The sequence below is a fragment of the Elaeis guineensis genome, chromosome 4 (assembly GCF_000442705.2).
Source record: "Elaeis guineensis isolate ETL-2024a chromosome 4, EG11, whole genome shotgun sequence".
In the NCBI taxonomy this organism is placed as follows: Eukaryota; Viridiplantae; Streptophyta; class Magnoliopsida; order Arecales; family Arecaceae; genus Elaeis; species Elaeis guineensis.
The window spans coordinates 117216824-117288912 of record NC_025996.2 but is presented as its reverse complement, the minus strand read 5'-3'; the positions used below and the strand labels follow the sequence as shown (position 1 = coordinate 117288912).

At 35.7% G+C, this 72089-nt stretch overlaps 1 protein-coding gene and 1 long non-coding RNA gene across 2 annotated transcripts; both read left to right on the top strand.

Annotated features, from left to right (window-relative positions):
• The first annotated feature begins 42145 nt into the window (after positions 1-42145).
• LOC105034531 (protein MULTIPLE CHLOROPLAST DIVISION SITE 1) lies at positions 42146-63856 on the top strand. The gene is made up of 5 exons (XM_010909734.4): positions 42146-42389; positions 42473-42739; positions 50678-50841; positions 57989-58376; positions 62706-63856. The coding sequence occupies exons 1-5, from the start codon at positions 42333-42335 to the stop codon at positions 62904-62906; spliced, it is 1077 nt and encodes a 358-aa protein (XP_010908036.1). The 5' UTR covers positions 42146-42332; the 3' UTR covers positions 62907-63856.
• On the top strand, positions 43395-49237 carry LOC140857559 (uncharacterized). Its single transcript, XR_012141024.1, has 2 exons — positions 43395-48946; positions 49154-49237. It is a non-coding gene; the product is annotated as an uncharacterized lncRNA (long non-coding RNA).
• Positions 63857-72089: the final 8233 nt, after the last annotated feature.

The window sequence follows — 72089 nt, the reverse complement described above, 5'->3', positions numbered from 1 at the left end:
TCATGCTTTGATCCATCTGATTTTAATGAAAACCTTTTATGAGCTTTCGAAAGAAAGAAAATCAATCATTAACTATTTTCATATTTTTAGTTATCGATGTTTTGTTTCAAATAATGAAAAAGATAAAATTAATAAATTTGATATTATGTCGTATAAAAAAATCTTTTTGGGATACTCTTCATCTAGTAAGATATATAGAGTCTTCAACAATAGAACCTTGATTGTTGAAGAATCTATTCATATTGTATTAAATGAAACTAATGACTTTTCTTTGAGAAAAGAAGATATTATCGATGATAATGCATGAACTCTAAACAAAAGAATGGAAGATCTAATCTTGAAAGAAGTTTTGGCACAAAATGACGAAAAAGATTACAAGGAGGATGATGAAGAAAACCATAAAAAAGTTCAAAGACATCATAAGAACTTATCTAAAAAGTGGAGGTATACCTATAGACATCCAAAAGACCTTATCATTGGTGATCCATCCCAAGAGATAAGAACTTGATCATCGTTAAAAAATATTGAGAATCATTTGGCTTTTGTTTCTCAAATAAAATCTAAATCTATTGAAGAAAGTGAAAAAGATCCAAATTGGATTATGATAATATAAGAAAATTAAATCAATTTGAAAGAAATAAATTTTGGACCTTAGTAAGTAGACTTTTAATTAAAATCAAATAGGTATATAGAAATTAATTAGATGAAAGTGGAGTAATTAGAAGAAATAATGCTAGAGTACTTGCAAAAGATTATATTCAAGAAAAAAGAATTGATCTTGATGAAACTTTTGCCTCTGTTGCTAGATTAGAAGCTATTAAATTACTATTTACATTTATTTACGATATGAATTTCAAATTTTATCAAATAGATATTAAAAATATATTTTGAATGGATATATTGTAGAGGAGGTGTATGTTGAACAACTTCCTGATTTTGAAAGTCATACTTTTTTTAAATAATATTTTCAAATTAAATAAAGTCTTGTATGGATTAAAATAAGCATATTGCTCTGAATCAAGTGTGGACTATGAAGGGATTCTGATCCAACTATAGCCCATCAAGTCTCCTGGTAAGAGAGATGAAGGAAGAAGGACTCTTAAAAATTAAAAGTATAAAAAAAATTTATAGAAAAAGGCTTCTATTTATGGTCTAGCTTCATCGCAAACTTCAAAGGGATTGCTTAGCCAGACATTGTTTGATTTAAAATCCGAAAAAAAAATAAAATTCTATGCTACTTGCTGGAATTTAACTTACAGAAATTAAATATTACAGAATTAAAATAACAGATATAAAAATTTAGACTATTATACTATGAAAATTTAAATTATAGAAATTATTATTGAAAGAAAATAAAAACTATTTATTGCTGAATAGAAATTTTGATACAAAATATTTAACTCCTAAGTCTTAATGAGGCTTGGAGTTGGAACAGAAAAATAAAAATAAAACAAAACTGTCCCACAGAATCTGATTTCTCTCTCATGACTTTGAGCCAATCTCTCTCTGGTTGATTTTTCTTCTCGTATGTTGGAAAGATGGAAGAAAATAGGAACAAGGGGTTTAAAGATCAAGGAAGAATGGAGATAAAATTTTGGATAGAACAAAATCTATAAATACTAAAGTTTGAGAAAAGATTCTCCCCTCTTTAAGAGGAGATATGTGGAATTTTTTATAGATTTTTTGGGAGAAAAGATTTTTTTTTTTTCCAGACGTAGGACTAATGAAAGAAAAATTTTAATGGTTAGGATTTATTTTATTTTAAAAATTAAAAAAAATCTCGTCGCGTGCGTCCTTTGCGCATCCATTCCTTTCCTTTTCTTTCCGCGTGTCCCAGCCTCGGATCACGATTCATCCACGCCCAGCACTTCCCACCAAGTTCAGCACCCACACAAAACCAGCAATGCCCAACTTCATGCATTAAATGCAACGGACCCCACCTTTTAATGTCTTGGTTACCACTCATTGAAGCCCAGGCCGTGATCGTTTGCACGAAACCGCTTCTTTTGTCTTTGTAGCGCGCGAGAACCACCGTGATGCCACTTCCCTTCGGCAGGCCAACTTCCACGTGAGCCCAAAGGCTCGGCCACCTCTTTAATTCCTAATGGGTCCCTTTCTGTTTAAATGCACTTGGGTAATGAAGTTGGTGGACCACAAGATGGGACGGCTCTGTACTTATTTTTGAATCCATTTTAATTTTATTTTTGATCTCATTTGATTTCTATAAATCTACAGATCAGATCTTTTGTGTTGATATATATTTTTTTAAAAAATATATAAAAAATATTAATTCTAAAAAATAAAAATTATTTAATTTATAAATTAATATTTTTTAATCATATTTATGTACTTATCGCACCCTAATTTATTCATTGCTAATCCTTTAGCGATGCAATATAAGTATTTTTGTGACAATATTTCGTTAAGATCCTCCTTTACAAAAATAGATATATAATTGAAAATCAAAAAGTTTAACAAGTATTGCTATCTAAATATTGAGTTTCAAAAGTAAATTTCGTAGTTAGGACAATCAGAAACTTCCTTAGAATACATTTAAAAACAGTATTTGTATTTGTGATGACTAACTTAACATTTGAGTACTGACTTGTAAAGGATAAATATATTTCTCTTATCATTTTATTTCAATTAATTTGCTATACACCCTCAAATAAAATTTATGAACTAAGGTAGCTTTCACACTATCTTCTTTTTCTCTCTTTTTAAAAAAAAAATTCAAAAATTTTCAAGAGACATATTTTTTAAAATTTTTTAAAAATATTTTTAGAAGATTTGTCTTACCTCTCTACTTAAATATCATTGTCTCTAATGAAGGAGGAAAGAAAATACAATACAAAAAGAAAAAAGAAAGATGTCACCTGATGAATATGTGTTCTATATTGAAGGTGATCTGGTGTGATGTTGGCTTGAAAGTCCGAAGCCTGACAATGGGTATCTCTGTTTATTCAATAGAAAAAAGATTAGTTTAAAAAATTGGGTTGCCTCCCAGAAGTGCTAAGTTTAATATCTTCAGGCAGACTAACCATTGAAAATAAATTAATCGAGATAAGTAGCTCATAAAGAATCATGGCTTCGTTAATAGATTCTTTGGACAGTTCCAAGAATGATTTTAATCTTTGACCATTAACTTTAATTACAGCACCATTGCTTGGATTTTCAATTTCTACAGCTCCATGTGGAAGACTTCTTTAACTAAGAATGGTCCTATCCATCTAAACCTAAATTTTTCAGAAAATAGATGTAATTTAGAATTGTATAAGAAAACTTTTTAATCCAAGAATAAAAGATTTTCTCATAATTGCTTGATCATGGAATACTTTGGTTCGTTCCTTATACACCCTAGCATTCTCGTAAGCTTCATTTCTAAATTCTTCTAATTCATTAATTTGAAGCTTTCTATGGTTTCCAGCTACGTCCAAGTCCATGTTTAATATTTTAATAGCCCACATGGCTTTGTGTTTTAGCTCAACAGGTAAGTTGTAAGGTTTTTCAAATATAATCCTATAGGAAGACATTCCTAAGTTGGTCTTGAAAATAGTTCGGTATACCCATAGTGCATCAACTATTTTCAAAGACCAGTCATTTCTATTGGTATTATCAGTCTTCTCCAGGATTTGTTTGATTTGTCTGTTGGACATTTCTACCTACCCACTAGTTTGAGGGTGATAAAGTATGGCCAACTTGTGAGTAATATTATATTTTTTATTAATATGACAAAGGGTCGGTTGCAAAATTGTATCCCTCGATCACTAATGATTACTCTAAGAGTGTCAAAATGGGAGAAAATATTTTCTTTCAAAAATTTTATAACTACTTTGCTATCTGTAGATCTACAGAAAATAGCTTCTATCTACTTTGAGATATAGTCGACAGTTACTAAAATGTATTTATTTCCAAATGAGTTTGAAAATGGACTCATAAAATTGATCCCCCAAACATCAAAAATTTCAACCACCAAGATTGGGTTGAGTGGCATCATGTCTCTCTTGGTGGTTTGCCTCATTTGTTAGCATTGAGCATAACTTCTACAATACTCGTGTGCATCCTTAAATAAATTAGACCAATAGAATCCACATTAGAGGACTTTGGTAGCTATTTTTTTGGACGCAAAGTGACCACCACATGCTTAGTCATGACACAAAGATAAAATGATTCTAACCTCATTATCCGGGACACACCTTCTAATGATTTGATTAGAACACTGCTTAAAAAGATATGGATCATCTCAGATGAAATACTTCACTTAGATAAAGAATTTGTGTCTGTCTTGAGTGATCCAGTAAGAAGAAACTTTATCAATGGCTAAATAGTTGACAATATCGACATGTCATTGTTCAATGGATACGGACATGAGCTGCTCATTAAAAAAAAATTCATTGATGGGTGGTTCACTAGAGAAGGAGGAGAAACATTTTCTTCGCATAGGATCTTCTAGATTTCATCAAATCTGGGATGAAATAATTTAAAAAAAAAAATTATCCTACGTATTTCAGATCTAATTCTCTAGATCTAATTTTATTATTATATATTTAAAATCTAAAATTAAATCTAAATCTATGATGAAAGAAGAAGTACCTCAAGGGTAATCTGATTACCCTATGGATGATCTCTGCACAGCCGAGGTTCTGATGTAGCCACGCAAGCGTCTGACCTCTACCGGTATCCACTCAGGTAGGATCTAGAACGTCTTCTCCTCGTGAATCTATGCTCTAAAAATTAGATCTTTATCTGATTTAAAAGTACTTCAGAACTCCTTCTGAAGTTGGAGCAGCAGCCTGTCGAAGATGTCCTGCAGCCTTCTGTTCCAGGCGTCACCACGCCTTGGATCTTTGCCAGATGGACGTCCAACTTTTTGGATGTGAAGAGGGGAGGAAGGAGAGTAGGAGGACATAGAGGAGAGGGAGGGGGCAGCAACTATTGGGTTTTGTGTATAAAATAATTTCTTCCACGAAACCCTAGGCGCAGCAGGGTTTATATAAACCCTGTATGCTGCGCAATGCCACATCATTCAACCAATCAAAAAATTTAATAAATTTTGAAAAAATTTGATTGATGGAGTGATATCATCTGATTACATCAGATAAAAATTCCCACTCTCTCTCTAAGTTGGCACCAACATTGGATAAGCTCAAGCAAAGTGGCGCCAAAGAGTCTATGTTTATCAGGACTCTTTGGTTCTTATCCATTTGGGGTGTTGGGAATAGTGTCAAAAGCAATCGTCAGTCTATTGATGGTTGTGCTCCTTTTGTATTAGTACATGAATTATAAATAAATAAAAATTATTTTGGTATTTTTTCATCACAAATGTTTAATCTTCTAATGAACTCCTGTGTTGTGGTGAAGTCCTTAGGACTATTTAGACTTAATAAAGGAGGATTTGTCACTTAGTCCTTAAACCTGTTCGGACTAAATGATACGTTGTTACCAAGGATGACAACGTTTATCGAGCATAGATCATTGTGTGCCATATGGGTTGGTTGTCCTCATAACCAAGGAGTGTGGAGACACTGGTATGGCATACAGATGAGATGTAATGGTACATCTGCACTGAACGTGACCGACTCCGGAGCTATTTCTGCTATCAAGATTTACTCCGATGGGATATGGGTATAAATGTCCCTCCGACCTGAGACCATCACGGTGACTTGCAAGCAACTCACTGCACTTAGGCACTGGACTACCTGAATTTCTAATTCAGTGACGGAAGGCTGCTGGGTGTAGTCAAGTACTTAACTTGTCGGTGCGTGTGTCAAGATGGGATTGACCACTCCAGTTTAGGAGCTGTGTATAGTTGTGTTTCAATTTAGCAAAATCTTGGCAGGGTAGTCCTAGTGAGGAGTCACAGGACTAATTGAGTTGAGCATGATTCGGATGATCTCATCAGGGTTGACAGTTTAATCCTGAGTCGTCCTAAACACAGGGGTCGAAAGGGATGAATTATACGGTAACCATATTCATGTAGGTTCTGAATGTTGCAATTGTGACTATTCGACCTATCCGATCGTGGGTATCATTGCTAGATGGTCACTTCGATTAGTACAGAATTGGTTCCTGTGCTACCGGCTTAGGTTCGAATCTGCGGGGTCACACACATTAGAGGTTCCTTTCTGATCTGATGGCTGATTATGAGTCTTATGTGTCTGGAACTCTATGATTGAGAATTAGGATTCTCTGATCATGAGTTCCACACATTTTGGGTACCGAGGTCAAAATTTTGAATTTTAAATTTTGAATTTAAAATTTGAACTCTTTGATCAGGGTTTCATATCGATGGTCTCTGATGCCTAATTATCCATCAGATTTGGACTCAATATTTATGAGAGATTTAATTAATGATTTGATCGCTAATTAACTCAATTTGATTGAGTAATTATTTTTAGATCAAGTCCAATTGAATTGGATTCAGTTTGGATTGACCCGATTAGGTTAAGTGTTGATCTAATCGCTAAGGTGGCTTAGTCCCTGATTTGATCAGGGGTTGGTTTAGTTAATTCCTAATTTGATTAGAATTTTATTGAGCCTAATTAAGTCTAATTGTGTTGGGTTTAATCTGGTCTAATTGTGCTTAACCTATTTTAATTAGGTTGGCTCAATTTGAATCAAACCACCTTGTTTTAAATTTCCTGCACCACCCAACTTCCTTGCGCCCATTTGAATTCACGAGAAGAAATTTTCTCATGAATTTTCTCCCACGCAAAGCTCTCTCATGCCCATGTTTCTGTGCGCCAATTATTTGGATTAACTTGGTTTGTTATCCATCCAAATTCAAAGGGATTTTGAATTTGAATGGATAACCAAATAACCATACGCCAGCTTATCCTCTTTTGTGCGCCCCATATTCCACACGAGAAATGATTTCTCGTGAAAGTCTCCATGCACAAAAAAAAGGCCACGCCATCTCTTCTTTCTCGCACAAATGGATGAGGATAAGATTGGTTGGCACTTGAATTCAAATTTGATTTGAATTCAAGTGAGCAACCACCTCTTCTTATCCACACACACGCTTTCAACATCTCTTGCGATGTTTTATAAAATGAGAAAGGGAGTGGGCGTGGGAAAAAAAGAAAGAAGAAATAAGAGGCGTGGGGAGGTTTTGAAAAAATTTTGAAGTGTTCAAAATTTACCGAGAGGAGAGAAAAAGGAGAGAGAAGTGGGTGCAGGGTTTTTGGTGTGTACCCTAGGGTTTCTATCTAGGGTTCGGGAAGTGAGATTGGTGTGCCACGAGTGTCGTGAGTCCATCAAATTTCAGAGAGAGATCCATCAGCCTCTCAACCAATCATGCAGATGTTCCGAAGCATTCGAGGAGTCAGCACGCATCGATCGAAGGAGTTCGATCAACATCAGCCATCAAAAGGGTGAAATCACGAACTAGCATTCGTGAGGAGTCGATCAGACGGGAGCTTCGTGTGGATGATCCACAGAGCCATACACTAATGTGGCTGTGATGTGATGATCAGAGCTCCTCGATGATGATCAGATTGTGGTGATCGACTATCCGCAAAAGGTGATGTGTTCTGAACACAGTACAGTAAAAAGTTTACTGTTTCAAATTTGAATTTCAAATTTAAATGTATGCTGTTGTATCATATTTAGATCTTAGTATAGGGTTAATTAGTATTAATTAATGAGATTAATTAGTAATTTTACTATAAAATAGTAATTTTGAAAAAGTTTTAAAATTACCATTTTGCCCCTGCACTGAATTTTCGCTTCAGCGCCCACTTTAATCCAACTGGACTCATACCATAATCTGATTATGGTATCTAATTCAATTGGATTTTGACATGGGGACACTCCACAAAAATCCTCCAATGAACCCCTTCAGTTTAAGACCCATATGTCAACTTTTGACAGATGTCCTAAAATAAAATTGGCAGGTGCTAGAAATTAGCAAGTGTTGTCTTAAATTCATCTCATGAATTAAGACAAGCCTTTTCTGAGCTGGACAAGCTTCATTTAGATTGAAAAAATCTTCTTAAGATTCTCTGGGTGAGTCAAATCATATTTGGCTCAGTAGAGATAGAAAAGATTACACGAGGAGAAAGTTAGGCTCAATCGTGTGCTAGCACGATTTCCTTGAACCTAATTGGATCTAACCCAAATCGATTGAGTTAGCCCAATTGATGACATCCAGACCCTAACTGTTATTTGTGTGACCCAGTTAGATTCAATTTCGTATGGTAATGAGACATGTCGTGATCTCATCATCAACATCATCGAAACTCCTTTCGATGGACCAGAATTCTTCTGATTCAGACAATTAGAATGATCGATCATCAATATCATTCTAATTGCTCCCAAAATCCATCAGTGACATCTAGCAGTATGTGGTGGCAACCCATCAGAATTGAAGATGAACCTCTCGGTGCAGTTACCTATGTGATTGAGTTCCTTTATCATGAGTCCCGACTGAATTAGGTTAAGGTGAACTCGTCAAATCCAACATCCGTCATATGAGTTAATCGATCGATCCGAGTCCGATGTGAAATCTTAATGAAAAATTCTTTTCCATTATTTCACTATGCCATGGTCATGGGCTTAAGAACTCGATTTTTCAATTATCATAGGACTACTCTCATCTATCGAGGTTGATAGATCCCATCTTGGTGCGACCTAGTTTCTACAATGAATATGCTACAGCCAACATACACCTCAGGATTCTGAATGGCTAGGAGATCGAGTTATGGTGTAGTCAAACTATAACACACTCAAGATGAACTGTCGATGCACCTCAGGTCAAAGAACTAGACAAACAACTGCAGCATCGAGCTAGTCATTGACGAGAAGGTAGACTTCTTATGACTGCTCGAAGTGGTCACGCTTAGTACTCTCATTCTCAACAATACCTGTACTCTCACTCCGATGTCTCCACACCGTAGACTCAAGACACATCTACTCTAAGGAAGCGATCGTACACCAACCTTCCGGATCGATCACCATCCTCGTGATGATTTTATGGTCAGGAGCTGTTTATGAGTTAGTTATGTAAATTCATGCTTTAAATTTTCAACTCTTGAAAATATGAATTCATATTCCACTAACTCAAAGGATGTATCACAGATACAATGTACAAAATATGATAGAAAAATAACCTTTTATTCATTTATAGTCAAAATTATAAATTTGCCCTTAGATCTGTACGGGAATGTGTCAGCCAATCTGGCATCTAGGGCACACATTTAACAAACTCCCACGACTTAATGCCAATTGGCTACATATCTAAGTCTCATCTTCTCAATGTTGGCTTGGATCTTCTGTTGGCCTAATGGCTTAGTCAGCGGGTCTGCCACATTATCTGTGGAGTTGACTCTCTTGACCTCGATATAACCTTTTCGAGGTAATCACGGATCAAATGGAATCGTCACTCAATGTGCTTGGACTTTTGGTGAGACCTTGGCTCCTTAGCTAGGGCTATGGCGCCATTATTATCGCAGTAAAGAGGTATGACATCCGATGACATCACTCCAAGCTCTGTGGCAAACTTTTTATATCAGAATGTCTCCTTCGCAGCTTCTGATGCAGCAATGTACTCTGCCTCCATGGTGGAATCAGCAATCACCGTCTGCTTGAAACTCTTTCAGCTAACTGCACCACCATTGCAAATGAACAGACTCCCAGATGTCGACTTTCGATCATCTATATCAGACATAAAGTCGAGTCTGTATATCCCTGAATCTGGAGTTCTCCATTTTCAAAGACTAAAAACATATCCTTAGTCCTTCTCAAGTACTTAAGGATATATTTCACAGAAGTCCAGTGCTCTTCATCTAGATTCGACTGATATCTGCTTGTGACACTCACAGCATGGGCTATATCAGGTCGTGTACATAGCATGGCATACATGAGGCTTTCTATTGCCGAAGCATAAGGGATCTTGCTCATGCGTTCAATCTCCTCAGGTGTGCTAGGGCACATCTTCTTGGAGAGATGAATGCCATGTCTAAAAGGTAATAAACCTCTTTTGGAGTTTTTCATGCTAAACCTTTTTAGCACCTCCTCTATGTACATCTTCTGTGAAAGTCCGAGCATCCTATTTGGTCTATCTTTATAGACCTTAATACCCAGTATAAATGATGCTCTCCTAGATCTTTCATAGAGAACTCCTTAGACAACCATACTTTGAGGTCAACATGAGAATATCATTCTCAATTAGGAAGATGTCATCTACGTACAATACGAGAAAGATAACTGCGCTCTCACTGACCTTTTTGAACACACATGGTTCCTCCTCGTTCTTGATGAAACCAAACATTTTGATGACATCATTGAAACGAGTATTCCAACTCCGAGATGCTTGCTTAAGTCCATAAATGGACCTTTGCAGCTTGCAGATCTTGTGATCATCATCACTGGATGTGAAATCAAGTGGCTGTTCCATATAGATATCTTCCTCAAGATGTCCATTTAAGAATGCCGTTTTCACGTCCATCTGCCATATTTCATAATCGAAATAGGCTACAATAGCAAGCAATGTACGGATGGATTTTAGCATGGCTACGGGCGAAAAGGTATCCTGATAGTCAATGCCTTCGCGCTGACTATAACCTTTCGCTACGAGCCTAGCCTTGAATGTCTCCACATTTCCATCTGCACCTATCTTTCTCTTGAAGATCTATTTACACCTAATAGGTACAATACCTTCAGGTGGATCTACCAAGGTCCAGACTTGGTTTGAGTGCATCGAGTCAATTTCTGATCTCATTGCCGCTAACAATTTCTCGGAGTCGATATCTAATATCGCCTCATCATAATCATGGGGTCATCACCACGAGCCCCATTTTCCGTGAGAATATTTCCTCTACTTCCTCTTGTATGGTACCTAAGTACCTTTCAGGAGGACGAAAAATCCTAGTCGATCTACGAGGTGGAAGAGGTTGTGTTAGGACTGGTTTGATTGATTAGATTCCTCAGGTTCTTGAGCTCGTTGCTCTTGAAAGACATTCTCCTTGAGCTTAATATTCTTCCGATGCCACCATCTTGAATAAACTGATTTTCAAGAAAAATAGTATTTCAACTCACAATCACATTGTGGTCTTCCGAAATATAGAAATAGTATCCTAATGACTCTTTAGGATATCCTATAAATCGAGCTCTAAAAGATCTGAACTCTAACTTATCCGCCTGTTGTCTCTTGACATGAGCTAGACAACCCAAATTCTGAGATGATTCAGACTTGGCTTCTTACCATGCCATATCTCATACGGTGTGGTAGGAACGATTTTAGAGAAAATCCTATTCAATACATAAATTGCTGTCATGAGACAATATCCTCAAAAAAATTCAGGGAGGTCCGTGAAGCTCATCATGAACGGACCATATCTAATAGGGTCGATTTCTCCATTCTGAAACCCCAGTGAGTTGAGGGTTCCAGGTGGAGTCCATTGAGAGACTATGTCATTGTCCTTAAGATAGTCTAGGAGAACTCCCGACTAAGGTATTCACCTCCTCGATCTGATCGAAGAACCTTAATGGGCTTTCCTGTTTGTTTTTCTACCTCATGTCTGAATTCTTTAAACCTTTCAAAAGCTCCAGACTTGTGTTTATTAGAAATACATACCCGTACTTAGACATATCATCAGTAAAAGTAATGAAGTAGACGTAGTTGTCTCTAGCCGGCACATCAAATGGGCCGCACACATCTGTATGTACTAGGGCAAGTAGGTCTGTGGCCTTTCCCCATGTCCCACAAAATGAAGCTTGATCATTTTGCCTTAAAGGCATGATTCACAAACTGGATATGACTCGAAAGTCAACAGACTCAATAGTGCGAATTTTCCAATTTGTTAACCCTATCTTCCACTATATGACCTAGCCTTAGGTGCCACAGATACCTATCATTTAGACTATCTCTAGGCCTTTTAATTCCTATGGTATTCACAGTTTGCTCAATATTAAATACAGATACATCAATATGTAGCTGATAGAGATCGTTAATAAAAAATTATCTGCAACTTTATTATTTCATAAAAAATATTACAATGGTCCTTATGAAAGCTAATCACATAGCCTTCTTGTGCTAAACATGAAACAGAAATCAAATTTTTGCTTGCTGCAGGCACATAATAACAGTCTCTTAAAACTAAATTAATCCTAACGGTAATCGCAGAGGGTAGTTTCCACGGTCACGACAGCAACTCTTGCTCGTTCCCGATGCGTAGGATCATCTCCCCATCCCTCAGCCTCCTGCTCTCTTCAAGACCCTGCATAGAAGTGCACAAATGAGCACTAGAATCAGAGTCAAGCACCCAACTGGATACAGAAAAACTGTAAGATTAGATTCTAAAATTAGCATACCTCCAGAAGGACCATCCTTCTTATTCTTTAGGGTGGCCAGGTACTGAGGACAGTTCTGCTTCCTCTTCTTCCCATCCACCTTCTGCTTCTTCGCAGACTTCTTTTTCTTTCCAAAAGACTTTCTCTTGGAAGAAATCTGCTCCACAGTAAGAACTGAGCCTTTTGAACCCTTCATAGAAAGCTCAGCCGTAACCAGTATGTTCATTAACTCGGCCAAGGTACACTACATCTTATGCATATGAAAGTTCATGATGAACTGACCATATGCATCGGACAAGGACTGAAGGATCACATCAATCTAAAATCCTTGTCTAAGATGATACTGAGCTTCTCAAGTTCCTCAAGATCCTTGATCATTGTCAAATAATGATCTTGGACTGACTGCCCATCACGCATCTTGGCCTTAAAAAGTCTTTGACAGACTTGATATTTGGCCACGCGACTCTGTTCACCAAACAACTCTTGCAGGTGAGCCAACATTTCACGGATAGTCAAAATATTCTCATGTTGGCGCTGCAAGTCATCAGACATTACATCCAACATGTAGTACCTTGCTTTGTTATCATCATCCATCCACTTTTTCAGAGACGCTCTCTGTTCAGCAGTCGGACGTGCTGGTATGGCAGGTGGATCCTGGTCCAAGATATGAGTCAATTTTTTGGAACCCAGAATAATTTTGTAGTTCCTTAATCAGTCCTTGAAATTAGGTCCAGTCAGTCTATGAGTGTCTAGAATTTTGATCAGGAAGTTTGAGGCAGACATGTTTTCTGTAGAGAGTCAAAAGTTTCTAGTTAGATTTTGTAATCAGACTCAACCAATTTATTTAGGATTTTTATTTTTAAATAAATTAGGCTCTCACTATTTTCTCAGATCCCTACACTTCTTGGTAAAGATGTGAAAATCTCCGTGATCAGTGATTTTTAGTGGATGGTGCGGTCTCACCGACTGGCTCACCACCTCACCTAACAGTTATTGGTGATGGGTTAACCGATGAGTGGACAACTCTTGTCCAATGATTCTCTAATTATGGTGCACCCAAAACTTGATCTCTAATTCATGAAGCTCATCGTATCCGGGATATTGCTCCAATCCAAACCAACCATTTGCACGACTAGATTCCTGATTGGGTCCCTCACCGTATCCAGAATATTGAGCCCAACCCATTCTCTAATCTATAGCATCCAATGCCTAATGGACATGGTTGCATCTTCCCGATGCATCTGAGCCACTGTAACCAGCTGAGAACAATCAACCTCGGAAGGACCCGCACATCCACAATGGTGGAAGACCTAGACTTAATATTTTCTTAGGAAGATTTATTTAGGTCTCATTAAACTTGACTTGACATAGTCATAACAATTATGACTAACCTAGTGACATGGGTTAGTTCAAATTGTTAGCCACCTCTAATCAGAATTGAGTCGACACATATGGCCAGATAAGTGAGATCGGTGGGAGGGATATGCCATTAACTCGACAAGAATGCATTCGAGTCGAGTAGCTCCCAATTAAAAATCAGTCGGTCGCATCTGTCCAACTTACCTTAGACACCAAATTATCGAACCAGAACTAATTGGGTTAGCCTACAATTCAGGCTCTAACCACTGAGCCAAATTAGGTCTTAACTTGATCGAGTCACATCTAAATGTGATTCGATCTTGACCCAGACTTAATCCTATTAGGCTGGTCAAGTATTAGCTTTCATGATCCCACCTAACCAACTCTTGATTCGGTTTGATCAACCGCTAGACCTAATTAAGCTACCCAAGCCCGAACCCAATTTTATGAAAATGTCTTAGATATGAAATTTTCAATTTTAGACCTAATTTAATTTCATAAGCTTAATTCATTAATTAAGTTTGGGTTCATAAACAAAACATGTAAAATAAATCCTAGATTTCAGATCTAAGATTTTGCAGAAAATTAAGTTTTGATTTTTGATTAAGGATGAATGTGTGGCACCCCTACACGTCATATGAACATCCCATTAAATGGTAAGAGAAGGTCTTAAAATTCTACTTTTTCTTATGACCGGACGGTCATGAGGAAACCTTAATCAGAAATATAAATTTAACTACAAAACTAGTTAGATCTAAATTAACATATCACATATACAATTTAAGATCTAACTAATACATGCTTTGCATACATCTCATGTATCAAAAATAATCTAATTAATATATTTTTAGATCTGATACATCACATGTAATATCTGAAAAATAGAATTTAAATTGAACTATTCAAAATAAAAATTATTCTAGATAAGTTACTAGAACAATTCTAGAACTAGTCTAGACATGCAACAGATCAATTTTATGAAATAATTAAAATTTTATGTTCTATTTTTTGATCTGATTATAATAATTATAATATCAAAAAAATAAAAAAATAAATTATATTTAATTTATATTTTAATTTTATTAAAATATAAAACTTAAGATCATTCATGGATTCAACTAATCCTAGTCTAGTCATGCATCTTATGCATGTTAGATCTTCTTAGATTTAATTTTAAATATTTTGATTTCAGATGCTATTACATCTGATGTGATATCTAAATTTTTTAATATCAGATAAATTAAAATTAAATTAAATTTAAAATAGATCTGAAATAGAGCCAACAACCTGGCTCTGATACCACTTGAAGGAGGAGAAACATTTTCTCCGCGTAGGATCTTCCAGATTTCATCAAATCTGAAGTAGAATAATTTTAAAAAAAAATTATCCTACATATTTCAGATCTAATTCTCTAGATTTAATTTTATTATCTAATATTTAAAATTTAAAATTAAATCTAAATCTATGATGAAAGAAGAAGTACCTAAAGGGTAATCTGATTACCTTGTGGATGATCTCTGCACAGTCTGAGGTTCTGATGTAGCCACGCAAGCACCTGGCCTCTACCGATATCCACTTGAGCAGAATATGGAATATCTTCTCCCCATGAATCTATGCTCCAAAAATCAGATCTTTATCTGATTTGAAAGTACTTCAGAACTCCTTCTGAAGTTGGAGCAGCAACCTGTCGAAGATGTCCTGCAGCCTTCTGTTCCAGGCGTCACCACGCCTTGGATCTTTGCCAGATGGACGTCCAACCTTTTAAACGTGAAGAGGGAAGGAAGGAGAGCAGGGAGGATATGGAGAAGAGGGGAGGGGGTGTTGGAAATAGTATCCCAAAGCCAATCGTCAGCCTATTGACGGTTGTGCTCATTTTTGTATATGTACATGAATTATGAATTAATAAAAATATTTTGATATTTTTTTTCATCATAAAATGTTTCACCTTCTAATGAACTCCTATGTTGTGGTGAAGTCCTTAGGACTATTTAGACTCGACAAAGGAGGATTTGTCGTTTAGTCCTTAAATCTGTTCGTGACCAAATGATATGTTGTTATCAAAGACGACAATGTTTATCAAGCATAGATAGTTGTGTGCTATATAGGTTGGTTGTCCTCTTAACCAATGAGTGTGGAGACACTGGTATGGCATACAGATGAGATGTAAGGGTACATCTGCACTGAATGTGACTGACTCCGGAGCTATTTTTACTGTCAAGATTTGCTCGATGGAATATGGTAAAATCCTCCATCTGAGACCCATGGGACTTAAGCAACTCACTGTACTTAGGCACTGGACTACCTGAATTTTTAATTCAGTGACGGAAGGCTGCTGGGTGTAGTCAAGTACTTGACTTGTCGGTACGTGTGTCAAGATGGGATTGACCACTCCAGTTTAGAGCTGTGTACAGTCGTATTTCAATTTAGATAAATCTTGGCCAGGGTAGTCCTTGTGAGGAGTCACAGGACTGTTTGAGTTGAGCACGATTCGGATGATCTGATCAGGGTTGACAGTTTAACCCTGAGTCATCCTAAACACAGGGGTCAAAAGGATGAATTATACAATAACCATATTCATGTAGGTTCTGAGTGTTACGATTGCAACTATTCGACCTATCCGAACATCGGGTACCATTGCTAGATGGTCACTTCGATTAGTACAGGAATTGATTCCTGTGCTACCGATTTAGGTTCGAACCTGCGGGGTCACACACATTAGAGGTTCTATCTGATCTGATGGCTGGTGTAGAATCCTTCAATTTGGGACTCAGTGATCGAGAATCAGGATTCTCTGATCATGAGTTCCACACATTATGGGTACCAGGGTCATGAGTCCCACTGGTTGGGACTTTTCGATCAGGGTTACATATCGATGAATTCTGATGCCCGATTGCCCATCGAATTTGGACTCATATTTATGATAGTTTAATTAGTAATTTGATCGCTAATTAACTCAATTTGATTGAGTAATTATTTTTGGATCAAGTCCAATTGAATTGGATTCAGTTGGGTTTGACCCGATTAGGTTAAGAGTTGACCTAATCGTCGAGATGGTTTGGTCCCTAATTTGATCAGGGGTTGGGCTTAGTCAATTTCTGATTTGATTAGGATTTTATTGGGCCTAATTAAGCTTAATTTAGTTAGATTTAAATTAGTCTAATTGGACCTAACTTATTTGGTTCAATTAGGTTGGTTTAAATAATTAAATCACCTTGACCCAATCTCCATGCGCCACCTCACTTCCATTGCACCCATTTGAATTCATGAGAAGGAACTTCTCATAAATTTTTTTCTCATGCCAAGCCCTCTTCACGCCCCACTTTAATGTGCCATATGAATAGATAAGGATGATTGGTTGGCCGTTCAAATTCAAAATAAAGTTTGAATTTGAATGGGCAATCAATCTTTGCACCTTATCCCTTTTTTTACGCCCAATTTATTACATGAGAAAAGGTTTCTCATGAAATCACTCCATGCATAATTTAAGCCACGCCTCATGCCTTTAGTGGATAAGGGATGAGTTGGTGTCCATTTGAATTCAAAATTTAATTTGAATTCAAATGTGCAATTACTCATCTTTATCCTTTCTTTTGGATAAGAGTTTGACGTGGTTATAAAAGGAGAAGAAGAGTGGGGCGTGCAAGAAGAAGATTTTTGGAGAAAAATTTTGGGGCGTGAGAAGTCTTGTGCATAAGAAGGAAGTCCAAATCCTTTCAAGAGAAAAAGAAAGAAAAGAAAGAAAAGTGGGTGCAAGGTTTCCGATGAGTTTCTAGAGTTTTAGCCTGGAGTTCGGAAGTGAGAAAGTGAGCTACGAGTGTCGTGAGCCCATAAAATTTTAGAAAGATTTTCAACATCCTCTCAAGCATGTCTGTTGATGATCTGGAACATCCAAAGAATCGACAGACACCAATCGAAGAAGTTCGATCAGCATCGGTCGTCAAAAGGGCTCTACAACGAGCTAGCACTCGTGAGGAGTCGATCAGACCGAGAACTTCGTGTGGATGATCCGCAGAGGTCAGACACACTATGTGGCTATATTGCGACGATCAGACTCTTCCGACGGTGATCAGATTACGGTGATCTACTACCCGCACAAAGATATTATGTTTGAACACATTACAGTAAAGTGTTTACTGTTTGAATTTGAAATTCAAATTTAAATGAATGCATGCTATATATCATATTTAGATCCTAATGTAGGATAAATTCATGTTAATTAATTAGATTAATTAATATTTTTTCACTGTAAAATCATAATTTTAAAAATTTTTAAAATTATATTTTACCTCTGCACTGAATTTTTCCCACAAATGGTATCAGAGCGGGTTCTTAGATATAATATATATATTTACATGCGTAGATTAAGTTGTAATCTAAAAGTTTAAATTTAAAATTTAAAATTCAAAATTTAAAATTTGAATTTTGAAAGTTGTTCGAAATTAAAATTAAAAATTTAAAATTAAAATTTAAAATTTGAAATTTGTTGAAATTTAAATTTAAAATTCAAAATTTAAAATTCAAAATTTGAAATTCAAAATTTGAAATTTAAAATTTAAAAATTTGAAATTTTTAAATTTAAAATTCAAATTTTAAAATTTGAAATTTAAATTTTAAAATTGGTATATTTAGATATACTTGATCCAAGTAGCAAGTAATCGAATTGGGTTGGTTGCCATGGCGTCCGGTCATAGAGAAAAGTAGGATTTAAAGGCCCTCTCCTCCCATTCGATGGAGTCTCCTATGGCGGTAGGGGTGCCGCTGCAATTATATCCCATGCAGATGAAGCAGCGAAAGAAATTAATTGTAAAGGTTCAATTGTGAAATTTATCATGAATGTGTTAGATTAGATCTAAAGGAATATTAATGATTTATTTTGATTGAGTTATTTTCTGTTATATAATTAGCAATAGGATTGCTATTTATAAAATGTGCTGATCTATTTGTGAAATGAGTCAACATATTTGTGAACAAAAATAAAACCTTTCAAATTTGAAAATTATTTTCGAAATGCCAAACCCTGACCCATCAGCCAAATACTTAATTAAAAGAATTAAGTGTTGTCTAGTAGGTCTAGAATTGTGAATTAAGACCTAAGACAATTGCATAAACTTGTGGGTCAATGGGTTAGATGGATTAGGTCCATAATTGGTTAGACCTAAGGTTAGCTTAAAGAAATGGACTAAATTAGAGTAATTGGTCAATCTAATCAAAATTGAATTAGATTAGGTCAAGGATACTCTAGACTCAACTCCAATAGTTGTAGTTGAATGGGTCCATGTCTTTAACTGACCAAGATGGACTTAATTCATGGCTATGCGGTGAACCTATTTACTAAGTTGATCAAATTAAAACTAATAACCGGTTGGTGTCTAAGTAAGTTTGGCAGTTTGACCAGTGATTTTTAAGCGGGAGCTACTCGCAGTGATTCGATCTTGACGAGTTAATGGCTTATCCCACCACTGATCTCACTTACCTGGCCAACCTGGTGAATTAGTTTTGATTAGATCACTTGGTGATTAGGGCTCACCCATGTCATTAGGTAAATCAGTTTGACTGATTTAGGTGCTCCTAATGCCAGCTTTAATTAAATCTTTTTTAATCTGACTTGGTGAAGTCAGTGGGAGGATTGAAATTGGCTAGATATTTTTTTCTCATCTATCTTTAATAAAATTCTCAAAAATTATTAGGTCCTAAAAATGATTAAGTTATATTGATAACTAAGTCATAGCCTCCCATTAAGTGAGTGATAATGAGTCCATTAGTTTAATAATCATTGGAGGCCCAAAGGCCTGGTGCTTATTGACTAATAAATTATCATTCATAATATGATAATTTGGTTTGAGTCTTTCTGATGGTGGTCAGATTGGCCGGCCAAAGTCGGGCCTGATCATTTATTGGTCTGATTCACCAAATCAAATCATGTTAATGGTTGGACCTAACCAGATCTTTTCAGTGGAGGCCAAAGCCTACTGATTAGGTTCTGGGGCAAAATCAATTACTAGAAGTTGTTTAGAGAAACAACTGGTTATGAACCTACCCATAGATGCACATGGGTTGACCAACCAAAGTTGGGCTCGTGTGTAGTTTGTGTGGATTCTAGTACCTACTAAGGAATTAAAGTAATTCCTCGAATTGGAGGTTGAGGCTACCAGTTCGTAAAAATACTGGAAGAAACTTTAGACTAAAGTCCAAGTCTTTAGTATTTATAATTTATGTACTAATAGAGGTCTGGTTTTCTTTATGTAGCTATGGCCACTATCCTGTCACTCCGATCATTATTAGATAATGACAAGCTCATGGGACCTAATTTCGATAGCTGGTATCAAAATTAAAAATCGTCCTTGAGCATGAGCGGATCCTTTATGTAGTAACGGATCTGGCACCTGAGGAGCCAGCCCCGAACGTTAGAGGACGGTCGAGATACTTATCAGAAATAGCTCAACGACCGCACCACCGTTCGGTGCATAATGCTGGCGGCAATGAATGATGAGTTCAGCCGCAGGTTCGAGAATGCCCAGCCTCAGGAGATGCTTCAATTGTTGAACAACTCCTTTGGCACGCCTGACGATGTTGAAAGGCACAAAACTAGTTGTGCCATTTTCAATGCTCGGATGAGGGATGGAGCCTCAGTCACTGATCATGTACTGTACATGATCGAAATGATTGAGCCCTAAGTAAACTGGGTTTTTTCTTGCACGAGCAACTCGGTAAGGATGCGATCCTTAATTCATTACCCAAGTCCTTCCTCCCCTTCCTTACTCATTTTCGGATGACAAAGCCTGCAGTGAACTACCACGGCTTGTTGGGGTTGCTGCAGAACTTTGAGAAGGATCACCAGCTCCATAAGAAGTTGGTGAATGTTGTGGGAGGGTCTTCTTCTGGTCGTCGATCCTTTAAGAAAGGGAAGAAGAAGAACAAGAAGAAGAAGAATAAGAAGGTGCAGCTGCATGCTGGACGTCTGCACAGGGTCAGACCAAGAAGCACAGCCCAACCAGAGCCAGGCGGAGTGCTTCTTTTGCAAGAAGCAGGGGCACTGGAAGAGGAACTGTCCTCTATACATTGCCTCCCTGGACCCGAACAGGCCGAAGAAGAAGCAAGGTACTTATATGATAACACCTTGCAACTTTTTCATTTGTGATACTATGCCTAGGTATTGGATACCGGAAGCCCTTATCATATTTGCAATTCGATGCAGGGTCTGCAGGTCAGTAGGAGATTTGATGAAGGCGAGAGGTTCCTGAACGTTGGAGATGGAAGCAAAGTTCCAGTTCTAGCATTAGGAATCATGAACCTTGTAATCAATTCTCAAAATATAATTCTGAGTGAATGTCACTATTGTCCAAGCTTTTATTAAATATTATTTCTGTAGACTTTTGGCCATGAACGGTTATCAATTTTTAATAAAAAGAAATTTGCAATATCATTTTGAATGGTGTTACAATATTTGTTGGACAACTTAATAATGGAATTTACTTTCTATCACAACCTGTTAATGCGGTTCAAACCTCCGATAAACTCCTAGAATAGATAATGTGTCACAAGTCTACCTTTGGCACTGTAGGCTAGGTCATATCAATAAGAACAGGATAAACAGGTTGGCTCAAGAAGGAATTCTTGAAGTAGGTGATTGTGAATCACTTCCAATCTGTGAGTCCTGTCTTCTTGGTAAAATGACCAAATCACCTTTTACTGAAAAAGGTGAGCGAGCCAGTAAACTCTTGGTTTGGTACATTCTGATGTATGTGACCCATGAGCTCAAGTGCAAGAGGTGGATATTTCTACTTCATAACCTTCACAGACGACCTATCGAGTATGGGTATGTCTATTTAATGAAGCATAAATCGGAGTCGTTTGAAATGTTCAAACTATTCCGAAATGAGGTAGAAAAATCTGGAAAGTGTATTAAAACTCTTCGATCTGATCGAGGAGGTGAATACCTTTCCAATATTTTCTGATATATCTTGGGAAGAATGGGATTCTCTCTCAGTGGACTCCTCCTGGAACACCACAACATAATGGTGTATCTAAAAGGAGGAATCGGACCTTGTTGGACATGGTTCGATCCATGATGGGTTTGCTGGTCTGCCGATCTCTCTTTGGGATATGCGCTCGAATCGGCTTGTTACCTTCTAAATAGAGTTCCGAGTAAGTCTGTAACCAAAATGTCATATGAGATATGGATAGGACGTAAGCCAGTACTCTCGCACCTTAGGGTTTGGGGTGTCCAGCTTATGTTAAACGTTTAATTACGGACAAGCTAGGACCTAGGTCTGACAAGTGTAATTTTATAGAGTACCCAAAAGAGACCAAAGGGTATTACTTCTACCTAGCTGATGAGCAAAAAGTTTTGTCAGCCTTAAGACAATCTTTTTGGAAAAGAAGTTCCTTGGTGAAGGGACTGTTGCCTCTAAGGTCGAACTTGACGAAGTTCGACAGGTGAAAAAATCGACACAAGTTGCTGAACCTGAATCGATTTGATTAGATCAGATCCGGAGCCCATTGTTCAAGCACCCTTAAGGTGATCTGGTAGAGTACCACGTCAACCGGACAGATACTATGGTTTCTTGGTCCGAGATGACGATCCTATCGAACTTGATGAAAACAATGAGGATCCGATCACCTACATGGATGCAATGCAGAGATCCGACTCTGAGAAATGGCTAGAGGCCATGAAATCCAAATGGAGTCCATGAAGGTCAACGATGTGTGGACATTGGTTGACCCACCCGAAGGAGTAAAACCCATAGGGTGTAAATGGGTCTTCAAGAGGAAGAGAGGCGCAGATGGAAAGGTGAAAACCTATAAAGCCCATCTGGTTGCCAAGAGATATCGTCAACGTTATGGTATAGACTATGATGAGACATTTTCTCCTGTGGCAATGCTCAAATCCATTCGGATTATGCTTGCGATAGCTACCCATCTGGACTATGAAATCTGGCAGATGGATGTGAAGACAGCTTTCCTAAATGGAGAGCTGGATGAAGAGGTGTATATAATACACATGAAGGATTCACATCCACAGTTGAGTCTAAGGTGTGCAGCTACAGAGGTCCATTTATGGACTTAAGCAGGCATCACGGAGTTGGAACATACTTTTGATAAGACGATCAAGACGTATGACTTCGTTAAGAACAGAGAAGAGCCATGCATTTATAAGTGGGCTAATGGTCCAGTAGTAGTATTTCTTGTATTGTATGTGGATGACATTCTCTTAATCGGGAATGATGTCCCTGCATTACAGGGAATAAAGATTTGACTGTGGTCACAGTTCTCCATGAAGGATCTGGGAGAAGCTTCCTACATCTAGGGATGAGGATCTATAGGGATAGATCTAAAAGGTTGCTTGGTTTATCTCAGTCCACATACATTGATATTATGCTGAAGAGGTTCAGCATGGAGAATTTCAAGAAAGGCTATCTTTCATAGGCCATGGAATTTCTCTCTCGAAGAGGGATGTCGACAACACCTCAAGAGAGAGAGCGTATGGGTAGGATTCCATATGCTTCGACAGTGGGATCTATCATGTTCGCCATGACATGTACACGACCTGATGTGCATACTCACTAGGGATAGTGAGTAGATACCAATCTGATCCAGGGGAGAATCATTGGAAGGTTGTTAAAACCATTCTGAAATATTTAAGAAATACTAAGGACCAGTGGCTTGTTTATGGTGAATCGAACTTGAGACTTATAGGGTTTACAGACTCTAATTTTCAGTCTGATCACGATGACAGCAAAAGTGTGTCGGATTTATTTTTACCTTAATGGTGGGCTATCTGCTGGAAAAGTTCCAAGCAGCACACAGTGCTGATTCAGTTTGCGAGGGGAGTATGTCACTGCATCAGATGCTGCCAAAGAAGTGGTGTGGCTGAGAAATTCATCATCGAGCTCGGAGTAGCACCCTCCATTGTTTGTCCAGTTCTGCTCTACTGTGACAGCTCTGGAGCCATTGCTCAGGCGAAGAACCAAAGGCACACCAGCGGACGAAGCATATTCTGCACCGCTACCATCTCATCAGAAAATTGTGGATCGAGGTGACGTCGATCTTCAGAAGATTGACGGGAAGGAGAACCTGGCTGACCCATTCACTAAAGTCATTACGGTGAAGGAGTTCGATAACTACAAGTCGAAGATGGGTATTAGATACTACACCGATTGACTTTAGGCCAAGTGGAAGATTGTTGGAATAGTATCCCAAAATCAATCATCAGTCTATTGACGGTTGTGCTCATTTTTATATATGTACATGAATTATAAATTAATAAAAATTATTTTGATATTTTTTTCATCAAAATGTTTCATCTTCTAATGAGCTCCAATGTTGTGGTGAATCCTTAGGACTATTTAGACTCGACAAAGGAGGATTTGTCATTTAGTCCTTAAATCTGTTCGCGACCAAATGATACGTTGTTACCAAGGATGACAACGTTTATCAAGCATAGGTCGTTGTGTGCCATATAGGTTGGTTGTCCTCTTAACCAATGAGTGTGGAGACATTGGTATGGCATACAAGTGAGATGTAAGGATATATCTGCACTGAACGTGACCGACTCTGGAGCTATTTCTGCTGTCAAGATTTGCTCCGATGGAATATGGGTATAAATATCCCTCCGACCTGAGACCGCCACGGTGACTTACAAGCAACTCACTGTACTTAGGCACTGGACTACCTGAATTTTTAATTCAGTGACGGAAGGCTGCTGGGTGTAGTCAAGTACTTGACTTGTCGGTGCGTATGTCAAGAAGGGATTGATCACTCCAGTTTAGGAGCTGTGTACAATCGTGTTTCAATTTAGCAAAACCTTGGCCAGGGTAGTCCTTGTGAGGAGTCACAGGACTGTTTGAGTTGAGCACGATTCGGATGATCTGATCAGGATTGACAGTTTAACCCTGAGTCGTCCTAAAGACAGGGTCAAAAGGATGAATTATACAGTAACCATATTCATGTAGGTTCTGAGTGTTGCGATTGTGACTATTCGATTTATCCAGACGTCGGGTACCATTGCTAGATGGTCACTTCGATTAGTACAGGAATTGATTCCTGTGCTACCGACTTAGGTTCGAACCTGCGGGGTCACACACATTAGAGATTTTTATCTGATCTGATGGCTGGTGTAGAATCCTTCATGTTTGAACTCAATGATCGAGAATCAGGATTCTTTGATCAGAGTTCCACACATTATGGGTACCTGGGTCATGAGTCCACTGATTGGGACTTTTCGATCAGGGTTACATATCGATGAATTCTGATGCCCGATTGCCCATCGAATTTGGACTCAATATTTATAGAGGTTTAATTAGTGATTTGATCACTAATTAACTTAATTTGATTGAGTAATTATTTTTGGATCAAGTCAATTGAATTGGATTCAGTTGGGTTTGACCCGATTAGGTTAAGAGTTGACCTAATCGTCGAGATGGCTTGGTCCCTGATTTGATCAGGGGTTGGACTTAGTCAATTCTTGATTTGATTAAGATTTTATTGAGCCTAATTAAGCATAATTTAGTTGATTTAAATTAGTCTAATTGGACCTAACTTATTTGGTTCAATTAGGTTGGTTTAAATAATTAAACCACCTTGACCCAATCTCCATGCGCCACCTCACTTCCATTGCACCCATTTGAATTCATGAGAAGAACTTCTCATGAATTTTTTCCTCATGCCAAGCCCTCTCCACGCCCCACTTTAATGTGCCATATGAATGGATAAGGATGATTGGTTGGCCATTCAAATTTAAAATAAAGTTTGAATTTGAATGGGCAATCAATCTTTGCACCTTATCCTTTTTTTACTCCCATTTATTACATGAGAAAAGATTTCTCATGAAATCACTCCATGCACAATTTAAGCCACGCCTCACACCTTTAGTGGATAAGGGATGAGTTAGTGTCCATTTGAATTCAAAATTTATTTGAATTCAAATGTGCAATTACTCATCTTTATCCTTTCTTTTGGATAAGACGTTTGACGTGGTTATAAAAGGAGGAGAAGAGTGGGGCATGCGAGAAGAAGATTTTTGGAGAAAAATTTTGGGGCGTGAGAAGTCTTGTACATGAGAAGGAAGTCCAAATCCTTCCAAAAGAAAAAGAAAGAAAAAAAAAAGTGGGTGCAAGATTTTCGTGAGTTCCTTAGAGTTTTAGCTGGGTTCGGAAGTGAGAAAGTGAGCTATGAGTGTCGTGAGCCAAAAATTTCAGAGAGATCTTCAACATTCTCTCAAGTACGTCTGTTGATGATTCGGAGCATAAAGAATCGACAGACATCGATCGAAGGAGTTTGATCAGCATCGGCCGTCAAAAGGCTCTACAACGAGCTAGCACTCGTGTGGAGTCGATCAGATCGGGTGCTTCGTGTGGATGATCCCAGAGGCCAGACATACTGTGTGGCTGCATCGCGATGATCAGACTCTCCGACGGTGATCAGATTCGATGATCTACTATCCGCACAAAGGTATTGTGTTCTAACACATTACAGTAAAGTGTTTACTGTTTGAATTTAAAATTTAAATTTAAATAAATGCATGCTATATATCATATTTAGATCCTAGTATAGGATAAATTCATATTAATTAATTAGATTAATTAATATTTTTTCATGGTAAAATCATAATTTTAAAATTTTAAAATTACCATTTTACCCCTGCACTGAATTTTTCCCACAGAGGCAGCAGCTATTGGATTTTGTGCATAAAATAATTTTTTCCACGAAACCCTAGGCGCAGCAGGTTTATATAGACCCTGTATGCTGCGCAGTGCCACATCATTCAATCAATCAAAAAATTTAATAAATTTTGAAAAAATTTTGATTGGTGGAGTGATGTCATTTGATCACATCAGATAAGAATCTCCACCCTCTCTCCTAAGTTGCACCAAATTGGATAAGCTCAAACAAGGTGGCACCAAAGAGTCCATGTTTATCAGGACTCTTTGTTCTTATCCATTTGGGATGCCCACTTTAATCCAATTGGGCTCATGCCATAATCTGATTATGGCATTCAATTCAATTGGGTTTTGACATGTAGACACTCCACAATAATTTTCCAATGAACCCTCTTCAGTTTAAGACCCATATTTTAACTTTTGATAGATATCCTAAAATGAAATTGGCAGGTACTAGAAATTAGTAGGTGTTGTCTTAAATTCATCTCATGAATTAAGACAAGCCTTTTCTGAGCTGGACAAGCTTTATTTAGACTGAGAGAAACTTTCTAAGGTTCTCTGGATGTATCAAATTGCATTTGGCTCAGTAGAGACAGAAAAGATTACACGAGAGAAAGTTAGGCTCAATCGTGTGCTAGCATGATTTCCTTGAACCTAATTGGATCTACTCCAAATCAATTGAGTTAGCCCAATTGATGACATCCAGACCCTAATCCTTATTTGTATGATCCAGTTAGGTTCAATTTCATATGGTAATGAGACATGTCATGATCTCATCATCGACATCATCGAAACTCCTTTCGATGGATCAGAACTCTTTGATTCAGACAATTAGAATGATCGATCATCAATATATTCTAATTGCTCCAAAATCTACCAGTGAACCTAATAGTATGTGGTGGCAACCCATCAGAACTGAAGATGAACCTCTCAGTCAGTTACTGTATGATTGAGTTCTCTATCATGAGTCCCAACTGAATTAGAGTTAAGGTGAACTCGTCAAACCCAACATCAGTCATTTGAGTTAATCGATCGATCCGAGTCTGATGTGAAACTTTAATGAAAATTTTTTTTCATTATTTCACTCTACCATGGCATAGGCTTAAGGACTTGATCTTTCAATTATCATAGGACTACTCCTCTCATCTACCGAGGTTGATAGATTCCATCTTGGTGCGACCTAGTTCCTACAATGAATATGCTACAGCCAACATACATCTCAGGGTTTCGAATGGTTAGAGATCGAGTTATGGTGTAGTCAAACTATAACACACTCAAGGTGAACTATCGATGTACCTCAGGTCAAAGAACTAGACACACAACTGCAGCATCGAGCTAGTCATCGACGAGAAGGTAGACTTTCTTATGACTGCTCGAAGTGATCGCGCTCAGTACTCTCATTCTCAATGAATACCTGTACTCTCTCTCTGATGTCTCCACACCGTAGACTCAAGACACATTTATCTTAAAAAGCGATCGTACACCAACCTTCCAGATCGATCACCATCCTCGTGATGATCCTATGGTTAGGAGCTGTTTATGAGTTAGTTATGTAAATTCATGCCTTAAATTTTCAACTCTTGAAAATATGAATTTACATTCCCACCAACTCAAAGGATGTATCACAGACACAATATACACAATGTGCTAGAAGAATAATCTTTTATTTATTTATAGTCAAAATTATAAATTTACTCTTAGATCTGTATAGGAATGTGTCAGCCAATCTGGCATCTAGGGCACACATCTAACAACTAGATGGTCGATTATGATTCAGAACAAGTGATCAGCTATTGCATTCTTTGTTCCTTTTTTATCCCTGATTTTAGGTCAAATTTTTGAAGAAGTAAGATCCATCGTAACAAGTGCGTCTTGACATCTTTTTTTGCTAGAATATGTCTAATGGCTGAGTGGTCAGTATAGACAATGGTGTGGGACCCAACCAAATAGGATCTAAATTTTTCTAGGACAAAGACAATGGCTAGGAACTCTTTTTAGTAGTAGTGTAATTAAGCTGTGTATCATTTAAGATTTTGCTAGCATAGTAAATAACTCTATACAGCTTATTAATTTTTTGACCTAAAATTATGCCCATAGCATGATCAGATGCATCACATATGAGTTTAAAAGGTTTGGACTAGACAGGAGGATAATGATAGAAGCTAAAATAATACTTTTTTAAGAAACTCAAAAGACTCTAGATACTCAGGAGTGAACTCAAACTTGATTTTTTTTACTAACAGATTTGTTAATGAATGAGCTACTTTATTGAAATTGTCATTAAATCTTCTATAGAATCCAGCATGTCCTAACAATGAACGGATTTTTTGACAGACTTGGATAGTGGAAGACTTACAATCAGATCTACTTTGGCTTTGTCCGCTTCAATTTTTTTTTTAAACTATATGGCCAAGAACTATCCCTTCTCTAAACATAAATTAGTATTTTTTTCATTGAGAACTAAGTACTTTTCCTTACATCTTTCTAGGACTAATCTTAGATAATCTAAGCATTCAAAGAAGGTAGCGCCAAAGAAAGAAAAGTCATCCATAAAAATTTTTAGAAATCATTCAACCATATCAGAAAAAATATTGATCATGCATCTCTGAAAGGTTGCTGGTGCATTATATAACCCAAAGGCATACGTCTATAAGCCAAGGTTCCAAATGGATAGGTGAATGTAGTCTTTTTCTGATCCTCAAAGCTATGGAGATCTGGTTATAGTCGGAGCATCCATCAAGAAAATAGTAGAACTCTTATCTGACTAATTTTCTAATATTTGATCAATAAATGGTAAGAAAAAATGATTTTTCTTGTCACAGCATTCATTTTCTATAGTCTATACAGACCCTCCATCCCGTTTGGGTCCAAATTGGGATCGTTTGCTTCATTCTGGACCACCGTTACTCCAGACTTTTTAAGTACTACTTGTATAGGACTTACTCATGAGCTATCAGAGATGGGTAAATAATTCTATTATCAAATAACTTTAAAATTTTTTTTTGACTACATTCTTCATGGTTGGGTTAAGTCTTCTTGAGCATCTTAGTTGGTTTGGCCTCTTCCTCTAGGTGTATCCCGTGTTGAACAATGGAAGGGCTTATTCCTTTAATATTGGCCATGGTCCAGCCTATTGCTTGTCGGTTCTCTCTCAAGATTGCTGACAACTCCTCGTCTTATTTAGGATTTAGGTCTGATACGATAATTACAGGCAAGATTTTCTCTGAACCTATATATCATACTTAAGGTGCTCGAGAGGAATTCCAATTCTAATTTGGGTGCCTCCTCTAGTGATGGCTTGAGTGATGGTTTAACCATTTTCATGATTGGTTCAGTGGGAGGCTCTTGTCTCTAGCTAATCCTATTGTCTATAGGAATTTCATTGATGTCTCAGGTTCATGAGTTGGCCAAAAACTAGACTCGAGGTCGACTTCCTCATCACTAATTCAATAGGTTCATAAATTTTTTTTGAATTATATTTACATCAGCATGTAGGTGGATTCCTATTCTAGATTGAATATATTCAGTTCAATGGTCATGTTTCTCAAAAATAATTTATAAGTCCATTTCGGTAGTTGATTTCAATATTCACAGTAGCTAAGATGGTCTTCTTAAAATAATTGGAATATGATCCTTAGGATTCGCAACTGATTCGATTTCTAAAATGATGAAATCTATAGAAATATAAAATTACCAACCTTGATTAAAATATCCTTTACCATTTTCTTAGGGATCCTAAGAGATCTATTTGCTAATTGTAATGTAAGCCCTGTTGGTTGAAGTTTTTTCAACCCTAGTTGCTTATAAATTAAATAAGAAAGAATATTTACACTAGCTCCTAAATCTAACAAGGCCTTCTCAATTTTGGTCTCTCAATAACACATGAAATTATCAGAGATCTGGATTCTATATTTTATCGACATATGACTAGACAAATACGAGCTCACACTTATTGCCAACATGCCTTCTTGAGTACATTGGTGGTCCTTTTCTTGGTACAAAAGTCTTTTAAAAATTTAGTATAGGTCGAATTTGTTGAATCATGTTTAGAAGAGAGATATTCACCTGACTTGCTTAAATACCTCTATATTTTATCCAAATATTTTGACTTTTTATTAGATCTTAGTCGATTTGGAAAAAGAGCTCTAAGAATTGTGGGTTCTGGGCTTTGTGTACTATCAATTTTAGAAGTTTGAGTTTGTAAGATGGGTTGTTCATAAGATGACTCGACAGATGAGTCCTCTCTATCATCAGATGTACCTATCTTATTGTCTATTTATTTTTCAAGTCTTAAGATGTGAATAGCATTTGCATGGTTGACTTGATTTCCTTATTGGGATTGTGGACCATTTTGGTTTCTCGAGTTGGGCTCAGGTTGGCTAGGTAGTCTACCTCATTTCGCTCACTCATGGCAGAGGCTAGCTAATCTATCTGCATTTTCAAATGGACTATGGCCTGGGTGTTAATATTTATGAGTTGGCCCATGGTTTGCATGAAATTGCTCAGTGTGACATTCGTGTCAGCATTGAATTTGGCCAGGACTTCTAGGCTTTTCTCTAGAGAACTAAGTTTTTTCTCATTATTATTAAAGTCTAGTGGGTTGTTTATCACAAGATTAGGTCTTGAATTTTGCTGGTTGAAGCTAGAACCACCTACATTTGCATTCTGTGATCATGAGAAATTTGGATGATTCCTCCATCCTAGGTTATATGTGGTGCATAGGGATTGTTCACTGATCTTTGGTATGTGGTATTTACCTATGCACATCCATTCTCTATTGGATTCATCAGGAAAGGACATTCCTCAAGGATATGGTCTGGTGCACTGCATGCATTATACATGGATACCGATACTTGGTTTACACTGGTTGGTTTCTGTAGCTCTAAAGCTTCTAACCTACGTGCTAAGATTGCAATTTTGACCTCTACGGCTAGGAAAGTCTGAATTTGGTGCATTCCACCTCTCAAGGGTATAGGTCTATCGGTTTTCTAGTTATTTTCTATTGTAAATTCTTCTCAACTATGTCTTTTAGAAATTATCAAGCTTCAGTGGGTTTCCTGTACATAAATTGACCCTGGCATATGGACTCTAGCATGGTTTTGAAATTTGAATCTAGCTTTCATAAATTATCTGGCATAGCCTCTAGGTCTCTATTCCGTAGTGTGGGCATTGGATTAAGAAGTTCTTAAAGTGGTCGAAGTATTTCTAGAATGATTCACCAGCTAGTTGGTAAAATTGGTTTATCTCATTCCTAATCCTAGTTGTCTTGTGGTGGGGAAAGAACTTTTTTAAAAATACTCTTACAAAACCCTCCCAGATCGTGATAGATTGGTTTGGAAGACTAAAGAGTCATTTTTTAGCATTGTCCTTAAAGGTAAAATTGATCAGTCATAGCTTAACCTCGTCCTCTGACAGTTGTTGTAGCCTCATGGTTGCACAAACCTCTTCAAACACTCTAATGAATATGTATGCATCCTCTATTCCATGAATTTTGGAAGCATATTGATAATTTGAGGTTTAATTTCAAAGTTATTTACAGTGGGTTGGGGCAATCTGATGCAAGACGATTGGACAGAACAAACTACGTAACATAAATCATTAAGGGTTTGGGGTTGATTGGGTTCTCCCATTGTAGAGGTTGTTGGGTTTGAAATAGGAATTGAATCAGTTGTTACTAGTCGACCCGATACTCTTTTCCACGAAGGAAGTGGAGAATTTACTTTGTCTTCTATTTTTTTTTAAATCTTTTATTTTTTTTTTGAAAAGAGGAAAGAAGTCGAAGAAGGAGAGTTCTACGATAAGAGTCCTAAGAGAATCTTAGACCTACAGATGATAGATGAGAGTGTTTTAGTTAGGCTTACTTTTTTTTTAAAAAAATTAAGTTATCAAACAATTTATGACTTTATCTGGGTTATCCTAATTCTAGATAGCTCCTAACTACCAATGCTACCTTAGAGCCCTCCAAGTTAGAAACCAACTAGTCAGGTAAGGATAAGATCGATAGGATGCTCTCCGTGCTTTTGCAACGGATCTAATTAGAGAACCACCTTTCTTCGAACTCTTGTTCCTGAATTCTTTCTTAGACACCAGTCAACTAGCATCCTGACCGAGTCCAACTCTTCCGGATGTCTTGTCCTAGTGAGTTCGAATGTCCCTAGGGTCAGTATTTAATTAATTTTATTTTAAGGTTTGGGTTAATGTAAATAAAGGTTGTGGTTTGTGGGCTAAGGAAGGATGATTAAATCTCCATCTTATCTGATTAATGGGTGATGCCCTTAAGATATATTATGAAAATGAAATGCAACAAACCAAGATGTCCAAGCTAGTTAAAATTTTTATATTTTTCGTTATGCTATATTAGTTAAGTATTATAAAATGTCAGTGATTTTTTAAGGGTTTATGGTTTTATTTTTTTATAGATATATTTTTTTAGATTTTTGATTATTTTTTGGTTTTTACATAAAATAAGTTTAAGTATCAAGTCTAAAAAAAAAATTAACTAAAAGAAAAAAAATTTAGATACACTAAAACTAAAAAGCACGAAGAGTAAAAATTTAGACATAAATTAAAACATGCTAAATTCTCCGTTAATAGCACTAAAAATTTGATGTGTCTTAAATTTACCGCAAGCGTACAGTGTGCAATGTAGCACGTCCGGCGAGTACGGATCGATCTCGTAAGAAACTGGATGTTTAAGTTGTGTTCAAATATTCACTCAGGCGAGCTTTAACTAAGAGGAAGAGAATTTACTTGTTGGATTACTAATTATTAAAGAATAAATTAATTAATTATAAAGATAAATGATCTAAAAATCTAGGTTTTTGAATCCACTAGACTAATGAATTAGAGGTCTTCCTATGATTTCTCTTATAATATCATTTTCCTTTTTCTCTTGTGTTATCTAAGTATGAGTTATGAAAGGGCTCAAACCCGATTATAACCATCAAGATTTCCACAGAGAAGAAGAAAAAAAAAATAGTGATTTGTGAGTCTTTTACTATCATCCCTCTTGCACCAAATCAAGTATGGACTATGAAGAGATTCTAATCAACTATAGCCTATCAAGTCTCCTAATAAGAGAAATGAAAGGAGGACTCTTAAAAATTAAAAGCATAAAGAGAATTCATAGAAAAAGACTTCTATTTATGGTTTAGTTTCATTGCAAACTCCAGAGGTTTGCTTAGTAGACAGTTTGATTTGAAATCTGAAAAAAAATAAAATTTTATGTTACTTGCTGAAATTTAACTTATAAAAATTAAATATTACAGAATTAAAATAAAAAAATAGAAATTTAGATTATTTTAAATCATTAAAAAATTTGGAAGGATGGAATAAATAGAAACAAAGGGGCTTAAGGACTAAGGAAGAATAGAGACAGGGTTTTGGATAGAATAAAATTTATAAATATCTCTCTCTCTCTAAAAAAAATATGTGGGTTTTTTATAGGCTCTTTAAGAGAGAAGTTTTTTTTTTTTTTTCGGACGTAGGACCAATGAAAGAAAAGTTTTAATGGTTAGGATTTGTTTTATTTAAAAACTGAAAAAAAATCTCGTCGCGTGCGTCCTTTGCGCGTCCATTCCTTTCCTTTTCTTTCCGCGTGTCCCAGCCTCGCATCGCATTTCATCCGCATCCGTTTTGTGCTCACGAAATCAGCCCGCATTGTTTTGCCGCATGGTCCACCATGGACCATGTACCATGCCCAGCACTTCCCACCAAGTTCGGTGCCCACGCAAAACCAGCAATGCCTAGTTCATGCATTAAATGCAACAGACCCCACCTCTTAATATCTGGGTTACCACTCATTGAAGCCCAGGCCATGACCATTGCATGAAACCACTTCTTTTGTCTTTGTGGCGCCCGAGAACCACCGTGATGCCACTTCCCTTCCGCAGGCCAACTTCCACGTGAGCCCAAAGGCTCGGCCACCTCTTTAATTCCCAATGGCCCCTTTCTGTTTAAATGCTCGTGAGTGATGAAGTTGGTGGACCACATGATGGGTTGATTCTGAATTTAATTTTAAATTTATTTTAATTTTATTTTTGATTTTATTTGATCTCTGTAAATTTGGGGATCGAATTTTTCATGTTGATGTATTTTTTTTCTGCAAAATATACGAAGAAGTATCAATTTTAAAAGAATAAAGATCATTTAGTCATAAATTAATATTTTTTTAATCATATTTATACACTTATCACACCTCATGCATGGTATTTTTTTTAGTAAATTTTTGCTTCAAAATGATTTTACAAGAGGAAATATAAACACTACATTATTTTTGAAGAAAAAATGATAATTGATTAGTACAAATTTATGTAGATGAAGTGCTACTAATAAATTTCTTTGTCAAGAGTTTGTCAAGTTAATATAAGGAGAGTTTAAGATGTGCATGATGGAAGAACTAAATTTCTTTTTTGGACTCCAAATCAAATAAACTAAAGAAGAGATCTTCATCAACCAAATCAAGTACACCAAAAAAATACTCAAAAAAATTAGGATAGAGAATAGTAAGCCAATTAGAACATCAATGAATCCTTCGTATAAGCTTGAAAATGATGAAAATGATAAGAGTATCAATACTAAATTTTATCGAGGAATAATTAGATCTGTACATCACCTTACAGCAAATAGATATGATATGATGTTTAGTGTATATAAGATATCAATCTAATCCTAAAAAATTTCATCTATTTATTATTAAAAAAATATGTATATATTTAATGAGAATATTTAACATTAGTTTGTGGTATTCTAGATATTCTTCCATTGATTTATTAGATATTCTGATGCTAATTTTGCTGGTTATAAACTTGATAGAAAAAATACTAGTAAAACTTGCCAATCCCTAGAAATTAACTTAATCTCTTGATTTAGTAAGAAATAAAATTTGGTAGCATCATGTATAGTGAAAGTTGAATATGTTGCAATTAAAAATTGTTGTGCTCAAATCTTATAGATTAAGCAACAACTAAAAGATTATGGTATCAAACTAAATAAAATTTTTATAAGATGTAATAATACTATTTCTATAATTAAAAATCTAATTCAACACTCAAGAACTAAATATGAAATAAGACATCACTTCATAAGAGAACATGTTCAAAATGATGATGTGATGCTTAATTTTATGAGCACTGAGAGATAATTAGTTTGATTATAAGGGAGTTAGGAGTGTGTAACCCATTTGACTAAGTCTTGTCCTAACTCCCTTTCTCCCTCCTTGAAACTCTTAAATTTGATCATCTCTTGAATCTAAATTGATTGATTTCATGATTAACTTTCTCCATTTAGATTCACTTGAGCCATCTATTGCTTTAAAATATTGAATTTTTTCTAAAAACCCAATATTTTTCTGTCTGAGATTGAGTTCGAGTCAACTCATAATTAAGTTCGAGTCAACTCCAGCTCAAGCTATCTTTAGTAGAGAACTCGAGTCAACTCCAGATTGGGGCCACTCATTTAAAAAATGAACTGTTCCTTTTTGTTTCATTTCTATCCTTTCATTGTTTGCCCTAAGAGCCCCCAAATAGTTCTTCCAGTCTTCTTTGGGTCCCTTTCTTGTCTTCTTCTTGATTTCCACTTATTTTTTGTAGGATTGAGCATAGATGGGTCTTAGAAAGCAATTGGCTTAATGATTGAAGTTGTCAAGGGGAGAAGAGTAAGCCAAACATAGGTTAAAAGTAAGATATGATCAAGGAACTTCCACATTTCAGTGAGTTATCCCTCTCCCTCACCCTCTCCATCATCCAATGCATTCTTAGTGGGTAGATCCATGACAACCGGAAGGAAAATAAACTTTAGGCTTTTGAAAAAAAGAATAGTTCTCAACTGAACAAAAGATTAAAGAACAAGGATAGGAATTTCTTTGCTCATTGGACCTACCCACCTACCCAAATCTGGTTCGAGAGTTCTACGACAGCCTTGTGGTTCGAATGGAGTGAAAGCCATTGTGAAAGCAGTTCGGATAGTTCTCATGGAATAGAGATTTTCAAGGATCTTATGGATGCCTCGTCAAAGAATAACACCTACTAGATTATCAGACAGAATCGAGACACTGAAAATTGTATTGAATGCTCAAAAAGAAAATGTTATAGAGGATCTCTATGCAAGCTAGCCTTTCGCAGAAATGAGACTTCTTTCCCACATCATCAAGAGGATCATGTTCCCGAAGATAGGTCTGTTTGACTTGGTATCAGAGAAAGATCTGATCATTATGGCGTATGTTGTCCAGAGCATTCCACTCAACCTACCTGTGTTGATATTTATCTATATGAGAGAGATAGTAGGGAGAGTGAAGACCTACCTACCTTATGGTAAGGCATTGACACTAGTCTTTCAAGAGTTCAGGATACCTCACGAGAAAGTGACTGTAAGAGCTCTAATGTACTCTGATACCTACAACGAGCAGTTGCTACATCGAAAGGGCTACTGCAAGTTGCAGGAGAGATGGGTCAGGAGGATCTTTGAATAAGAGAGATAAAGAGAGAAGGCTGGATTGAGTAGAGCACAGTTAGAGTCTAAGCCAAAGTCACCTCCTCCAGTAGTAATAAAGCCTTTGACTCTCACAGCAGCAGCACCTACTGCTTCTATCCCACCAGTGATACTTGTAAGAGCCTTAAAGCCTACTTAACCTTCCTCCACTCATCTTGATGATGATCAGATAAGGAGGATAGCAAATTTGATACTAGATGGACTAAGAATAAAGCGAGAGTAGCCCATGATACAATAGGCACACTAGATTGCTTCACTTGTTCATTAAAAGCTTTAGAATTTGAGGAGCGAGGTGGCCAACCTATTTACCCGAATTAGTTCTCTTGAACAGTCAACCAGGGTAGAGGATCACACTGACTTATCTGCACTGGCTCAAAAGGCTACTCACCTCAAGGGGAGGCTTGAGATAGGGGTTAGTCAGATTCAATTTGAGGTTAGAGACCTTGGAGCATCTCAGTGCTCTGAGATCCTTTCACTTTTGACCACTATGGGGAGATTGACAATAAAGATAAAGATCATCACACCAACAAATGCCATTGCAGCCACCGTTAGAGGTCAAAGTCGACAGGCTTCTTCCGATAGATCTTCTTCTTAGAGCTAATCAATCCAACATGCTCAGCCATCCCAGACCTCCCAGCTATCCCAACCTACTCCTAGACCAACCTTTAGGACTTATACTAGATCTGACATAAGCTTCCCAGTATACCCTATCGATCCATCTAGTAGGACTACGTGCCAGAGAAGTGGGGCCTCATCATCTAGGGCCCACTTTCCCTCACCTATAAATATTTCCTCTGATGAGGACTAGGATTAAGATTTCTAGGTTGATGATGTTATCTATTATACTTTGCTATGTTATATTGATGTATTGCTTGTATACCATAATGATTTCTTCTTGTACATAGTACACTCATTTTGCTTGTAAAAAACATACTTATGTAATAAAATCTTTCCTTTATATATTCCTTGTAATTCATCTATATTTATATTTTTGATTGATGATAAAAAGGGGAAGAGATATGGTATGATATCATGAACATCAAATCTTGAAGCAAATAATGAATAACCAAGAAAATAATGAAAAAATTAGAGCACAATTATTGAATTAATGAATAACTTAAAGCATAATTATTAGAAACTATAATTATTGAATTACTGAATTAGAACCAATGAAGTAGGCATAATGATGCATTCTTGCTTAAATTTTTGCTTTAATATATTTGTCTGTTCTGATACATTCTAATACATTTGTTTTGATGTTTAATTCTAACTCTGATACATTAACTCTATATAACTTTCACCTTTCAAACCACTTCAGCTCTAATACATTATGCCTTGATACAATTTTTCAAAACTTTTAGCTCTCATATTTTGTCACTAGCACAAACACATCATTAAAAATTGGTATATCATTGAGCCTTGATATATCTTTCTTGATTTTCTTTTGCTCTAATACATTATGGATCTTATTACGCTCAAGTGCGCTCAAGTAATATTTGTCTTGATATATTGCCTTGTACGGTTCTTAAATATCTTAAGTCAAATGAATAAAACTTGTTTTGACACAAGTACAATGATTGCATTATTCTTATACTCAAAGTTTTATCATCACCAAAAAGAGAAAAATTGTCAATCTAGGAATTAATTTTGATGAATATAAAATATTTAAGTATTTATTTTGACACTAATGAGTTGTTAAAATTCTTATGTAGATAGTTTCAGAAAGCTAAAATCATTCTTGAGAAGCATGTATCAATTGATAAGTTTTAAAAGCAAAAGAAGATGATTGGATAAAGCTACATCATGAAAAATAAAAAAAAAAGAGACTAAGAGTTGGCTTTTAAATCCAAAAGAGTCATTTATGGCACATATTTTTCAAATAGTATAGACTAGGAGCCGACTCCTATTTGACTACGAGTCGACTCTCTTAGTCAGATAGAATATAAATGTTTCGATGCCAGACCTCGAGTCAACTCTTACTTGACTACTAGCCAACTCTCTCAAGAAAGATAGAGAAGTATTTTTATAGAATACTCTTCGAGCTGACTCTTACTTGACTATGAGCCAACTCATAGTTACTTGAGTCGATCTCTACTTGGCCTCGAGTCGACTCAACTGCAACTAACAATAATGATGGCTAGTTTTGCAAAAAATTTAGATTTTTTCAAATAATTTTCAATAGCTAATTTTTGATCCCAATAGCCAGAAATGATCAGTTTATTTTTTTAGAGCATTTAAAGACTTTCAAAAAATTTAATTAAAAGCCAAGAGAGAGAAAAGAAAAGAGAAAAACCAAGTAAGAGTGCAAGAATACTTATTGAGCATTCAAGAGAGGTGAAAATAATTAATTTCTCAAAAATTTTGAAGTATTCAAAGAGTTCTTCTAAGCATTGATTGCAAAGCTTCCTCGACTCATTCTCTGAAGAGCTATATTGACTTTTATTTTCTCTTTTAAGAGCTTTTATTGTGTTTACAGTTGTATTTCTTATTTTTTACTGTAAGTAAGTTTCAATTAAGATTAAAACTTGAAAAAAGGTCGGTCCAAACTTAGAATTGAATTGAGTTTGTTGAGAAAGCCTAGGAGTTTTTGGGAAGTAGTTTTGGTTGATTTCCATGGAAAAAATCAAATGGATTTAAATTATGAGTTTAAATGACAATATTGCTATAATCTATGTAGAAATTATAGTAGAATTCTTAAGAAAGACTTGAAGAGTGGACATTGATGCCGAGATTGGCACTAAACCACTATAAATTCTTATTTTTATGGGTGATTTTTGATTTCTTTGTATTTTTTTGTATTTTCTTATTTGTTTCAGCATCTTTTATTTATTATTCTCTCACCATTCTTCACATACTCTAAAATTTGTATATAATAAATTTTAAATTTTTGAAAAATCTAATTCATCCGCTCTTGATTATCTCTTTGGGCAACAACTAGTATGGGTTGTTGTATACTTGGTAAGCCAAAATCAGTACATGATATCATTTAAATATGTTGCCTTGTTTGGAAACTATAACCTTATTAAATAATAGGTTCAAAGGTTTGTCCACCTATGGCTATTACTATATATACCTAAGATTCTTTATTTAGTTATTTTTATTTTATATTTTTAATTAAAAATAAATGGGAATTAATTAATCATAGGAGTATGTCTTACTTAAAAAATAGCTTTTTGATTTATAAACATTGGCCTTTTGGACTCTTGACCATTGGAAGTCAAAAGTTCAAATGCTTTTAAATATTGGAACCAAGCATTGATTTTGATAGCCATATTTCTTAACGTTGTAGCCATTGGTTCTTCCAATGGTTATGAAGTATTTTTATTTTTAAAATTCATCTTTATATTATTAAGGTGATTACTAGCTAAAATAGTTGTTCTATTTATTTAGTGATTGTTCGATAATGACGACTCACTTGTATAAATTCTTTACTTTTTTGATATAGAGTTATATTGTTTGAGAGTAAATTTATGTTGATATCTTTCATATACTCTCATAGTTTTATACATACAAAATTTCCAAACACTCTTGCTAATTCTTTCTTTTGATTTCTCATAATGTTTAGACTGGGTTTTTTAAGCCAATTCATAATGCAAAACCTAATATCATAGTCCAACATTGACTAATAAAAAGGATAGAGCTAAGTACGTAAGCCTCTCGTCCAACTATGATGAGGCTTCATGAAACTAAGTGGGGGAGATTATCATAATCCGATATTGATTAATAAACTAGATGCCATATTCATGTTATAAGAGAAGTTACTACATCTAAGATAGTGCTTTGATTACTATAAAAAAGCGTAAAAGATAAATAACACCCTATATGTTATCTCAATTCGCAAATACTTTCGTATAATGTCACCCTATATTTTCTAATTGATTGTAATATTTCCCATCGACCTTTTAATTTGGGGTAGAATTTGCCATTGGTACCTATATGGTAAGCTATTTGGAGTTAGATGGTTGATGTGAATTTATTAGATAATTTTTAAAATAAAATAGAATATAACATGGACTTAAAAGAGTCAAATGACCAAAATACCAAAGCTTTAACTTTAATCCCATTCCATTCTCCAACCCTCATTCCTAAGATAGCCATATATCACACCAACAATACACCAGCGACCCCCCAATCGCTGCTATCGTTGCCCCATCTGCCTGGCCACCGTCACCCTTGTCCTCCTCTTTTCCTCTCTCTTCATCTTTTTTTTTTCTCTCTTTATCTTTCCTTCTCCTCCTCCCTCTCCCTTCTCCTCTTTTCCTTCTCTTTGCAAAACTAGGGTGGAGTTCCAGTATGTTGCTATTTTTTTATCAATGGGAGTTGGACTACAATTTATGTTTGGATCTAATAAGAATTCAAGCTTAAAAATTAGTATGTATATAAAGAAGGGTTGAAAAGTTACCGTGGGAGATATGACATGGGACAATATTTAAGCGCTCGGGTAGATCCCAAGGCTAACATAAGTGTTATGATGGCAGTCATTTCCCAACTTTGTTCCACACCCAACATGACCCTTGCATGATAAAGCTAAAATAATATATTTATTCAAAAAAATTACATTTTATGAGCTAGCTTGATATATATTCATTTGGCTGAAAAACTGAAAGTCAAAGTGCTAGGCATCAAAGCATTTCTAAATTTTTGTACAAAAAAAAAATATTTCTAAATTTTGCTCTATAACTAAGATGTAAAATTGAAAGAAAAATTGTTAAAGCAACATCAAGTTTCTAGATTTGCATCCTCAATTAATGAATGAACTAAAAAATTATATATTTTTTTTCTAAGATTTCCATGCATATTACTTTACTGCTCAAGACTCGGATAAGTTTTAGACTTGGAAAAGAAGAAAAGGACTAATATTAATACTTAGGCACCCATTGAATTTTGGAAGTGCAAATGATATATTTTATGGGTTTGAATCCTCTATAGTTTTGAGAATAATTAGAGAACCTTATAGTGCCATTACAATTGGGTGGGGAGTAGTTGTTGGTGGGATATATCACTATTTTAGAACGGAGAGTTGGTGACAAGATGAGATTAAGAATAGAATTTGAATATTTTGATCATTCTATTCTTTTGAGCCTGTATCACATTCTATCGTCTTTTTTATTTTTTTATAAATATTTTATTATATTTTAAAATCATTTGATAACGACCGCATTTTAAACAGATTGTCATGTATTAAATTGAAAAGTCAGTAAAATATAATATAATAATTAAAAAATATAAAATTGATATTATAATAATTAAAGATGCAATAGATACATACAAATCCACATATAATGCATGGTGCTATTTTATTTATTTATTTATTTTTTTAAAAAAGACATCGCTTTGTTTATGATATGGTCGCGGCGAAAACCGGGCGCAGTCCGGACCTGCAGGGGATTTCGTTGCCTGCTGTTCCAAGTAGCCCAAACAGCTTGAGAAGAAAATGTGATTCTGCTGTAAATCGAAGCTCTAGCTCCCAAGACCCCGAACCCTAACCCTAACCCTAACCTTCGATTCCGAGTTGATGTATTATTACGAGCATCGATGACGTCGACGACCAAGGCCTTCTCCTTCCTTCCGTTCCAATCCATCTTTCCGCAGGTTAATTCCCTTATTTCGATTTCATTCTCGCTTCTTTGTCTCTTTTCCATTGTTTTCCCTTCTGATTTTCTCTTATTCCGTAGGTTATTTCAATTCGTGATGTCAAGGGTTGGAATTTGAAGACTCCGCAATCGTTTCGATTAGGTTCTCGTTGGTTGGGGCACACTCGAGGGGAATCCAGGCCACTTATTTTGGTCAGAGCGTCTGGAGATGCTCTTGATTCCAGTGGCGATAGCGAGCGTGCCGGAGATGGCACTCCTGTCGAGGAGGAGGGGAATCGATTGGATTTGGAAAGAAAACTTGGGTCCTTGAGAGAGATGGTGAATTCTCTGCCTCCTGTTGTCATTGTGGTGAGATTTCGTTTGATTAATGTTTAATTTATTATGGTTTTGCCTTCGGCTTAAACAAAAATTGTGAAAGAAGAGCTGAAGTTTATGAGAATTTGATTGTTGAACTTAAATCATGAAATAGATAAACTCTCTGATAGCTGTTATTACAATTTAGCCAGTCAATGCTAAGAGAATGCATTTAGAGGTAAAATATTGGCTTCCTGCACAAATGAATACTGTATTTTGCTTGTTTTATGGTGGGGTTTGCAGATTTCGGATGAAAAGTTGCGGTAACACGTTGCACTTTATTAATATCATTAACCTCCATTTCCTCAGTATTGTGGTGTGACACTGTAGTTAGAATGTTTATGCAACTGTGATATGGACAACTATTAATTATTTTTGCCACAGTAATTGCATTGTCTGATAAGTATTTTTACTGGGTAATGATGTTCCTCTGGAGAATATAATCTAGGTTTTTTTATTTTCTTCTGTGCCTTTTCCTTTTTCTTGTCCAATTTCCATTTTATGTCATTCCTTGTGATTTCAAAGTTGTTTTTTAACTTGAATAGGGCCAAAAAATTTACTGAGGGACCAGTCACCAGAAGCAAAGGGACTTTATTTTTTGGCCGCACTAAGTCTATCAAACTTTGTCCTTAGGTATGATGAACTTAATTTTATGTGCCGCTATGACTTGTTGTTCTTTGATGTTGGAGGGCACTCAAGAACATTCTAGCATTTGGGCCATCAAATACTGGCCTCAATATTTCCAGAGTGGTTGCAACTGATAATGGTTCATGTAGTAAAATAATGCATTCATCACATAAACAATCTTACTGGGTGTCCTTAATCTTGATTGTCAACTCAATGTTCTAATCTTGCTGCAACTAACCTATTCCTATTCCTTCATTTTTGGTAACAAGCTGCTGAATAGTTTGATTTTGCAAACAGTACTTCTTGTGTAAATCAAAGAATAGATCTAGGAAAGTTACAATAACTCATGGAATCTGCCAAAACAAGATTTTATAATTGGGGTGTCCCCTTTATTATCAAGGAAAATGAAGAAAAAAAAAATCAAAGACCATAACTCAACCATGGGATTTTCTATGGCTATGATTATTTGGTTGGAGTATCATCAGTTTATGTTTCTTCAGTCCTAGCCTTCTTCCTTTGTAGGTTGTCGGTCACTCAATGGTAATATCAAGTAGTCTTTGATAATTGGATCTTCAATTGCATGTTCAGTGATGTTAAGAGGGTCTCTACTTAAGATTTGCCATCATTTAGAAGGTCTGTAATAGATGAGATGACAATTTGGATGTAGCATGAACTGACCAAAATTCCAAATACAATATTCTGAGAAAATGGAAGCACGTTGGATGGTCTGTATATATTTCATTTGATCATAGCAATATTATTTGAATGGTGTCCATTTCCTTGGTATCTGGTATTGCAGTTGGCAACTATCCTCCCCATGTTTTGCTGTTCTAGAAGCTCTGCTCCTGTTAAGGTAAATTAAAGTTTTAGATCTTAGTAACTAAGATGCAAAGAACTAGATTTTGTTTCTGACTAATTTTGTCGCAAAATCCTAGTAATAATAGAATGAAGAAGGATCTTAAACAGGAAAAGTAGATTAAAAGCATAATAATGAGAAGAAGAACAGGAATAGGAAAATGAAAAATGGAGGGGAGAGAGAGAGATATAAGTTACAGATCAACTTTCAAGTCTATGCACATAAAAAAGGGTATGAGAAAGCAAGAAGAGTGGAGACAAAGTGGAAGAAAGAACAGAGGGAAAAAGGAAAATAATATTACATGACAAAACAAAAGAAAAAGAGCATAGTAGAAGGTAGAAAAGGGGGAAAGATAAGGTGGGGTGGTTCATGACAAAAGAAATTCTTTTCCCCCAAGTACCAATCTGTTTATGAAAAACATCTTCTTAGAGCTTTTATCCTTCCTCCACTTTAGATGATGATCCTAATGATCATGGAATTACCTAACCTAGAGCTTTTCCAATCCTGACTTGTCTGAAAATGAAAGTAATATTTCTGAAAGGATTAGATGACTAGAAGTTGAATTTTTAAATTAAAAATTTTCGAAGAAGTCAAGATCTAACATTCTTGCTGGAAAGAATTTCAGACCAGTTACAACACTCTAGTATACATCTTTGTTCATTAGTTCATACCTCAAGATACATAGTTAAGTAAATAGCCTAGAAACATTACATTTTAGTACTGTCAAGGATATCAAGAAAATTCAGTTTCTTTGATTTGTCAAGGATATCAGGAAAATTTAGTTTTCTTGATCTTAGGCTGTAAAATAATATTCCTAAATCAGCCTGATTGTATATTCCTTATCAGCCTTGATTTCCTCACGTAAATATCCCTTAATTGCCTGATGTAAATATCCTATAAATTAGTCTGATTGTATATTCTTTATCAGCCTTGATTTCTTGATGTAAATATCCCTGTAAATCAGCTTGATTGTATATTCTATATTTGTATTTTACCTCTATAAATACATGGTCTGGAAACTCAATTGAGCAGGCAATTCCAGAATTCTCTTTGTGCTTTTGACATTGACATGGTATCAGAGCCAAATTCAATTCGGTGGTGGTAAAAAAAAAAGAAGAGGGAGAAATATCTTGTGCTCTTCTTGGTTGTAGAACTTGTTCTGGTTCTATGTCAAAAGCAATTAACCCAGCGCCTCAATTTCTTGGGGCAATTTTGGTTTGTTCCTTTCTTGGCTATTAGGATAATTTTGGTTTGTTCATCTTAATTTAGCACGTCAACAATCTTGGCTCTCTATTAGAATTTTTTGGGTTAGATTCAATCTTTCGGCAAGGTTTCTCTTGCTTATTCTAAGTTTGTCTCTTTTTTGGTTTGTGCAATTTAGCTCCAATTTCAGGTAGGTCAGTTCTCTTATTTCCACTGCAATATTTAGGACTTATGATTTTGCGCACTGGCTTTATTATTTCATATATTGATTATGATGGATATACAAAGTAAAACAACAGTTATTCTTGTCTATTTTAATGGAAAAAATTACTTATTTTGGGAATTTTCTTTGAGATGCCTTATTATGGGGCAAGAATTGTGGGGATATATAGATGGCACTGAATCAAAGCCAAAAGATTTAGACATTGATGCACTAAGACAATGGAGAAAAAATAATACAAAAATCATGAGCTGGATTATTAGCTCGGTGGAACCCCAGATAGGCATCAATATGAGGATGTATGATGATGCTATAGAAATATGGAATTCATTGAAAAATATATATTATCAGGACAATGATGCACGGAAATATAATCTTGCCATGGAAACCAATGAATATACTCAAGGCACCAAGACGGTCCAAGAATATTATTCGGGATTTATGAATCTGTGGCTTGAATACAACTCCATTATATACGAGAAACTCTCATCAGCAGCTCTTTCTGTTGTTTGCGAATTACAGAAAAATGATATGCGAGATCAGTTTCTCATGAAGTTTAGACCCGAATTTGAGACCGAATGCGCCAGTTTGATGAATCGAAAACTGGTGCCTAATCTAAAAAATTGTTTTCCAGCAGTTTTGCAAGAGGAACAACGAATTCTTTCTCATGCTAATCAGGAGCACCAAAAAGAGATTGATGTTGCCTTTATTGCTTATGGTATATCAAAATCATGTAACCTTCAAAATGTCTAGTGTTTCTCATGCAAAAAAATTGGACATATTGTCAAGAACTGTAAGAAGAAGGTCTGTAGGTATTGTAAAAAAGAGGGGCATATTATCATTGAATGTCGTCAACGACCCCAAAACAAAGATGTCAAAGCATCCTATACCAATGTTCGTGATTCTGGAGGTTCTTCATCTATTTCAGTGTCCGCTAACAATCAATCTTCTGTAACAACCGCCTCCTTAATTACTGCTGAATCAATCTAACAGATGATTCAGTTAGCCTTATCTGCTATGGAAATTTCAGGTATAATCTATTCTAATAAATCTTAGTATTGATTCTATTGCATCTAACCATATGACCTCCTCACCTGCTAATTTTTATACTCTATCTTCTTATAATGGTCTCTCTAAAGTTGATACTACAGATGGTTCTAGTCTAGACATTACTGGAATTGGTAATATTCATTCAACATCTTTGAATCTTAGTAATGTATTTCTTATCCCCAAATTGTCCACTAATTTAATCTCTGTTGGTCACCCACTGGCTGTTTGATACGGGACCTGAAAACTGGGAAGTTGATCGGGAGGGGACGTAAAGATGGATGTCTCTTCATTTTGACTGAAGCATCTCATAATAATATTGCATTTTCTGCTTCTTCTAAAGATGACTCCAATAAATTATGGACATTATGGCATATAGAAAATTAGGACATCCAAATTTGAATAAACTATCCATGATGTTTTATTCTGGATTTCTTGGCAATTAAGTTACTCCAAAGGAGCTTTTTTGTTCTAGTTGTTATCTTGGTAAAAGTAAAGGTCTTCTTTTTTCAAATAGTACTCATAACTCCATTTATGCATTTGCACTAGTACATTCTGATGTTTGGATTGCTCCCATGATTTCAAGTTCAGGATACAAATATTTTGTTACATTTGTTGACGACTATAGTTGCTTTACTTGGGTTTATTTACTGCACCAAAAGTCGGAAGTTTTTGTAGTTTTCAAAACTTTTGTGTCGATGATTGAAAATCAATTTGAAACTCAAATCAAAGTTTTGCGTTCTGATTCAGGGGGAAGTATACGTCTAATGAGTTTCAAGTTTTCTTTTGAGATAAGGTATTTTATTTCAAAAATCATGTCCTCACACCCCACAACAAAATGGCGTGGCTGAAAGGAAGCATCGTCATATTTTTGATGTTACCCATATCCTTTTGCTCGATGCTTCCGTTCCTCCTACTTTTTGGGATGAAGCTATTAGAACTACATTTTTTTCAATTAATCGACAAATCTCCCCTATTCTTGCAAATGAAAGTCTATACTTTCGGTTATTTCAAAAACAACCAAATTTTAGTATCCTGCATACTTTTGGGTATGTTTGTTTTGTCCGTCTTCCACCTCTAGAATGTAATAAGTTTCAGCTCAATCAGCACATTGTGTTTTTTTTGGATATGTAATAAATCAAAAAGGTTTTCGTTGTTATGATGCATAGGTCAAACGCATTCGTATTTCTCGCAATGTTATTATTTGTGAAAATCAATTTTTTTTTAAAAATTATTCAATTATTTCTCCTCATATCTCCGCTTTAGTAATGCATTTATTGATGATTCATCATCCTTGAATTATTTTAAACTAGGTTTTGTTTATAAGCAAAAAACATCTCCAGTCAATCCACCCTCCGCTCTCTCCAATACTTCACAGAACTTGGTTCCAGTATCTCACCTTTCCACTTATCATTTGGATTCTTAGGAACCTATTCTTCGTAGATCATCCCGTATCCGTTGTCCTCCAGCTCGTTATGCTTTCTTATCTTTATCAATAGCTTTTCTATCCACCTTGTCGTCGATTTTAGTTCCTACTACTTATAATCAGGCTGTTAAAGAAGATTGCTGGCGGCAGGCTATGGATGAAGAGTTGGATGCCTTACCACCAATACATGGGATATTGTATCTTGTCCATCTAACATTACACCAATTGGCTGCAAATGGGTATATACCTTGAAACTCAAGTCTGATGGATCTTTAGATCGATATAAGTCTCGCTTGGTAGCTTTGGGAAATCGGCAAGGATATGGTATTGATTATCATGAAACATTCGCTCTAGTTGCTAAAATGACATCTATTCGCACTGCCATTGCCTTAGCAGCTTCCTATAGTTGGTTCATCTACCAGATGGATGTCAAGAATGCATTTCTGAATGATGATTTGATGGAAGAGGTGTATATAAAACTTCTTAAAGGGTTGTCCATTTTTTCATCTGATTCTGTTTGCAAGTTGAAGCGATCTCTCTATGGTCTCAAACAAGCTCCTAGGGCTTGGTTTACTAAATTTTGAGGAACGATTCTGCAGGCTGGATTTCAACAAAGCAAGTTTGATCCCTCCATGTTTTTACAAATAACAGCAAATGGGATTACTGTTTTACTTGTTTATGTTGATGATGTATTAATCACAGGAGATGACTCTTATGGTATTCAACATACACAGCAGATTTTACGTGACTCATTTCAGATGAAAGATTTTGGACTTGTTAGTTACTTTTTTGGTCTGAAAGTTCATCAGACTACTACTCAAGGTATCTTTGTCAATCAGCATAAGTACTTGTAGGATCTCATTGAACTTGCTAACTTAATAAATGCATCTACAGTGGATACTCCTATGGAAGCTAATCTAAAGCTTCACAGTGATGGGGGCAATTTGCTTCCCAATCCTACTCTTTATCGGTAACTTGTTGGTTCTCTTATCTATCTCACTTTTACTCGGCCTGATATTTCTTATGCAGTAAATATTGTGAGTCAGTTTATGACCTCTCCACGTCATCTTCACCTTGTTGCTGTTGATCGCATTATTCGATATCTTAAAGGTACCTTCGAATGTGGACTTTTTTCTCTTGTGGGTCATCACTAATTTTAACTGCTTATGTTGATGCTGATTGGGGTGGTTGCCCCAATACTCGTAAATCCACAACTGGTTGGTGTGTCTATTTGAGACAAAGTCTCATCTTTTGGAAATGTAAGAAACAAGATAGGATTTCGAAATCTTCTGCTGAGGCTGAGTACAGAGCAATGTCTTCAGCATGTTTTGAAATTGAATGGTTGCGTGGGCTACTTACTGAACTTGGGTTCTCGCAGTCTGCACCTATACCTCTAATGCTGACAACACAAGTACTATTAAGATTGCTGAACAACCAGTTTTTCATGAGCGGACTAAGCATATTAAAATTGATTGTCATTACATTCGTGATGCTTATGATCGAAAACTTATTTTGTTTCCCAATATGTCGTCCAAAGATCAAATTGCTGATATATTTACCAAGGCTCTTTCTTCTTGCAGAGATCAATTTCTTACTAGCAAATTGTTGTTTGTTAATTCACTACCATCAATTTGAGGGGGAGTGCCAAGGATATCAAGAAAATTCAGTTTCCTTGATTTATCAAGGATATCAACAAAATTTAGTTTCTTTGATTTTAGATTGTAGAATAATATTCCTAAATCAGCCTAATTGTATATTCCATATCAGCCTTGATCTTCTCATATAAATAACCCTTAATTGCCTGATGTAAATATCCCTATAAATTAGCCCTGTAAATTAGCTTAATTGTATATTTTTTATCAGCCTTGATTTCATGATGTAAATATCCCTGTAAATCAGCTTGGTTGTATATTCTATATTTGTATTTTACCTCTATAAATATATGGCCTGGAAACTCAATTGAGGAGACAATTTCAGAATTCTCTTTGTGCTCTTGACATTGACAAATACTCCACTACTTTTCAATTTTTTTATCACATACAGTGAGGTGGTTAACCAACTTTGCTTTTTCTCTCCTTTGATCATTGATGCCTAAGTTGATATTCCAATGGGACTATGTTTTATCATTTTACATGCTTTACCAGGTTAGCTTCAGTTCCTGGAACTGAAGAATGGCTTTTTATATCCTATGATGATGTTTCTTTGAATAAATTCCTTTTTTAGAGTTCTCTTTTCAGAAATTGTGAAAATAGCCAATCATTTGGTGTCTACTGATTTTTAAAGTGACAAGATTGTGTTATACTTGCTCTTATGCACTAAGTTGATGTATATTCTCATGCTTGATATGAACCTAATTGCATCCTATTTTTACATTTAGTAGACATCTGGATTTTACTTTTAACTGTTGGTCATATATGAAGTTCTTGTCACATCATATTTCCATCATAAGGGACCAGACCCGAGTCCTGCTATAGTGACCGGTGTACTTATCTTTTTCATTTTTGTTGCGGAGATGTATTGCACTCTAATACATTTTGGATTTTGCTGTTTCAGATAAAAAGAAATAGTGGTTCAAAATTTGCAATAGCTTTATGTGTTGCATTTGCATTTTTGGTGATCGCAACAAGACAAATCATGCTTAAAAGGAAAAATCATTATCAAGGATCTGTCGCTGATTTGGTGAGACGGGGCCAGTTGAGATCTGATAGAAGAGGCATGTATGTTCTCCAACTAAATGCCTGTCTTGTTTCTGTAAGAAGACATATAGGCTATTGAGACAGTTCCTGCTAAGTAATGCTTAGTACTTTTATTGCTGTTTGTAACCAAGTTATTGCATTATTCTCTGCATCACTTCTCATGTACTATATATGAATGTATTTATATGTGTATAATGTAGGTGAGGTTATAATATAAACGGGGCATAAAGAAAGGACTTTACTCCCATCATCAAATTCAATTTAGTGGTTGAAAGATGGAACTCTAAACCGCTGGATGTGATTTAGGAGGCCTAAAATACTTGCAAAAAATTATATGCTTTGGAAACCACTAGCCTATGCATCAAGTCATCCCAAAATTGTTGCCTTATATCATTTTATTACATCTTATACTTGGGATGACTAGGTGCATAGGTTAGGGATTTCCAAAACGTGAGTTTTTATAAGGAGGCATTTTAAACCCCCTAGATCACATCCATAGATTTTTCTTTGCCAGCCACTAGCAGTGAATTTGGTGATGGGTAAAATGCATAACCCATATATATATTTAGTGAGTTCAACTTTGGAATATGTTTACTATATTCATGTTATATTTCATGTAATTATTCAATATCCCTTTAAAGATAGTTCATTGGAGCAGTGATTAAGGGAATAAGTTTTCCTGCAAAATGATGCATGTTGTCTTCTGAGCCATTGCACTTACAATTCATATGCCAGATGCATGACCAAATTGTCCTAACGATAAAATAAAGATAGAAAATTTCTGTGAGACTGTATATACATCTTTTCAGCCTCAAGGTTATACTACTATTTGGTATGTGCATTGCATCTGCTAGAATGCCTCTGGATCCCTGTGTAGCCTCATGCTCCCCTGAAAACCAGGGAATAGGAAAGAGAAAATAAGAAAATGTGGTCCCACACATGTTTGGGATTTGGGGATTTACTAGGAACCTACAAAAAAGGGTGGAATCTCTTTGAAGCAGAGTCTAAAGTCCTCTAGCCTGTAATGGTAGAGATGTTTATTTACACTATTTTAAGAAAAAAAGTTGGGTCAGGGGTCTGATTTTATCAAATTGGCGCCTAAGTGGTCAGACAAGCAATCGAGATTATCTAGTTATGGTAACTTTTCATTGTATTAGCAAACTAGGCATGTGTAATGGTTACCCAAATATTTTAATAAATTAATAATAGATATTTAGCATATATAAATCACAAGATTTTGTATTATTGAATATTATTGGAGAAAAGTGTGCCAATTACATTGTATCTTGGTAGATGATAGCTTGATTTGACATCTGAAGAAAAATCGTTTTTTCTAAGACTAAGACTACATTTCATGCAACATAAGAACGACTTCTAGATAGTAAAAATTATCATCCTAAAGCATCCATAATTGCACATATTATCACCTCTAAATGATGTGGCATGGATAATTGTTCTCTGATTTTCTTGTGGTTTTTCTTAGAATTTTTGAAATTCCATTGGCTCAAATTAGCATATTAAGATTCCATTATTCTTGAGGTTGTTAGTGGTTATTATATTTAACTTGCAATGAGATGTTCACTAAGTGGATTTCATTTATATGAAATTTTGTATTTTCTCTTAAAGTAAGTTAAAGAAGTTTAGATTTAATGGTAGGGAGATAGAAGAGGTAGCTTACTATAAACTAGAAAAGCCTGTAGCATAGTCGAAAGTGTTTAGTCCCTGTTTGGCATTTCTTTGAAGGGCCAAACAGCTCTTCTTTGAGGGCTGGAAGCTTTTTTGGGTTTTAAGGTGTTTGGTAAAAAAATTGAAACAGCTTTTTAGCTTCTCCAAAAGATGAAAAAGGTTTGCTAGGGGAGCTTTTGGGCGAAAAGATCCGCTTGAGATGCATTAGGAAGTTGTTTTCACCTAGAGACTCAGGTTTGGGCAATGGAATTTTCTCAAAAATTAATTCAAAATAATTTTTATTACATTAATCACTTAAGTTGGTGTTTTTTATGCCATATTCATGCAATTAAGGATGTTGAATTTATTTATTACATTATTAAGATTAAAATATAAAAATAATTTAAAAACTAACAATATTTAATAACAATTTTGATAGTACAATACTATAACATAATATAATATAATATTGTATTGTATTTATTATAGTAGATTGTATGATTATACCATAATAATATTAGATTATTATGACTATTATTCTAATATAATAATATTTTAATGTTTTATTAAAATATTATAAGAATATTTTTATTTAAATGAAAATATCATAATAAATAATCTATAAATGAAGAATACTTTATAATAATAGTTTTTGTAACATAATTAGATATTTGAAAGTACTGCAATTTCCTTCATAGTCATCTCATGATACTAAAAGCAAGATTTTAAATTCTGTGGGATGGGACTGTCTCAGTTTTTTCATGGAACGGAATGCGTCACCATCCCATCCCGTCCCAACACTTGGGACAGAAGATGTCTCAAGGCATCCCGATCGGGACGCTGGGATGCTAGCGGGATGGCCCTACCCTGTCCCAACACATGGGATGGTACCCTGTCTCGGTATCTCATGGAACATCTTGGGACGTTCCGCTGGGACTTGAATCCTTGACTAAAAACAGTTTTTTAGTTCGGTTAGCAAATAGCTATTAAAGTTCCACAATACTTTAAAATTATGGTCACCAAATAGAAAATAGTTTTTTATTAAAAGCTTTACCAATGAAAGCTCTATTGCCCAAAGCTCTAGAGACAAAAGCTCTACTATCTACAATGATACTAAATGGAGCCTTAGACACATTCACAATGCTACCAATTTCTTTTGCTTTTTTGAAGAAATGAGTTGTGCTACGACAATTGTTGCCAAAAATAAAGTATTGCTACCACAATCACTTTTTTTTTGAATATTAGAAAATCTTATCTTTTATTTGATAATATTAAATTTTTACTTATTAGGAAAAATAGGCCACATAGCTATGTGCATTACTAGAATGATCCAAGGACACATATCCATATACACTTAAAAAATTAATGTAGAATGGTAAACGGAAAACTATGTATGCTGGTAAAGTAGATGATTCCCATAACCATGAAAGACAACAAATGAAAAGCTACTAAAGAAAAAAAGATGGTTCCAAATAAAAAACTTGAAAAAGCTTGAGGTCAAGCAAAGCCCGAAGCAACCCATAAAACATAGTTGAAATAGAGCTTTCTTAAGTAACCTATAAAGTGGGAGACATAATATAATGATAATGAGAGGGAGGGGGCAACTTGTGTTTTGCTAAGATAATATATATTATACGTATCGATATCTATATACATAGAAAGAAGGAGAGAGAGAGGATTAAGATGAGATTTGTGTTCTGTTAAGAAAAAAGTAGGAAAATATCTTAAGAAGATTTTGACCGCACGTTTTGTTAATGATGGGTTCTAGTTGGTCGTCCTTCACATAGTTTTTATAGGACAAGAATAGGAAGAAAATTTTCAAATGTTTTTAATTAGAAGTTTATAAGAAATAAATCATGAAATTATTATGAGTTCATGGGATATCATGGAGCCAAGATTCATGGAAAAACATGCTTGAAAAAATGGTGTAACAATCATAATGGGTCTCATAAAATTAGATCCAAGGACTAAAATACAAAAACACAAGAACAAAATAACTATCCCATATTTAAGTTTATGATCCATTTAGGGATCATTTTAATCTAATGGGAAAACGGAACATACCTGCCCCCTTCCTCTTCCCTTTTTCTCTTAGTATGAAACACGAGACGAACCAGTCGTTGCCCAAGCACCATCATTGTGCCAATGCCAAGAATGGTTGGAAAGTTGGGTAAGAAAATATTTTTATTTCTAGTATATATTGATCATATTATACATAGAAAAAGAAAATGCAAAGTTTAGTGAAATAGTTGTTGTACCATTGGTTTAAGAAGTTCTCTTGATGTGCAGCTCCTAATGATGAAGACCCTAGAAGTGTTCCGATTTCCAATAATTCTTGAGAAAACACTTGAGTTAGATACACAATACTCAAGAATGGTCAATGAATAAGAAGCAGTTAGTGTTTTTGATAGCGAGAAATTACTTGAAGCATAAGAGAGTGAAAGTTTGAAAATGATAAAAAGTTTATATAGCATTTTTTAACAGAAAGAAAGTGGCTGAGTCCTTGAAATCCAATCAATTGAAGCAATAGAGAGGACATGTCTTTTGAATTTGGCTAGGGGATACTGAGAGGAAGGAGCAATAGAGAGGCTGCTAGAGTGAGTCTGATTGGGATGGGGAGAGAGATAGAGAGAATAGCACAAAAAATAATTAATTTATTTTGTCCTTGCATCTGGCTTGGAATTGAAGAGGGGCAGAAAAAAGAGAGGATTCAAGAGAAAGAGTTCAAGGGATTGAGGGAACATCAATTTTTTTTTTCTAAATTTTAAATGGAGTCCAATGGTTTGGGGATAAATAGAGCCAACTAGTTTGAGATGTTTAGGGTTGAGTAGGGAGAAGTACTGCAAAAAATACATAATTTTTTGTCCACGACTCTGGTTTGGAATAGGAGAGGGGGTAGGGAAAAGATAGAGAGGGTGCGCGAAAGATTTCGAGGTATTGCAGGAACATCAATGTTTTTATTTTATAAATATTAAATGAAGTTCAATGGTTGGGTTTCAATAGAGTTTTACTAGTTGCATGTGGGTTATATATCTAACTTCTTAATCATATTTCTTTTTTTTTTTTTGCGCAAATATTCATGAAAAGAGAAACTAAGGGAATTTTGGTCAGAAAAATTGAAAAATATCATTGAATATGGAATATACTCTCTTATTTTACCGGTAAATAAACCTCTCATTTAATAATATAGTGTGTATATATGTGTATGTGAATAGAGTGAAAGAGGTGGACTATAATCTAGTTGAGCAGATTTTAGACTAGATTTGGTCAATTCCCACCAAACTATACGGGCTCAACATTGATGACTCAACTATTGGATGTGATTCATGATTCTAAATTGCTTATGCTCCAAAAATTATGTGATTGGGAGACTTCTAGCCGACGCATTGAGTGGTTGGAAAACCTGTATTGTTTGTGTTATTTAAACTAGCTATTTGACCATGCAATGCATAGGCTAGTGGTCTCTCTCTCTCTCTCTCTCTCTCTCTCTATATATATATATATATATATATATATCTTTCAGCTCTCTTCCCTTGCAACCAACTCTCTTTGGCTCCCTCTCTCTATTTCTCCTTCCTCTCTTTGTATGCCCTTTTGTAGATTCAAAAAACATGTTCTCTGAGCTGCTTCAATCAAGCTTTGTCAAAGCTCGACAAACTCATCCACTTTCTTGTTTTAAAAAAACATGCTAATAACTTTGTATTGCTTTTTTTTTTTCCTTAACTTTTGCTTTCTTTAGCTTCAGGTAATATTTCATGAGCTAGACTTGGCAACACCTGAGTAGATCTCCACTCAGATCTGGTCAGGTCTAAAATTGGACGATAGGGTTCCACATTGATGATCTAAGCCATTGGATGTGAACTATTACCTCTAAATTGCTTGCACACAACAAATCATATGATTAGGTTTCCCTAGTCTATAGATCAAGTGATCAAAAAATATATAGTTTCATGTTATTTGGACTGTCCTTTTTTTTTTTTAATTACTTGATGTATAGGTTGGGGTTCTCCAAAGCACATGATTTTTGATGTGTAAGCAATCTAAAGATAATAGATCCCATCCAATAGCTCAGGTCATCAGTATGGGACCCTTATCAATCAGACCCAATCGGATCTAAGTGGAGATCCACTTTAAAGGTAATAATCTACTTTATTTTTTGGTAGTTTTTTTTTTTTGTTTTTTTGGGTAACTATGGAAATCATTTATTTTACCAATGTAAGTAACTTTTCATCTATATTTCTATGTTAATTTTTAAGAAAGCATATATGAATATGTGATCTTGGATCATTCTTGTAATATATACACTTGTATAGTCAATTTTTTTTTAATAACTGTGAATTAATTATTATCATATGAAAGATATGATTTTTTTTACTATTCAAAAAAAGGTGAAAGAATTGTGGTAGCAAGTTCATATAAATGAGATCCACTTGGTGAACATCTCATTGCAGTTAAATATAATAACTATTAGCAACATCAAGAATGATAATATATGCTGATTTGAGCTAATGAAGTTTCACAAAGTCTAAGCAAAATCACAAGATAACTAGAGAAAATTATCCATGTCACACCATTAAATGATGATTATATATGTGATGATATATTCTTTAGGATGATAATATATATTTTGATATAATTACAATCTAGAAATTGTTCTTTTATTCCATGAAATGTATAGCCTCTATTTCAGCAAAAATGATTTATCAAAAAATGTCAAACCAAAATGTTATCTATTGAGATCCATTTAGTTGGCACATTTTTTTCCAAAAAAATTCAATACTATCAATGTTATAATTTATAAATGCTAAATATCTAGAAAACTAGGCATGTGCGGTGCACGTCCAAATTATTTAATAAATTAGTAATAGATATTTAGCATTTATAAGCTATAAATTATAATTTTTTAAAAATTATTTGTTTATCAAAGATTTATAATTATATTTTGTATCTAGCATCAAAATATGTGATTTTTGATTTCTTGGCATTTTTAGTGGTATAGGTAATGATCGATGGTTGGATCTTCAATTGGATGCCCCACTATTGATTTTGGAATCAAGAGTAGATATTCTCTCCTTTCAAGAGTAGCATAGTATCTCTCTCTCTCTCTCTATATATATATATATATATATACACACACACACATATTCTGCATTTGTACTTGCCCATATACTTGTACGTATTGATGTATGCATGTTTGTGCATGCACATGCCTGCATTGTGTTCATGAGGTCGTTATTGTATTGATCAAGTGAAGTCGTCTCTCGTCAAATTAAGGACATACTTTGTATCTGATTAGGTAGTAAATCCTCTCTACATTTTTTAAGTTCCGAGAACATTGTATTAAGAAGGATGCTACTTTATTGATCAAGTAAATTAGTCTCTTTATCATTTTAAGAACATATTGTATATCTGCTTTTTTTATTTTTTTCAAAAAAAAGAAATCAGATGCAATCTATGAGAAATTGATGCATCATGCTTCCTTTCAATTTTCTTCTACATGCAGCTCAAAGCCTCTGAAATGTGATGATCCCTTTCATAACCCCTTCATAAAGTTTGGTAAGGGTGATTCGAGAATTGAAATGTTTGGAAAGGTTTATCGCTTGGCTCCTGTAACCCTTACCAAAGAGCAACAATCTGTCCATCAGAAAAGGAGGTCACGTGCATACCAGTGGAAGAGACCAACAATTTTTTTGAAAGAAGGTGATCCAATACCACCAGATGTTGACCCTGAAACAGTTAGATGGATTCCAGCTAATCATCCATTTGCAACAACTGCTAGTGACATTGATGAGGATGTGGCACAACATAATGTGTATCAGAAACATGGTGTTCCTTTTCGTGTTAAAGCTGAACATGAAGCATTGCAGAGAAAGCTTGAGTCTCTACAAAGTGTAAGTTATAAATCACACACTGTACTCTTTGTTATGGAACTTAGTGTACGGTCATCTTGTAATGAATGGAGTTTCACGTTGTTACCAAGAAAAATACATATTGGTTGAAATAAAGCTTTTTTAGTATTATATGAAACAGCTGAGGTCTGCAAAAGGCTTCTCAAACCTGAAACTCAGTGAAATTATCGAGTAATAAGCAGACTGATATAAAAGAAGAGTTTACGAGAAATAACTCATCAGTGATATAAAATCATCCATCAGAAGACAAACCATAATGTTATAAAACAAACAATTTTGATATATATCATTCATAGCTGCTGCAGAACCACAGAGAGCCAAAGAATGGGGGAGGGAGGGGTTGAAGGTGCCTAGGTTTGAGCTTAGCATTAACTTGGTCAGTGTTAGTGGGTATGGAATAGGGCAGTAATTGGGGTCACCTAGGCAAGAAAAAAAGATAAGAGAGATATGTTAGGGTTTCCATCTGATTATTTAACTGACCGCTAGCCATAGTGATGGATAAGGGGACCGAGTAAAGCTGTTGCAGCAAGGGGAGCCAGGAAGAGATGATGGCTTCAGGTTTCTAAGCTAGGGTTTGGTCAGTGTCTGCCATTTCATAAGGGCAAGGGATGGAGCTGGAGTATTAGAGCCCGGGGGGAGGGGTGGGGGAGTATAGAGCAGCATTATTAGAGGCAGGGGGGCTAAGGTTTTGGGCTAGGATTCTGATAATGTAGATGTGGTAAAACAACATGGCCCAAAGGATATTCAGGGTATGGGTTAAGGTTTGCCTGACTACCAGCCACTTGTTAATGATGGGAAAAAGTAAATGCAAGGGAATGAGTGAGGAAAAGAGAGCCATTATTCACCTTTGCTAGAGGTGATAAATTGTTAAAGAGTAATTCGAAATTTCAGAAAGAATCAAGGAAGACTAAACTTTGGAACTCAAGTGGTTGTGGCAGGCGATGGGATTGATTAGAGGGGAGGGTAGTGGGATGCGACTAATTCCCCACCCACCCACGACTCACCAACCATTGCTTTTGACTAACTTGACATGTAGGCAGGTCTTCTATAGGCAACCAATAGCGCCCTACTTTTGAAGCTGTCCTCCAACTGTCATATGTCCTAATTTGCAACATTTACGAAGATGCTAGCCAAGCCTAATACCAAGGATTTTGGCCTTCATCAACATGATAGCCATGAGGCAGCTTTGTCTCAGTTTCATCTTGGTAAGCATATATGGTTGTCACCTTCTTGTTCAACGGAGCCTCTTTCAGCTAGGTTGTAGGAGTGCTTTATTAGCTTTTATGATAAAGGAAAGTGCACATTGTGATAGGTGAAGCCTCTCCAAAGTGGTTCCTACATGTCATCCGGTCCTATCATTCACTACTTTCACTTGGCCTCTAAATGGCACCTTCTCTTACTCCCCCTGTCATGCTTCTGTTTGAGGTTGTGAACTTGCATGGTTGAAGCTTGATGATTTTTTGGAGACAAAATGTATCTCGAATTTGCTGCCCTACGTAAAGTTTATTATATAAACAGAAAGTCACTCTTTCTCCATTTTTTGGCACTGTTAAACCATGGACTGTCCATTGGTAGCTGAAATCAAAAATTATTTTACGTGTTCCAAAAAAAAAAATCCCTTAAAGAATTTGAGTTGATTGGAGAAAATATAAAATAGGCAAGTTTCAGTTCATAACAAATGTATCATTATAAAGCAACATAAATGAAAATTGTAACAAGTAGCACCCAGCCGTATTCTAATCATTTGGCATCAGATTTATGGGTCCACATTCATGAAGCATTTGTATTAAAGGCCAGCTTTTATTTCAAGCTCTTCCATGTCTTTTCTCATAACCTTCATCCTTGTTTCCCTGACCTCATTTTATTACATTCTTCAACACAAATTAAAGCACCTCTTATCAGTGGAGTCCCCATATTCACGAAACCATGAACCCCCTCATTATCTCTATCACATCCAAGTTCTAATCATTTGCTTCAATATATACTGCGCTTTAGACTCATTTCCAGTTCCAAATTTGTCTTCCTCATGAACAAACTGGATCTGGTTGTTGATGGAGGAAAAAGATAAATTTGTTCCACTTTCAGTTTTAGGAGTTTGTTGTTCCTTTAGAAGCATATGATAATTGAGCTGATGGAATTATTTTGATTTTTATCACCCATAGGTTAGGAGTTTGTGAAATCTGAAATGATATATCATGTCCGACATGGTTGGAGTAAAGCCAAGGCTTCCCATTAACTGTGGTCCTTTTGCTCTTTGCTCACATTATTTTCGTGATGAAGGTGGAGATTGTAATAAACTAACAGATCTACAAAATAAGGGCTGATTTAGAATTAGAGGTTTGGTGATCCATATAGCAATTGCCTGAAAGGTTTCCCAAGGTAAGTTTCAAAAGTTCATTACAGAGGTGTGGGTGTAGAAAATTTTAAAGTTTATAGATTTGAAGACTCAATTATCATGCTTACTATCATTCTTGGAGATTCACTGTGTCATGGCCATCATAAAGATATAAATTTTAACAAGCAAGCCTTAAAGCCACTCTTTCTTAGCTGAAGAGTAAGTTGAAAATGTATTTAGAGAAACTAAAGTGCAAAAGAATGTCAATTATAAGTTTTTTGTCGGATGGCAGGTCAGCCCTTATTCCATGTTTGATGATTAAATGAATATTGAACAAATATTTTGAGTGCATTTGACATGTGATAAGTGATACATATATTCCAGTTTTTATTTTGGCCAGTTCTTGTTTGGCGCAAAAAAAAAAAAAAATACGTTCCATTTTTTTCTGCCTGTTAAAACTTGTGGTATTGTTGGTGATAATATGCTTCAGTTGGAATGGTTGAAACTAGAAAGTCATCTGATGCCACTTGCTTGGTCCAGTTTCAGTTAGCCACTTGAAAATGTTAAATGTTTCATGTAAAATTTAGGCCATGGTTATTTGGGATGAGGATTTTCTCAGAGGACAAGTAGGTGCAGGATTTAATGGGGTGTAACCTGTCCTCTGAAGGCTTATATTGTGATTATCCTGTTATATAGAATTTGATTTCTCTGAATGAAATTTCCAATCATTTCTCCCGTTTCAGTTTGATTCCATTTTAAAAATTATGACTTATCCAACATAGGTTAGGTCTCCTAGAATCTTATGCAGGTAAAGATTTGAAATATCTGTCATTACCTGAACATGAAAGTCATTCTTTTCCTGTCTATAGAATTGAATTACTTGATCTATTTTATTTCTTCATTAGATCTTCAGCCTTTTATGCCCTTTACTGTAATCCTAAACTAGTTCTATCTGTTAGCACTTGAATCTCTTATCTGCAATTCTCTTTTGAACAAATAAGAAACCCATTTAATTTCAGTTGCAGACCTGAATAGCTGAACCTCTCATAACTCTGATACTAATAATAAAATCACTTCCTAAAGCTGACAGCATGTGGAACATCACACTTGGTTTTTTGTTGATTGTTTCCGGGTTGAGATGATGGATGTAACGGCATGAGTTGCCGTAGGTTGGAGGGAAGGAGGTCTAGCAATGGATGGTGGATAAGATTAGAGTTAGGAAAGAATTTTGTTTGCAAGTGCACACATCTTATATATAAATCCTAAATTCCACCATTCGTCAACTGTTGTAATTGGTTTCCACTTGTGCTCTATTTAAAAGATGCTTCACTTGGAAATAAGTTTGTCAACTTAAAATTTCAGATCGGTAAAATGTTTTTCCCTTAAAAAAAGAAAATAAGCAGTCTGTGGTGCTTTGGTGAATGAATGCACACTTTTAGCACATGTTGTGTGGTCGCATATTTAGCATGTTATTCCACATAAATTTAAGGCAAAACTAAAGAATGGAGCATGTGCACCTGGATGATTGTATTAGCTACACACGACATCTTCTATGCAATGAAAGCCAAAGTATGGAACAAATGCATAGAGGTAATAATTTATGCACTATCTTCATCAGTTATTTCTTGTTTAAAGTAAATATGTTTTACCAGTTGAACTTCCAAGAAAGGAACCAAATTTTTTCTGCACTAGGAGTATGAGTTCCATGTTCTTTTCACAAGTGAAAGGTTTCTTACGATATTTGCTACTAGCTTCAATACTTTAAGTAGTTCAGAATATTCTAATGTTAGCTGGATCTCATTCTTGTAATTATGTCACCATCTGTGATGAAATATTAGAATCTTGCTTTCTTTTTCATTGGTGACATTTTTGGTTATGGATCCTACAGGATGGGTATCCTCATGTCGATAACTTTTTTTTTTTTTTACTTTCTGTGACATAACAAAACCTCTCATTCATGTCTATAATTCTTGCAGGAGCAAAAACTTAATGAAGTGGCACTCGATCTAAACAACATCCGAGATTTTGAAAGACCATTCAAGTCATCAATGAAACCACAGGACCTGGAGCCGAACTCATCTGCCAATCAGCAGAATGGACACCTAACCTTGAAATCTGATGAAGAGACTGGTACATCGGATAGTGAGTCATTGTCGGATGAACTGAAGAAGTATTAACAGGTGTTCTGGTCACTTTTCCAGTTATTTTGTGATGACCGTCTTCTCTGTCATCATTGAAAATAGATGGGGAATGGACAGCACCTTTACATGCATATTGAATTTTGGATCTTCAACACAAGAAAAAAAGATCCAAAGTTTTGGAACATGCAAGTTCAACTCAAAAACCAAGCCTGTAAATAGATTTGTTTGTATCTAGCTTTCTATTTTGCAGGTCGATTGTAGACATCAAAATTATTGTTTTCCTTTCTGATCTTTTTCATCGCGAGCTCTGTGGTAGTCAGGGATCGGTGCAATACCTAAAGTATATATGTCAACTGAGTCCAGGTATGGTCAAGCCATTCTGCAGGTCCTTGTCAGCACCTGATTGGGAGTGTTGGATAAAGCGACGACCTTTCACATTTTCCAAAGTTACTCTTAAGATCTATAGACTCTTCGTAATTGGGTCTGAAATATATGATTCAGAGACTCGGCTGGAGAGCAAGTAAACTTATTGTGGTTCACTCCTGTTGTTCCAAGGGAAATCAGTTTTGTGACCTGTATCTGGCTGCAGCTGTCACCATCATTTGGAACAGCTATAACCAAAATTAGATGCTGTGGTAAATCAGGTATCGTTGAGAGGGCTGTAAGTTTCTAGTGAAGAAAAAAGCAATGCTTGGCAAAGGTGATTCGTAGGAAAAAGGATGATGCTTTGCTGAGAATGATGATGTAAAGTTTATGAAAATAGATTCTCTTAAAACATTAGCATCAAATTAAGAGCCTGTGTACTTGTATAGCATGTGAATTCTCAAGATCATAGTTGGTGTTTCATGTGTGCTTGTATAGCATGTTGAAAAAACAAGATTCAGAAAAATCGAAGACCATGTGGCAATGAACTTGTAGACTGCTGCAAGTATGGACATGGTTAATTCTCATAGCAAAGCAGCTTTATTTGCTGATTTGAGAAGGCATGAATGACATTTTGTGAAGGTGTAGCCAATAATTGAATGCCATAGTTCATTCTTTGTGAATCAAAAATTACAATATTTGTTAACAATATCACAGTGTTTACCATCTTGAAATCTTTATTGATGCCTTCTATAAGTACTTCCAAGAATCTGGAGTTTCTCGTGACCTGCTGCTCTCAGTTGATAGCATGATACGATATTGGCAAAATGAGAGGGCCTCCTCTCAGCAATCAGCATTAGCCTTCTGTAAGGGGGTTTGATCTAAATTTGCCTTGCATGCATGGAAGATCACATATCATGGATACTAAGAAATGATAATTATATTGACGGAAACAATAAGTGGGTGAAAAACCATAATGCGCATGCTATATAACATCGTGGGTACAGCCAATTAAATTTAGCTCTGTACCATAGAATAAATGGGAAGTGGGTACAACTACATAATAAATGTATGTTATATGATAATGTGTGCATAGGAAATTGATAAATGTGTACAAAGTCAGTTATTACGGACGAAAATTTGTTTTAATTGTTTATAGTACGATTTATGTAACAAAAATAGGTGTACATTCACGTAATAATGGTTTTGATCCATTATATTCCCCCAATAAGGAGGTTATTGAGCTAATTTGGTTACGTTGGGGATGATTTTGTCCGAGCCAAAGATACAGGTAAATGAATTCGGATCTGATCTTCAGCCGATCTAAAATCTTCTTTGTCGGATCCGATCTAATATAAAATTTTTATGTATCTTTCAAGATTTAAACAATCACGACATAGTAGCCAATGACAGATAGATAATGAAGAAGAAAATAATCAAATCTCTCAAGATAAGTCAAGATTAATCATCTAATTCTCTTTCCTCCTCAAAACTTTCCAGCCTCCGCCTATAAATAAAAGTTTATAGGGGGCATCTAAGGTATAAAATTTTTTCTCTAGACTTCTTACAGGTCTCGCCATCATCGATCTAACGTCGTCGTCCAATTCCAGTCAATCTGATCTCGAGATGAAATTATGCCGCAACAGATTGATGCTACAGGGAAGCCCAGCCTATTTACAAGAAAGCAAATATTCAAGGAGATGAGTTTCATCGCACTGCTTCAATGTCGATGACATCCAAGATCCACATGAGAAAATCGCGATGAATTAAAATCTTTCGAATTCTGCTCCCTAAATAATGAGGGATCCATATTTTTTCATCTTCAAGGATATCCTAGAGGAGTGGGCTCGGCGCGGGAGAAACTCCCATGACTCAATATTCATAGTAAGAGGCTTTTCAAGTCTCTATCCACTATTTTATTTTTTTCCTCTTTGCAGGTCTATAAGTCTATAAGCATCCAAGGCCGAGGCAAAAAAAAGGAGAGGAAGCAAAAAAAAAAAGAAACAAGGGAGAGAGCGGAACAGGAGAACAAAGTGGAGGCCAAGCGATAACCCCCCGTGAAGCAACAGAGAGGACTCCTACCCCCTGCATCATCAGGCTCGAGCCCCCCGCATGAGCTTCGAATGGTGCCGAGCCTTGTTGGATCCAGGGGTTTGATGTCCTCCGCATGCATCCTTGCATCCGTCGGCATCGAGGCTGCCCGCGAGCAAGCCCCTCTGGAGCTGCCACACTCATTCTAAGCACTCGACTGAAGTGGCTCTGGGCTCTCCCAATGCGCCCGACTAAAGCAGGCCCCCTACTCCTCTTATGCGCTCGATTGAAGCAGCCCCCTGCTCCTCCTATGCGCCTGACTGTGGCAATCCCAGTTGAAAAAGGTCTAGACGAAGTAGATCTGACCGAAGAGGCCCTCGGTGGTGTTGATCTTACCCAGATCTAGGCTCTCAAGTTTGGTGGCACCGGAGAGCTCACCCGCAGGCGAGATCTGATCCCTCCCTACTGTCACCGCTGGTCTCTTCCAGCTCTGACCGTTCAAGCCTCCCACTCACAGCCCTGAAGTCAGATTCAGGCCAACCCAAAGCCAGCTCCAGGCCAATCCAAAGCTCATAATTAGACCAATCCGAAGTCAACTCCAGACCAATCCGAAGTCTAGAATCTAAAGCCAGATCCATACCAATCTGAGACCAAAATCCAGGCCAATTCAAAGTCAGATCCAAGTTGACTTAGGCCAATCCGAAGTCAAGAATCAAGACTAGTCTGCAGTCAGAATCAGGCCAATTCGAGTCAGATCCAGACCGATCTAGGCCAACCCAAAGTCAATAATCAAGACTAGTCTGAAGTCAGAATAAGGTTGATTCGAAGCCCAGATTCAGGCCAACCTGAAGCTAGATTCAGGCCAACCCGAAGCCTAGAATCAGATCAATCTGAAGCTAGCTCCAGACCAATGCAAAGCCTAAAATCAGGCTAATCGAAAGTTAGATCTAGGCCAATCCGATGCCAGAAATCAAGCCAATCTGAAGTCAACATTGGGTTGATCTAAAGTCAAAATCAAAGCCAATCTGAAGTTCAGATCAAGGCTGATTTGAAGTCAGAATCAAAAGCCAAAATCAAGGCTGAACTAAGATATAGAACAAGTCAAAATCATCCACTATTCTATTTTCTTTTTGTAGGACAACAGATCCTTAAGCACATGAGCCGAGGCAAAAATTAAATAAGACCAAGATCATCAGAAGACCAACCTGAGTGAACCAAGATCGGACTATCAAGCAAAAGACCAACAACTGAGATGAAGGACCAAAGGCTGGAGTGAAGCTCGACATCAAGATGAAGCCCAAAGCCGATCTGAGAAGGCTGAGCTTCCAAAAATTATGATGGAGGTCCCACACTTTTCAGTGAGCCAATGGCCTAGAAAGAAGGCCCCTCACTTTTTAATGAGCCAATGGCCCATGATGAAAGTCTCTCGCTTTTCAGTGAGTCAACGGCTCATGACAGAGGCCTTTCATTTTTTAGCGAGCCAACGGCTTATAAAGAAGGCCCCTCACTTTTTAGTGAGCTAACGGCTCATGACGAAAGCTCCTCACTTTTCAGTAAGTCAATGGCCTATAACGAATGTCTCTCACTTTTCAGCGAGCCAACGACCTATAAAGAAGGCTCCTCGTTTTTCAACGAGTAGAGCCAACGAAAACCTCAACGATCAAAACTGAGGCAAAAGAATGTACCCCATGCCTTGGGCAGCTTCAACTCGATATATTTTTTTCGTTCGAACCAACTCTGGCTCGAACTCGAGAGTAGGGGTCTTATGTTGAGGATGATTTCGTCCAAACTGAAGACATAGACAAATGAATTTAGACTCGATCCTCAGCCGATCCAAGGTCCCCCTTGCCAGATCCGATTTGATCTGAAAATTCTACGTATTTTTCAAAATTTAAATGATCATGATATAATAGCCAACGACCAAAGAAGAAGATAACAACCAAATCTCTCTAGATAAGTTAAGGCTAATTATTTGATTCTTCTCCCTCCTCAAGACTCTTCAGCCTCTTCCTATAAATAAAGGCCCATGGAAGACCCCTAAGATATGAAATTTTTTCTCTCTCAAAATGCTCACTCTTTCCCTCTGTTGTTCAGAATTTTAACTTGAGCATTGGAGGATTCTTGCCGGAGCCACCTTCGGTTAGAAATTTTTCTTATAGGTCCCACCATCGTTGATCTGCCGTCGCTGCCCAACTCCAATCAATCTGGCATCGAGATGAAATTCTGTCACAATAGATTATAATAATTAAATTGAAGTAGATTACCATATTTATAATATACTTTAAGATAGTGACCATGACGTAGAAGAATGCATAAGAAAATAAAAGAATTATAATGATTAAATCAAAGTATATTACCATACGTATAATATACTTTAAAATAGTGATCATGAAGTAGAAGAATGCATAAGAAAATAAAAAAATGACATAATTCAGATGACAAGCCATTTGAAAGTAAGTTTGATACCAAACAAGCGATGCAATGCTGTAATGAACATGTGATGTGAATTGGCTTTAGCAACTCTTACCAAAAAAATTAACTTCCACAATCGGAAAAAAAGAGAGAGACTATGAGCATGTCAACATGATGGGCCCATAATTTTCAATAAACGTATGCTCAAAGAAAGGATTTCAGTCTTTGAAATATTTCGATAAAAAGTTGAAAGAAATAGTAGAGCATATTGGCTCGGAGTTGTGGAACAATTCTGCTGTTCTACCGAGATATTTATAGGTTGTTCTAGGGACTTATGCAGGTTGACGTATTTACTCAAAGACTTTGTAAACTAGCCAAATCAACCAAAAATTAAAAACTAAAGAAATATAAAATTGCATAAGAAGGTTGCATTAATTGCTACTCTAATTCTGACAACAGGGAAAATATTTACCCAAGTCACATAGAGAAATATGTTAGACAATATTTAAATATTTAAATATTTTTCTGATTTTGGGTTGAAAAAGTCGAACCATTAAAGCATTTGCGTCTTAACTAGTTCATTAAATATGAGTCCCACATTGAAAAGATACTACAAGAAAGGCCGCACTTAATAATCCTCTAACCAGTGGGCTTTAATCATGTATGTAGGCCTTTTGGACTGCTCATTACACATGCACACGTGCACTCAGCCCAGTCCTATTGGTCATGCACGTGCATGATGCATCATGAACGCTAGACGAGCCAAGCTGGCCAGCCGCCCACATACAGAATCCTCTCTTTTTGCTTTTAATTTATTTGACCTAGTCTGCAAATTTTTTAGGATTTGTTTCGGTGTTTAAACTACTTTTAATCGTAGGTTTTATTAGGCTAGTCATTGGAGAGGCCTTTATGCCCACGCTAGCTGTTAAGAGGGTATTATTAGCTCATCATGCCTGCTAATCTCTCAAGGACTTAGTGGAGTCATTGTGGGCTAGCAACTAGCTCTTAGGGCTGCTACCAGACTAGCCTCTATATATAAGGGTCATGATCCGGTCTTTTGGTATAACACAACTATTACCATCCTTTCTGTCTCATTATGGGCAAGTTAGAAAACTGGAGAACCCTAGGAAACTTGGTCTATCAAGATAGAGGGTATTCCCGCTAAACTTGCATAAGCGAGGCTTGAATGCATAGCCAAGGCCTGAACGAATGCTTAGGCATGCTACCAGTATTGGGCAAGTTGGAAAGATATGAGTTGAAGGAAGGATAAAGAGTAACATGAGTCCATACGCCTTCACCTTTACGGATTTTTACCTATCATATTATCACTCGAAAGAAATAGAATTGGATAGAGGTATAGTCCCGGGCCGAGCTACATAGATAATCTAAGTTATATTTACCTGTATGATAAATAACTAAATCAAGATAAATATAAAAATAAATTGATTGCATTGATCATCGAACAATCCTTTATAGCATGGAATTCTAATAGTTATACTAGAATAATATAATTGGCTACTTTTAATAGAAGTTGACCATAAATGCTTCCAGTTCTAATGGTTATGGTGGCCGACACTAGTTATCTTTCAACTGCTAGCCACTATTGCCAAGAGTGGTAGATAGTGCTACTGCTCCACTTATATTTTTAATGATGGAAAGATAGGTGCCATTAATTAGTTCTTCCACTTATCTTTACTAGTTTGCCATATGGCATATTATTTTATGCATGGTAGATAATACTATCTCTTTTCTTACATCATGGATAGTAGGAAGAGGGATACACACTATTCATTGTGGATACTTATCCTTACTTTTGTGTATCATATGAGCTACTATTATCATGCATGATAAATAGTTTGACCACTCCTATGCATGGGTAGTGATAACTGCCTACCAACTACTGTCTTTATCCTCTATTTGGTACAAATGATGGATTAAAGAAAAGATGGAGAGGATAGATGGACTTTCTATTCATCCTCTCATGTATTTGGTAAAATTTGAAAGGATTGATAAAACTAATTACTCTTTTATTTGATATAGAAGGAATGAAAGAAAAAAAGGATGATATTTATATGATATTTTTATTAAATTATTCTTTAGAGACGAAAGTAGATTGGACAATATTCATTCGAATTTATTTTTATATCCGAATATATCCGGATATAGATAGAAATTGGAACATCCGACTAATATTTGTATCCGTATCCATATCAGTAAAAGAAAAATGGATATAAATATGGATAGACAACTATCTGATCTGTATATGAATATTCGATTATATTTGTAATCTAATTTAATTTTATATAGAACTTATGAACTTTTAAGAAAAATAGAAAACCACATTAAATATGTTATTACTTTGATTTATTATTTACTTACTAATATCTTTAATTATGTGATCATAAAGTTTAATTATCTGACTTATATCCATTATTATATCCATACTTCGAATATCAGACTTGTACTCATATCTGTTTAAAATAAATATGAATATAATATTTTGTATCTAACTAATATCTATATTCATATCTATATTCATCAAATAAAATAAATATGGATATAAATATATTGATATCTAATCTGTATCTGATCTGGTTTCAACCCTACTATTCTTCGATAAAAATTATTATTATTTTTAATTTATAATATTTATTTATACTAAAAATATAGAATAATATATAAATTTAAAATTTTTATAACTTGTAGTTATATAAAAAATATATAAATATTTAATTTTAATTAATTCAATTTAATGAATAATTTTATAAATTAATTATTTATAGAATAAATTTATTTATATATTAATTATATAAATAACTTATTAGTTTATAATTTATTTTAAAATTTTAATTAATTTTATATAAATAATTAACTAAAAATAATGGATATAAAAAAAATGAAGACAATTCTAAGGATGTACTTATAATTATGAAAATTATGAGCTAAAACTGAAATAATTAGGAATAAAATTTGATAGTATAAGATAAATAATATATGTAAAATAAAAATATATATAAAAAAATGAGTGAAGAAATGAATAAGTATGGACAAAAGTGAAAAATGAGGATTTTATCAAAAAGTTAATAAAAAATAATTTTATTAATATAAAAATCTATCTCTTTTATGTTCCATCTAGCCTTTCATCATCCTTTTATTTTGGATTCGGCTAAAATCCTCAGTATTTTGATATGCACACTCCATGATTTATTGACCAACAAATTTGGTATTTTGGCCTGCCCTGACACTTGGTAGGAGGCTAGTGCACAACTTGGCCTGATGACCAAGTAGTACTGTGGCCTCCTAGCTGAGTACGTCATCGTAAGATTTTCAGCCTGTACCTTGGTACTTAAAAGTTGACATCTTTCAAAAACATCCTATTCAGCTTACCCAAGATATCTCTTTTGAAAACTTGCTATTATTTGTTCTATACTGAATGACATTTTGAGATATGTTATTGACCGATCTTCGAATCCTATATATTGATCTGGATTTGGTGTAAATAACACCACATAAGGCTCTCTCTCCCCCTCCCCCGGTGGTTTTATTGTCTTGCTTTCTCTCCTATGCTCTCTTTTCTCTCTACTTTTTTTTTTGGTACAACTGGCTTTTCCCTCTTCAGTTACCTATTTTGTCCTTCATTTCTACAAATATTTTCCTATAACTAATTTCAAAGTATTGATTTCAAGAAGTTGAAGGAGCCGACTGGGTCAAGCCTCCTACATGGTCATGCTGCATCAAGGAGGAGATGGACAGAGGATCAGTTTTAGATAGGAAGGATGAAAACGATCTAATCTTTACAAGAGAGGCAATAATGCTCTCATCAGGAAGGTGCCTCGCATACTTCCAGTTTAGCGTCCACACCAATTTTAGTTGGAAGAAAATTCAACATAAGAAGCTACACAAATTATCTTTTGTTTTTTTTTGGAATAATAAATTATCTTCTGTTTTGCTTTTTTTTTTTTTTCTCACAATCTTGACCCACATTGTCGCAAATTTTCATGATTTTAAAAAAGATGTACATTTGTTCGATACCTTTTTGCTTAACACGGCTATATATAGTATATTTAATTTTGAAACTCCAAAAGTTTTCACCTCTCGAAATTTTAAATTCTTTAAAGACCATTTTCCCTGTCATCCTTCTCCAATTCAAATGTTAATCAGAAATGGTTATGCCATAACACATTCATGATGCAACCAAGTCATTAGACTTATCCAACCAACTTCAGCAGCCTAGTGAACCTACTACAGCTTATAGTATTCCTCCTTTGATAATTTCAAGAAACAAATTCAATTGTTCAAGACCATCATGCTGAACATATGCCATGTAGACCCTCAAAAGCACATGCTGGACCGGCTTATCTTGATCATTATGTTTGCTACACTACCTTATTTTCACCGCTTCAACAGCTATGT

Bases quoted from the DNA above. Each gene is read 5' to 3' on its own strand.
- LOC105034531 (XM_010909734.4), top strand. From the start codon at position 42,333: ATGACGTCGACGACCAAGGCCTTCTCCTTCCTTCCGTTCCAATCCATC. The intron at 42,740-50,677 runs GTGAGATTTCGT...TTGCTGTTTCAG, and splicing joins TGCCTCCTGTTGTCATTGTG to ATAAAAAGAAATAGTGGTTC. The intron at 50,842-57,988 runs GTATGTTCTCCA...TTCTACATGCAG, and splicing joins AGATCTGATAGAAGAGGCAT to CTCAAAGCCTCTGAAATGTG.